This window comes from Balearica regulorum, chromosome 2 (genome assembly GCF_011004875.1).
Source record: "Balearica regulorum gibbericeps isolate bBalReg1 chromosome 2, bBalReg1.pri, whole genome shotgun sequence".
Lineage (NCBI taxonomy): Eukaryota > Metazoa > Chordata > Aves > Gruiformes > Gruidae > Balearica > Balearica regulorum.
The window spans coordinates 166,487,228-166,559,316 of NC_046185.1; the positions used below are offsets into that span (position 1 = coordinate 166,487,228).

The window sequence follows — 72,089 nt, forward strand, 5'->3', positions numbered from 1 at the left end:
TTTGGTATTTCCTGACAAACTGTACCAGCCTCTAGCTTCTCCTTTTTCCACCCCTAAGGGATATAGGTTTTTTGTTGGGTTTTGTTGGGGTTTTTTAGTTTTTAAATTATTATTTTCCAGAAAATGAGCCAACTTAATCCATGTGCTTTTTCACGCTTCTCAGCTTTCCTTTACCTCTACTGAGGCTTTTCCCAACAGCATTTATTTCCCGTTTCCCCTTCCCTCACACAGAGACAGAAATAATGATGAAAGCAGGTGACAAAGAATCCCAAGTTTTACTGTGAAAAGCTACAGGACCAAGATATTTATATGAGAACAGTTTCCAGTTTGCACTAGGAAAGACATTTTACTTGTTTCATCAGTCAGACTGTTGGAATGGGAAGTAATCCTTGTGGAGAAGGGATGCATTTTAGCAAACATTGGATACATTTCTGGTTTGCTTTGTTTTTCTCCTTAATGTCTTATATGTTAAAGGTGGTATCTTCCAAAGCTGAGAAACATGTGAACAATGTTCAACAAATGCCATGCTGATTGCTGGGCATTCTATTTTTACTAGTTTTTCTCTAAAGATTAAGAGTATTCCTTACATACATGAGATGTGTACAAGTGGTTTAGTTTCTTTTCTCCCTTAGTCTCTTACAGCTATTTTTCACAAATGTAATAAACACACAGAAAGGTCCAGTTGTTTTGGAAGGAGGAGGGGAGAGGAGGATATGTCTGAATGACAAATACATTTTTTGATTGATTTAGTCATGAAAAAAATTACTCCTCTTTTCTCCCCTCTCCCTTAATAATTTTGTATTGGTGTTTATATTTCTGTATCAGAAAAAAGTGACAATGCCCAGGTATTCATAGTTCAGATTCCGATTTCTTCAGTTTCCTGAGTGTATTCAATCTCCACAGAGGCCATCCTCTTCCCATGAAGAAACAAGACAAAACAAACAAAAAAACATTTATCTAAATAACTTTAGGGACAGCACATTTTGTAGCTCTGTAATGGGAATCCGGGCTGAAAAATGAGAAGACATTCCATTACATTGAAATCCAAGGCCAGCATCTGGGGTTCTCGGCGCCTATCTTGTCCTAAAAATAAAGTTATTTTTAAGCATTAGAGGAAGAAAGAAGAAATAAACAACGCCACCAGGAATCAGCCTCAGTCATCCTCATACATCTGTACTCAGCTTATTGGCAGCAAGGACTGCAGCTGAGTGTCTCTGCATTACGAAGATGCCAACTGACATCAGACAGCAATCGCACAACATGACAAAATATACTTAATCAGTCCCAACCCGGCAATCTTACACTCAACGTGTAAATGATGAACAAAACATGGGAAGCAGTGATATGGCGAGGCAATGTAGCCATGTCAGACATGAAGCTGGGGTAAAGACTCAGCTTTCCAGAAAAACAGTCCAGTTCCTGAACCACTAGACAGTTTCTCGTACTTCTGTTATCCCTCTATTATCTGTAGTCAGTCTCCCATCAGCAACATTTGAGCACAGGGATTTCTCTTAGCTAACGTCTAGATTTCAAGCTGGATTCAGTTCCCAAACCATAAGCATCTGATGCAATTTGAGATCCCCAAGGCATTCAAAATATTCCCATACGGATGGCAAATATAACATAGGGTCTGAGGGAGATTTCTCCTCAACACTGGCAGCTGCATTCCCTGCATCTATGTCTCTTCTTCAGATAAGATGAACCATTATTCATGCTCCATCTAACTGCACCTCCTTTAGGTTGGAAAACAGAGATAATCCGCTTTCACATAGACACCTACTTGTAGGCATCTTAACATGATGGGAGCCAATGAGGACTATGTCAGCCAGTTAAATACTGATGGCATATTCTAGGATTTCACCTATAGTTGCATGAGTTCAAGCCACAGGGCTCAATTCACTTCCCCACACCTCAGCACCTAAAGCCACTTGAGATGTCCTAGACTACCCTGCCTGGCTGCCAGCTGCCAGAAGGCACAAGTCTGGGATGGGCTCTGCATCCCATCTGTGAGGCCATGAGTATCTGAGACACTTGGAACATCTCAAACACCACCATGAAACTACATGTGAGACACTAAATTGAGCCTCTGTGTACACACTATGCACTGTCTCTCCAGCTGTACTGCTCCACTACTTGAGCTTATGTGTTTAAAGGTAAATAGGGTGGTTTTGTTACACAAGGGCTATGTTAGTGAAGTAGGTATCTGAACAATATAGACAATATCCCAAAGATGTTCTTTCCCAGCATTTTGGGCTGTTGGATCAGCTCCCATGAATGGATATGCACCCAAGAGTTAGGCCATGAGATAAGGTTGACTCTGCTCATCACACATTCAGGTGCACGGCAGAGGAAGAGTTGTGCACATTGCTTCCACAGGGGGTCCATGTAGTCCACTGCACGTATCCCACAACCCTGCTCAATACTACAGTGGTCATTGGCCCACAAGTAGGATACAGTGCTTTCTACCTATGTGAGAAAATTTAGTGTCTCTTGCTGGCTGAATAGTGTAAGGAGTAGATGTGTAGCAAATCTGGGAGTGTTTTCTACAGCAATGTCTACTGTGAAGGATGAATAGTTGGCTATAATCCTGCAGAGCACTTGATCTGGGGGTGGGGGGCTGGGGGGTGAGGGTCTGAAAAAAATAGTGGAAGAGTCACTAATTGAAGATGTAATTGATTACTCTGTTACATAGCACCTGGGGACAAGCCAGAGGAGAGGCTATATATAAGAAAGTCAATACGGAGTAGTCACAACAACTATGCTCAGAAAATAAAGAAAGGGAAAAGGAAAAGGAAAAGGAAAAGGAAAAGGAAAAGGAAAAGGAAAAGGAAAAGGAAAAGGAAAAGGAAAAGGAAAAGGAAAAGGAAAAGGAAAAGGAAAAGGAAAAGGAAAAGGAAAAGGAAAAGGAAAAGGAAAAGACACAGTTCAGTTCTTATGTTGGGATACAGCTCTAGCTTTCCTCCAGCATATGGGAATGGCCAAGAAACATGAGCATATGCTGCTCAAATCTAGATTCCCACTGAGTTCAAATCCAGTGTTTTGGGATTTGTTTGTTACATGCTCTATGGCAAAGGGCCATCACACTTTCAAGGGTAAAGACTGCATTTGTCTTTCCCTAAACATGCCAACAGCAGCACAGCAAGGAGTGGAAGATGCCACCCCTGAATGACGCCCATCACGGCTCATTGGTAAATGCTTTCCAAATCCATCATAAGCAAAGAGAATTTTGCTGGCCTCCGTGCTGCAACTCCAAGCCCTGCGCCAGCTTTACTGCTTACCACTGCTCACTTGTCTTCTTCAGTGGCTGACATTGCTTTAGGTGACTAGAAAGATTTTTGGCATCGGAATGGGAATTTCCCATGGCAGCGGGTTTAGGATGGGATTAAGGATTGAAAACATCTCTAAGTAACAAGTGAGGATCACGCTAGCTGTAGGATTACCCACTATGGCTGTAGGCCAGTCCAGACCTTTGGAACTGAAAACTAGGAGCCAGTGTTGGAAAACTGAGAGCATGCTCAGAGAAGATAAATGCCTTTAAGAAAGAAAACTGGACCATAATAAAAAAAACCACCAAACAAACAGTCATCTCTTTTAGCCAGTTTACATTTTGTTCAATTATGTCTTGGAACAAAAGACCCAAAGACCTGGATGTGACTCCTACTTAATTCTCTCCCTGGGGTGCCAGTGAACATCATAATCAAAAGTTACCACACAGCAGATGGGTCTCAGTGGGCTGGGATAATGTCAGCTCCAAAAGCAAAACAAAGCCAGACTTGATCAGGACAGAGTAGAAAAATAAACCAAAGTAGAAGAAAAAAAAAACCTAAAAAAACCAAACAAACCCCAAAACAACCAGAACAAATCTAAAGGAAGTCACTGCTTTTCCCAGTCTATCAGATACTTTGCAGAATAGATGAAGTTGGCTAACTCTCATGTCAGACCTTCCCCAAAAGCTGAACAGAGATAAATAGTGGTGAATGCCAGTTGAAAACAGCGGGCACCTTTTCCAGGAATACAAAAATAAATGATGACCAGGAAATACTGGAAATGAAGTTCATCTCATTTGCAATGGTGAGACAGAGATACCCTTAACAGTACTGTGGTTTGGAGAACACTACTGAATAAAGCCAGAAGATGTGCTGGACAAAGCTCATGTCTTTTCCTGGAAAACCAACCCATTTGCCAGGAGATGTTGGGAGCCAGATTTATGGAAGGCCAATAATTATCCTCCAAGTGTAGATTCAGCGACATAGGCATGCATTGCTCCTTTTCTACTTTTCCTCATATTTTTTGCCCACTCTTTCTCTAGTCAGCTTTGTTGTATCTCCTTGCCTTTTTAGGAGAAGTCTGGGAGCAGAGACTTGTAAGTAGACAAAAAGCGTGCATCCTTTGAAGTTTCCTGTCAGTCATAAAGGAATGAGCACTTGCTCTTTGGTAATCAAATCTTTTTAGGATATCTTATATTGAACTTCTAAAATAAAGGCGTCCAGATTTACCAGACAATTGCAGAAAGGTCACCAATTTTCTGTGCACTTGATAGGATGAAGATAACATTTTACTCATTCTTGTCCTTGTACAGCACGCTGAAAATATTCACCTTCTTTGATTAGTCACTTACACATTCTTCAAGCCTATCTCAGATGCCAAAAGCAAAGCAACAGGATATGCAAGGAGGACAGAAGAGACTCACCTGGTGTTCAGTTAGCCATGATATGTTTCACAAAAGCTGAAAACAAGAGAAAGAGAAGGGTCATTTATCAATTCCCTTTTAATGAACTCAGTAACTCCTGGGTATCTCAGCTTGACTGCTAAGATCACATCACTTTGTAAATAAGATTCCAGATACCAGGTGCTAAATGCTTTTGTAAGTCCTTAAGATAATATATATATTGGGCAGCGTAGCCAGCAGTCTAGGTAGCCAGTGGAAATGAACACACACATCAGTCAATCCATAGCTTGTTTAATCCCTTCCCCCTGTCTGCCATATGGAACTGGCTTTCCAAAGTATATAGCCATGAGAAAGTCTGGGTCTTCATCTTGCAAGGCTTACAAGACTCCAGCACATTTGCACTAAGTCAGAGGGTGCTGAAAATGCCTCTAGAGTGAACCTCCAGGATCCACAGAAGGTCACCAAGTCAGGTATTGTGACTATATTTCTGCAGTGAAATCAGGTTTACAAACACACAAAGTATTTCAAAGTCAAATTAGGCTTTTGTTTCAAAAAGTTTCAGGTTTCATTTTTCTCCATTTAAAAAAAGCATTCATTGCATATAATTTTGAAATTCAAAAGGAAAAGGAAAAATACATTTTACAATAAGGAAATATTTTTTCCTTCCCACTAATGCCTCCATGCTATGAATTTCTCTCAGTCCAGCATAAGTTCATGAGTCATTTGGCTTGGCTAAATCTACAGATTTCTATCAATAAACTACTTGTAAGAAATGTTTCCCTGAGCTTAGATCACTGGTATTTGTAAATAGAGACCACCAACACAAATATTCATAAAAAGCTCAGTGAATATGACAGACCAGCTAAATCACCACGATGATACAATGGTCAGTCATCAGTTAACCTTACGAAGGACTCATATGAAAAAAGCATGGGCCCATGATCCCCACTAGAGTATTGTGGTTTTATTGAACAGGCTGAAACATATAGGCTTGCAAGACACAGGAGAGAACCATGGTTCATGTACTCATGACCAAATCCTTTTATTCTGGCTTTCTACAATAACAATGAAATAAAATGGAAGGTCTTGTAGGATTCTCAGGACACCAAAGAGGGTGCTAAGGATAATTTTTTTTTGCTGATGTTTTGAAAGAAAATTTAGGGATTTTCTGTAAAGACGTCTCAAAAGGGATGTGTTACCACTTTTTGAGAGGACAGGGAACTGTGGGAACAGTTAGGAAAAATAATACATTAAAAAAAAAAAAAAAAAAAAGAATGTACATCCCCATCTCTTGAAAGGGCCACGCCATTCAGCTACGGAAATACAAGTAAGCTTCAACAGATAGGGTACATCAGGTGAATTATAGAATCTAAATTGGGCTAAAATTTGGAAAAGCACACATCCTTATCTTTGGGAGTCAGATCTTCAACAGGTTTGAACTTTCTCAAGATAATTACAACAAAGCCTTCAAGCACATGACAACTGCTCAGACCAGAGTTGTCATACCTACCTTCATAGTTGATACAGCCATTGGCATCTTCCTGACCAGCCATTAGCTTATCAACTTCCTCTTCAGTCAACCTCTCGCCTGGGTGGAAAGCAAAATGCCTGCTTAGTACTTGAACCCTTTTTTAAGAATTTACAAAGCACAGTTCAAAGAATCCAAGAATGAAAATGAGAATGAGAGGGAAGACGGGGAGATTTTCTCTTCAGTTTAATTTGTGGTGCTGACTGCTAGGAAAGCTACTTTTGAACTTACAAACAGAAAATTTGATCTGAAAACCAAAAAGACAGAATAAATATGGAAACCCACATGATATTATGTTCACATACTCATTCTTCTAAGAATAAACTTTCTGTAAATGACAAATCTTGAAGGCTTTAGTCATTTTTTAACCAAATCCTCACTAAGTAAACTCTTAGTAGAGTCACCATCTAGTTCGCCTCTTAGTTTGAGATTCAGAAAGATTCCAAGATCAAACTTAGGTTCTCTGATTTGGATCAGTGTTTGTTAAATTCCATTTAATTTAATTACCTAAATATTAAGTGCCTATTTGCATGTAAGGCTTCATTCTGGTTAAGCAGAGATCAACCCAATCCATCTCCTTATTCTGATATTAGACACTGATTTTAGGATGAGATCAAATGAGTTCTAGAAACATCAGAAGAAATTTCAGGGGCATTTCATGGAATCATAGAATCACAGAATAATTTAGGTTGGAAAAGACCTTTAAGATCATGGAGTCCAACCGTTAACCTAGCACTGCAAGGTCCACCACTAAACCATGTCCCTAAGTGCCCCATCTACACGTCTTCTAAATCCCTCCAGGGATGGGGACTGCATCACTTCCCTAGGCAGCCTGTCCCAGTGATTGATAACCCTTTTGGGGAAGAAATTTTTCCTAATATCCAATCTAAACCTTCCCTGATGCAACTTGAGGCCATTTCCTTTCGTCTTATCACTTGTTCCTTGGGAGAAGAGATCAACCCCCACCTGGCTACACCCTCCTTTCAGGTAGCTGTAGAGAGCTATCAGGTCTCCCCTCAGCCTCCTGCTCTCCAGGCTCAACAACCCCAGTTCCCTCAGCCGCTCCTCATCAGACTTGTGCTCCAGACCCTGCACCACTTGGTTGCCCTTCTCTGGACATGCTCTAGCACCTCAATGTCCTTCTTGGAGCGAGGGGCCCAAAACTGAACCCAGCACTCAAGGTGCGCCCTCACCAGTGCCGAGTACAGGGGGACGGTCACTGCCCTGCTCCTGCTGGCCACACTATTGCTGACACAAGCCAGGATGCAGGTGGCCTTATTGGCCACCTGAAATCATAGAAATGAAAATAAAATAAAATGCGTTTAGTGTGCCTTGCTATGTTCCACTTTTCCATCACTGAGTTCTGGCACACAAGAACAAGTCCTCAGCTGATATGAACCTGTGAAAATTCAACCAATTTTTTTAAAATTGAACAGAAAAGCATGGTAATTTACAGAACATTTGGTTGTGCCTAGGATTTGACCATTATTTAGAGATGCCACTCTAAACAGAACTGTTGATTCTTAAGATAGAAATACTTCCTATCAGTGCTTGATAATCAGACATCACCACATTGTTCTGGGTTATTGAAAATAGAAGGGTAAGTACAAAATTATTTCTTTTAGTAGTATGAAAGTCACCAAACTGCCCATGGTGTTTCTTTGCCCCTGGTAAGGTTAGATAGGTCAACAATTCCGACCCTGTGGGATTTTTTTTTTTTTTTGTCATTACTGAATTTTGTCCCCAAACTGATTTGATAGCATCAGTGATAAAAAGGATTTCTTCCTTTTCTTATTTCCTATGTCATTAATAGAAAAGGGTATGTCATGGAATGAAAACCCTTGGGCATAAAAGGTTTGGGGTTTTTTAATAGACATCGCAGGTCAAAACCCATCATTGGAATTCTTTGGTCCATATTAAATCTCTTTTGTAAAGGCTTATCCTTTTTTAAAATAGTGGACAAACACTAGTAGAAAAGGCTGATCTTAAGAAATGCTTGCTGGATACAGATGGTGACATATCAGTGCCTTCTAATCCAAATTGGAAACCTGTCACTAAGTTACAGCCAAATTTTCTATCCTGCACTCATTCTGTTGTCATCACTCTCTGTGAAAAACTGAGCTTCTGAAGTCAAAATTTGAGAGGATAGGGAAATATTGATCACTCCTTTAAAAACAGGGGCTTTCCATTTCAGAGACACTTCAGATGACTGATAAAAAAGTGCTTCATCTTAAAATTTTTCTTGAAGGTGCAGAAAAATGGAGACAAATATTGAAGGAATAGATAGTTTCCAATGTTTGAATAATTTTATGGTAATAGAAATCTATTTATTGGAGAAATAAAACACGGAAAGAAGGAAGGAGGGAAGGAAGGAAGGAAGGAAGGAAGGAAGGAAGGAAGGAAGGAAGGAAGGAAGGAATGGAAAAAGACAAATATTTGATCTGTAGGTCAGTGATTTTTAGCTTCATTATTACAGAACCTTTTTTAGTCTTTATAACTGAGGACAATGTGATGGCTGAATTCTTGCCCAGTCATTTTCTCCATAAAAGTTGCCCATAACTATACAAGCTATATGGGAAAGGCCTCAGTGATGAAACTGCATGAGGAAAGGTTGACCTTACCCAATGTAGCCAAAACATGACGAAGTTCAGCCCCCATCACGGTTCCATTTCCCTCCTTGTCAAACACACGCAGACCCTCCACAAAGTCCTCATAGGTGCCTGTGTCTTTCGTCTTGGCAATATGCTGCAGCATGGGCAGGAAGGTCTCAAAGTCAATCATCTTGGAGTTCATGTCTACAAAGATACAGATGGAAATGAAAGTTCTGGTGGATTCAGGGAGAGTTGAGGACTAACCATGGGACATCCACCATGGGTATATGATGAGGGTAGAACAACTGTGGCAATAAATGCCAGCTAAAGGGGAGAGAAGAGCATAGAAATATCATAAGTACAGATAGAATAATAGATAATCAGAGTGGGAAAGAGGTGTGGCAAAGAGAGAAATATGAATTTTTAATAGATAGATACGTAGGTAGGTAGGTAGATGATAGATATTTAGATAGATTAGATAGATAGATAGATAGATAATCTCCCTCCTAGTATCTGACATACACAAACATCAAGGAAAAAAAATACTGTTAGACTCCCAAGGCTGTTTCATGCAACAGAAGTATGAAACGAAGCAGAAAACAGTAAGAAAAGCTCATTCCCAATACAAAATCAGCTTTGCTTTGCAGCCCTATAATGCAGAGATGTTTAAAAAAATATTGGGAGAGGAGCCTCAGAGTGAATAGGCAGGTCCAGGGCTGTGATCCCATTTTCTTTGCCTTTGAAGAGCATTAGAGGGCATTTTGTTCCCATATGACTCCTTGTCCTACCTGCCACTGTGTCACTGCCATACCCTGACATATCACATTGTCATTGTCATTGCCTCATTGTCAGTTCCACCTCAGTGGAAGGAAAGGACAGAAAAGTAATCTAGAAAATGTCTGAGTATAGATATGGTCTGGAGAAATTTCCTTTGTTCTGAAGAGATATCCAGTATATAGTGAATGTTGAAGGGAGATATTACAGCAATCATTACAGACCTTCTAACATATACTTTTGTAGAACAAGCTGTGTCCTCATACTCAGTCTATCCCTTTGTTTCTCTGGATGTCTTCAAAACTGTCTGCGTTTTCAGTAAACACATGCGAATGGCTGTCATCAAAACTATTTTAAAAGGCAAAAACCTGTCATTGTAAAACACATTGATGCACAGGGCCATTAAATTAATTCATTCTGCTAAATTTGAGACAACTGTATTGACTGCAAGATCACTTTTTTTCCTCATTTACTTTTCTGCTAGTGATTTGCAGAGGCTGTTCCATATCCTTTGTTATTTCACAATTAATCTTTCCATTACAAAATGGAGACCTCATCTGTTTCACTAATAATTCTTGGAGTGATCTTTTTCAAAACACAGAGGAGGACACCAACCTTCTGGTTTGGGTCTGCCAAGCACTTTCATGACCTCAGCCTGGGTTGGATTCTGCCCCAAAGCTCTCAAGACATCTCCGCATTGTGCGTATGTGATTTTCATCTCAGATTTAGGAGTCCGGTCGAAGAGTGAGAACGCTTCCTTAAATTCTGGAAGACAAAAAAGATAAAAAGAAATGCATGCCATACTCCCTCAGATAAAGTCAAAGCAAGCCTAGACCTTTCCCCCAAACTAACTCTGCCTGACCCTTTTATTTTGCAGTTTGGGAACAAGTTTGATGAGCTTTGTTGTTGCTGTTATCTGCAATGTTTGTGTTCCTCCTCCCCTGCATTTTCCGATTCAATCAAGGAATGAAATCAGAGGTCAAACGCTCTTCTCATTGTATTTCTGTCTCCGCTACCATTGGGAAGTGCAGAAAACCTTCTAGAAATGGTTGGCTTTGAGAGCTTTCCAACTCATCAGGAGCACTGAGGATGGCACAGCATTCAATAGCAGTTCTGCTCATTAGCTAACTGGATATTGTATTCAGCATTATACACTTAGGGAGAACCGACACAGCCCACTGAGATAAAGGAGCCTCTATTAGCAGGTAGCAAGATGTGCCATGATAACCCGCTGGAATTATGACACAGCAAGCTGCCTATTGTTGAGGGAAGGTGAAGGTATCTGGAGAACCTTCTAATTGATCAATTGTATTTCACAGTGTCAAGGAGCAGATCTAGAAGAATCCTCTGATTTTTCTTTTTTCTAGCACCCAGTCCAATTGCATCTGGAGAAGTAAGGTTTGGTATGCCATCAGCTACCAATGTCAGGCCAGATCTCACGTGTGGAGATGCAATCATTCCCTCCAGTGGTTTCACATCTGCCTGCTTTCCCCTGTGCACCCATGCAGAGCCCTTGCCCTTGCAAGACAGCCAGCTCCCCTCCATTACATCCTTGGGAACACATCCTCATGTCTTCTCTTCTGACCCTTACCGCTTTGAGCAGCAATATCTTGGCAAGAGCATTCCCATGGGAGAGGGTCCCTGTTCTACCAGCAATTACTGGAGTCAGTGCAGGATCCCAGGGGAGACTTCCCCAGATGCTAGTTACTCAGGCTCACCTCTCCCTGCTGGAGTTGCAGACACATTGCAGAGACAGAGAAGCATTTCAGGGCGAAAGCAACAGTAATGGCCTGTTACTCTTTAATCAACACACTGCATAGCGCATGGTCTATGAGTGATCACAAAAATCTCTTTGGCTTTAGAGCTGTGAATCCCTGAATCTGTCCCTTATCCTGCTGTTACTCTTCTGTATATGTTTCCCTCCTACTCTCCAACCACAGTAAGCTATCTTTTTTTTCCCTAGATCCTGACTCATTCAACCCTTCAGCCATTGACTCTGCACGCCAGATTTTCTCCATCTGTCTCTTCTCAGTTCCTTCTCCTACTCATTATTTGCCTTGCCTCTTTTTTCTTTCTTCTTGTTCACTTATTTCCCTCTCTCCTTACTTCTAGTGTTGCTGGGTTTACCTCTCATCCTTTCTCTCTCCCTTTTCATCATTCCACTCATATCTTTTTCCATCCTCATCCAACACTTTCAAACACTGATGTATTTTCTCATTTTTGGACTAATTAACACTCCCCTTGTTTTTTTCTTTGCATTTCCCTCTTTGCTCGCTCTTTCCTTCTTTCTCTCCCTGCATCTCTCTCCTGGATCTTTGCCTCTTGTGTCACTGGCCAGAGCCCAGTTCCCATTGGCAGCCCTCACTCCAGCAGAGGGCAATAGTGGATTTTCTTGGGCTCCTTGCTGACAGTGGAAGGGGGCCAGAGCCCCACTCCCAGCTCTGTCCTTTCCTGGGGGGTCTCAGCAGCTGAGGTGAATGAGAAACACACCTACCTCCCTGAGCTACTCATCCGCCTGCTGCTTACCTGCTCCCTGAGACCTGAACACCCTTCACACCACCTCCTAAAGGCTCACAATTCACCATAGTTACTGACAGCTCACATTTCTCTCTTATTTTTTTTCTTCTTTTTTAATTTTAAATCAGATGTAACCACCTCTCACCAGAGCATTCGCCTGTGGGTTTGGAAACCCCATTTTGCCAATATAGAGAAGTGACCTATTTTTTTTTTTATGTGCATTTGCATTTGCTGGCTTAATGCAAGTTTCCATCAGAGCAATGAAACCAGCATGGTTACAGTCTCCTTTGTCCTCCTACTAGCCATTAAACCACTGGCAGGAGCAGTGTATATTTTCATATGCCTAATTGCTACCTATCTTCTCATCCTGAATAGCTCATATTCTTCTCTTTTCAGCAATTTAGGGGGCTGAAGAGGCCAGGAATCCAGTTTCATAAATACACATTGCCACAACCAACGAATTTCACTTGCAGTTGAGGCAGGAGGACATGCGAAGATAGGTGTGTTACACATAGATTCACCCACAGACCATTCTTCTCCTGAGACTGAAATTTGGGGGGCTTACATAACACTGAATCCTTGCAGGTAGGTAAGTCTGGCACAGCAAAGTCTTTTCCTTAGCAAGAGGGTTCAAAGTATCCTAGAAGATAGGGCTGGAAAGACCTTGAGATGTTGTGTTGTCTGTTTCTACTCCACCACCTCAGCTCGGAATCAGAAAACCAGCTGGGGTCAATGGCAATAGACTGACAGACAGTAATATCTAACACATAGGGTGGACTTTATTGATCTAGTTACAGCTGACAAATGGGGAAGTATCTAGTCTCACTGAGACACCTAACTCATCATCTGGTCAACAGAGAGAGAAAGAGGTGATTATTATACATTAAAGATCTATTTTTAAAAAATAAATAAACCAAAACAAACAAACAAAAAAATCCCAACCCCAAAACAGCAAACAAACTACTTATAAAGGTATGACAGATGACCTTGACCTTCTGATGTCTTCTTGAAAGAGGAAATTTTACAATCGTGCAACATGGAGCTGAAAATGAACCCAGAATAAAACAAGTGCAACTAAAACCCAGAAGAAAGGGAGAGGTGGCAATCTTGGAAGCTTGAGAAAGTAAGGAGATAAATGGAAGGAGAAAACAAATCAAAAATATGTATTAATGTAGAGTTCCTGTGAGTCTCAACTCTCAAGTCATGCCAACAGTCAGTATAACAGCTATAAATCATGGCAAGTGGTGCTTGCTTTCTAACCTGTGCTTTTAACACAAAATAAAACAGTACCAAGCACTGGAATACTGTTTGATTACTTTCTTAAACTCGTAGCACACTTCTTGGTAAGGTTTTGACATGTGCAAACTAGTATAGAGGACAACGTGTGCCAGGGACAATCCAGGGACAACTGTGGACTATGTTGTAGATAGAATTCTACATCTGAAGCATCTAAGCTCTACCTAGGAGTAAATATCTATCTAGCAACTATCGATCTGTCTGCCTACTCACCTATGAATCTAAAAATCTTCTAAAGGTCAGGTGAATGAGAAAAAAAGGAGAAAAGAAAAAAAAAAAAGAAGAAAGGAATTGAGGAGCTCACTGATGAGCAGCAGTCAGTCCCCTGCCCCTGGTGATGTTGAGACCATTAGGCACTCCTTCCAGCAACTCATGACAGAACCTGTGAACCAACTGTGGGATTAACCTTGAGTGGATTTAGTGTTTCTCCCCAAAGCCAACACACAATACAACTCTGTTATGCTGTTGTAGCTGATGTAGAGGTCTCATAGCCTTTCTCACACAGATGATGTTATCTGCTTCCTGCCCCATAGTTTTCCCTTTGATAGTTCAAGGACATCCTATTTCACAAGTCCTGGATTCCAAGCTTTTCTCTGTGTATGCAGTGAGTACAGCTAGACCAGAAGGCAGCTGTAAGAAGAAAAGAAAAAAGATACAACTTTCTGTTTCTAGAGATGGTCTACATCTGCTCTAGACCTGCTACCTTTTATGGCAGCCCTGGGGTTGCTCCAAATTTGCCATTTCCTAGCCATTCCAATGGGCTGATGGCCAAACAAGCATCGCATTTTTTTCTGAATAGGTCTTTCCTTTTCCCGTTCTCTGATATAGTCTCTAGAGCTAGTTCTCCTCAGGGAGAGAGAAAACAAGGCATAGAAACTAGGTGGGTTCTATCCAATCTCCAAAACATTAACTGATGAGAGATCCAGCTGTTGTGTGCTGCTGGACTAGTTCAAAGGTTTGTGGCTCAGAATTGTGCCTCTCCTACAGTTTTCCCATAACTTTGGGACTGGAAAAGGGACAGGTTCCCAGAAATTAACAGTTGCCTCCAATTATGAGTTATTTTTGACCTGTTGTTAGAAAACAGAAACTAAAGCATTAAGGGGGGGCTTGAAAAGCCCAAGGTAAAGTTGGAACTCTGTGGCAAAGCCTCAGTCTCTAAGATATTATGGCATTTGGTTCCCGTTCAGAAAATCCTTCTTTCTGTATCTCTCCTCTCTGAATCAGCCTAACTGCATAGCCTGAGATTTCTTTTTTCATCTGTTCTAATTTACCCATTTTCTGATACCATCTTTCATAGGCTTTACCAAGTTCTGCCAAGTGTTTAAAGACCAAAGTAAAATTCTGCCAGATGTTTGACTCCATCTATCAATTATCCCTTTAAGTAAAAAGCAGGCTGATAGTTGAGGAAAAAGGGGACAGCTGCAGTGCTTGTGTTCCCAGGACTTCATGCATGAGGTTCCAGTATCAGTTTCTTGATTTGGGATAAGGGGTTCAGAAACTAATGCTGATGTTTTGCTTTGAAAGAAGAAAATATGCCATCATTGTCATTTACTGGTTTCTGGAGAGCTGTCACAAACATGTAACACGTTAAGTTCTGACTGAATAAAGGGAAAAGTTCTCAAAAGTTGTGAGGCTTTCTCTTGAAAGGACTGATATTTTGTTAGTGGGTTTTCTTAAAGAAAGAATATATAGGACTGAGGTTTTGGCAGTGTGTATTTTGTTTTGGGGTTTTTTGTTTGGTTTTTTTTGTTTTTTTTTAATTTTTATTCTTTAGTTTTGCTTCCTTGGCAGAGAAGCTGATGTTTTCTTTACTGAAATAATAATCTGCATAATGCATGACTTTTTGCCCCTTTTCTCTTGAACAACTCCACAGAGTATTCAGAGGAGTGACTGAGCAGGAGCAAGGTGATGAATTAAAGCATGGGAGACAACTCCCTTTTCAAGGGAGTTCAAATACCACACCTGCATCTGCCCCAGTGCATACCAGCACCTCCCAGTGACGGTATTTACTGTACACAGAAGAGAAACACATCTTCCTCACCTTCAATCTGATCAGGAGTGAATTCAACCTGGAAGAGACAAAGAATAAAAACCAAATTAAAAAAATGAAAACTGTAGCTAATAAGAAGAGGACTGGATTACTCTCTGTCTCATGGTTCTGGGTGCTTGTGAGGTCCATGAAAAATACTAACTCATAAAAGCAAGAAAATAATTTTATAGACAGGTAGATTCTTCTTCTTTCCTCCTCCACCTTTCTTATTCAACAGCCCCACCTTTAAGACCTTTGCTCCCACCACAAGGCTGCAGATTCCCTTTGTCCACCGTGCTTCTCCTGTGTTCCTGCTGCAATCTCTTTCCCCTAACCCAAGTGACTCCCCACAGCTGGTGACCTTTCCAGAGATGATTATGGTAGTACCTTGGTAAACCCCAGACTACTTCACTGAAAGGGTTTTATCTGTAGACAGATGGGGATCTACTATCCATAGTCTTTCAGCAGAAGAACTAGGGGGTATCAGGTGAAGATGTCATGAATCAGGCTCAAAGGAAAGTGAAGGGAGTGGTTCTTTGCTCTTAGGGCTGAACTGTGGAAAGCTGGTCATGGGATACTGTGGATGTTCACAGTTACATGTGTGTGAAGGGTCACAGGATAATCTCCTGGAAAAGAAATCTGTTTCTGTACATTACCAATTGTACAGAAATACTTAGCTTAGGAAGTCTCTGCTTGATGTTTAGGAACATTTCGAGGGAGGTTTTCCCTGTTCTTGTAGCTTTTCCTAAAGCATCCTCTAATAACCACTGCTGTACTATATTGGGCTATATTGGATAACTTGCTGGACCTTGCTGAGTCTGCAATCTGTCTCTTTTCTCATCACTTCATATTTTGTCCTGTTTCCTAAGTCTTAGGGTTGTCCCACTCCCTATTTTTACATGGAACTGCCCTCTTGCAGCTCTGGACTTCAAAAATGCTCCAAGATGCCAACAGGCTGCTGCTGACCTCAAAGGCAAAAGAAGGAAACAAAGGATCAGAACATGAGGTCCAAGCTTCTGAATGAACAGGCACAGGTCAGCAATGTGCATTTACACTAGAATTTACTCCTGCCTCTCAGGGAACACCAACAGGGTGGATGTCTCTGCCGATGGGGACATTCCTGCAGTGCAGGAAGACTGGCAGATTGCCCTCACGGTGAATACATAAATAAAGAGAAACCATATTTTGATATGCATAAACATGCAAATGCGCACATGCAAAGCATACGCTTGGGACAGACCTAATGATACATGAATACACACCCCTGGAAGCATTCCTCTGTGGACATATATGACTCTTCCCCCCTCCCCAACATATGTACAACCCCACACATTTTAGGTCAGATTTTCCTTATGAAGCTGACCACCTCTCATTGCTTAGTATTGTATTTTGTTCCTTGGTAGCAAAGCAGCCAAGTGGAACAAAGGCATAGTGAGAACCTCAAACACAAACTCCCAGTTTCCTTGTTTCAAGGGGAAATGCAATGTGACACATTCCTTCATCATCTACTTGGGATTTGCATAATGTTACAGGGTGGAGCTGTTCAAACTCCACAGCTCTCCAGCCAGGATGGCTGTAACATGCAGAGCATGACAACACCAATGTCTTTATTCCACCCGGAGCTCAGTGCACAGCTCCCAGATGCTTCTTCTGTCTCCAGATACCCTGAGGAGCACAAGGAGCTCTAGCATTCATAGGGCACAATGAGGGTCTACAGGGCAGATACAAACAGCCCAAAACTCATATTTCTTACCAGTGCCCTGCCTATGTCTCTCCACCACAGTCTTTCTGAGCATCTTCTGGCTTAGGGGAAGGAAGAACCAGAAAACATCTGGTGGATTTGGAAGGCAGGACTCAACAATAATCCTGTAATTGTTGAAAATCAGGCCACTATTTTTGTGTCTGCCCTGTTCAATCTTTATCTGAGCAAGCTCATTCAGCGGATTACCACTTTGTTTGCAATTCTCACTCATGATTTACCTTGAATGAAATCCAATTAATAAAATAGTTACCTAAGTGGCAGCCAGGAGACTGTCTGGAAGGAAGCATTTAAAGAATGCCAAAAAGGAGCCCTCAAAAGAATAGCAATGCTCTTCCTTTTCCTAACACATGGAGGGGTCCAAACACATCTTTGTCATGAAAATTATAATCATCTAGATTGGTCCTATCCCAAATCCAAATACCTTGTTTAATTAGAAATAAATACCCGTCTGGGAACACATTCATACAGGTGCATTGTCAGCAGCAGCCTTTTGCCCAGTGTGTCTAATTATACCAAGCTTTGAGAATTTGACTGAAGCTAATTACATATTTAATTTATTCAGGCATCAATAGCTAGTGTGGTTGAAATAAGGCCAGAGCTGCTGGCAACTCACATTTAAATCACTATGATGGATTGCTCTTGGGGAAGAATTTATCTCAGCTACACTTAGATGTAGACATGCAGATGTGTCAGTGACCTCAGGTTTGCTTTACACCAGTAGAAGGGAAAGAGCACTTCTAGGCTGTGATTTTACTTGATTCAGGTCTCTACTTGGGGAGAGGATGAGTTATGCTTTCCTTTTCAGTGAGTGGATAATTCAATTCTACAATGATGATAAAAAGAGCATGGATGACTAGCACAGATGTAGACGTCCTTTTCTGATCCAACGAGTCCCACCCAGAAGGGGTGAGATAGCCCTTTAGCAAACTGCAGATCAGGAGAAACTGTACCAGAGCAAAAAAGGGTGAACGCAAATTCCCATGGCTGGATCAAAGGGAAGATTTGAGCTGAAGGGCTGAGCATGCCTTACCTCTAATCATGGCCACTATAAAAGCACCACCCAGAGCTGGAGGACCATGAATGACAGCTGGCAAGGTTGTGGCAGACGGTTTGACCAGAGCTACCACCCAGGCATGGCTTCCTCTCAGGAAAAGTGCAGAGATGTGTGGGTGGCAGTTGCTGCTATTTTCTGCCCTCTCAGCACATACCACCGTGGAGTCGTAGGGGAAGGCGAGTCATCATTTCCCCAGCCACAAGGTATCATTGAAGATGGATGGACCAAACCCTGAGCTATGTTTAGACTGGAGACGGTTGGGGTTTTGTTTTCCCTACCCACTCCCTCAGAATGGCGGGGAGCACACAAAACCGAAGCCATCTCCATGTACCAAGAGCGAGGGTTGAGCTTTCCATGAAGGCTGCCTCAGAGACCCCAGGCAGGAGGGACCCAGAGGACAGGCTGTAAAAATGGGGTCAGGCTAAGGCAAGCAGTGGGCAAATGAGTCCCAATGCATTGCAGACACAAACAGCGACCCCCATATCCGTGCTCTAAGGCAGCTCTGCTTCTGCTGCTCTAATGCAACGGGCATCCAAGGGGCTGAAAGTCCCCAGTGGTATCACTGATGCCCAGGCCCACTCCTGCCCCCAGGCACTTAACACTGCTGCACACCAGCATCACCCCACACTGCAGTGAGCTCGGTCAGCACAGCAGCCCTCGTTGCCCAGAACTGGAGGCTGCAAAACCTACTCGCAGGCTTAATGTGAATTTGCTTTCTCAGATATGGCTTTACATTCTCCAGTTCCTTGGAAGTAGACTCGGATGATTTCCCTGGGGGTTTTGTTTGTTTGTTTGTTTGTTCGTTTGTTTTAAATATACTGGCACTTCTGAAGAATTTAATTTCCCCTGGCATTTTTTCTGTTGGCAACTGAGGTTTTAAAGCAAGGGCATTACTATGAGTGCGAAGCATCCACAGCACCAAGGCTCACAGTGGTGGTATTTGGTACAAATCCATACAGCAGATAGAGCTGTTGACTGCTAATCTCTTTCCACTTGTCTCCTGCCCTAATGTGTGGACTGTGCTGCATGTTCTTTGAAGACACCAGATGTCTGAATTGAAATCTTTCCATAATAAATGGGAAGTGTTATGCCAGCTTTGCTGCTGTTTTAGCAATCTTGGCTTTAGGGAATCATCACCCAGTCACCAGAGGCATCAGCTGTAGCCCTAATGCTCCCGTCCTCTTTGTCCAAACAATGGCATTAAGCTGGTTTTGTCCCAGAGACACCAGGACGGATATACGTACCCTTGGAGCTGTTAACGTCATTCACAGCTTCATATCTCAGGGAATTATTTTTTTTACAAACCCATGGTATCTCAATCAAGCACATAACTCCGTGCATGATAAGTCAGACATAACTAAGTCTGAAATAAGTCCTATTAATAAAACTGTTGCTAACCAGCAGTCAAGAGGCTATTGGGGGGGAAGCATTTAGACAATGCAAGCAAAGGAGCCCCTCCAGAAAAGAAACAATAATCTTGTTTCATAGTACACCAAGGAATCCTAATACAAACAGCCAGGTTTTCACTTAGCCATGGCAGGGCTAGTTTTGGAGAAGGAGAAGGGTTTCTTTTTATTGTGCTCTTGGGAGACTGATTTAGGAGGCAGAAATGCAGCAGATGGAAAGAGGCCCAGAAGGCCATCTAGATCGGTATTGTTGTGTTGAGGTTACATCTGTATTTCACAAGCATGTGTTTTTTTCCACTAAGACCTTTTTAAATCTATTAATACACATCATCCCCATCATCCTCTCTCCCATCACTTTCTGTGCAGAGCAATTATGATGTGCATACACTCCTCCACTGCCTTTGGGCAAACCTTGACTCATGGTCACGTCTCACACAGCCGCATCCCTTACTGTTGTTTGGTAGTCCCTCCTGATCTCTCATCTCCTCTGTGTTTTGAAACTCTCTTGGTACATGCACATTTATCTCCCAGGATTGCACGAAGGACTTTCCTCATTTCTACTCAGCTCATGATCTGATGGGAGGGGAAGGCGATGTACAGCATACGGGCATTTGACTAGTATATGAGCTGTGACACGTGACAGTACAAGATGCTCCACCTGGTCTTCATGGGGAACAGCTAAAATATACTGGACATTTTGCAGGAGAGAAACCCAACCATACAACTCTACCATTTTCAATTTTATGTTTGGCCCCCAGTGTTTTCAGAAGAAAAATTACTTTGAGTTGGACTAAAATGGCAGGTCATTCTGGAATGGCAGAAAATATATTGTTTGGGAGTGAAACAGAGAACCGAATTGTTGACCTTTTACATTACCTAACTATATTGATAATGAAAGTGAAGTGAAGATAGAAATCATTATTTTCAGCTGTAATAATTTAAGCCTTTCATTAAAAAAAATAAGTATGTGGGAAAATGAGGCAAAGTCTTTGTCAAGGTCATGTAGAGGATGCTGCTTCATCAGGAAATACAAAACCACTTTTTTCTCCAGCCTGCACTCTTTTCCACCAGAAGATGGTCACCTTGAATCTTTCTTTTAACTGTGTTTCCTAAGAGCTGAAAAAATATCGCAGTATATCACCACTGCTCCTACTATAACTTCATCAGAGTTTATGGTTTCCTGGTCCCTACTTTATTTTGGAATAAGTCTGGATGAGATCTGCCATGTTGTGGTTTTTGATTCACCTGGTCCCTTAAGAAGTGGATGCAAAAGCCCTGTGTGAAGCAGTCGTGTCTGGTTTGGGTTTAGGAAGCACTGGTTAGGGTCTCAGAGTCACTCCATGGGATGCTCCCAGGTGGAGATAGAGCTGGAGAGGGGGAGAGCTGAGGTAGGTGCATAGCATTAAAGGTTATAGGGTGTTGGAGGACTTTGGAGAGACATAAAGATCAGTGATGCAGCCAGATGGAGAAACAGATTTGGGGAACTCATGAGGTTCCTACCCCAAGGAAAAAAATACAACACAATCCTGAACCTCAATACCTCAGACTAAATCTGCTTAGCCATACTATTGTGCTCTGAATCCCCTCTGAGGAACCACAGCCTGATGAGTCTACAGGGCACAGGTTCAGCTTTGCCCTTTGGAGGAAGCTTGTCCAAGTACGTGGAGACTCAAAGCAGCCTCACCTTTAGCACTGATGCTCTGCATCCTCAGCCTGAGCTAGAACGCTGGGTGGCAGTCCCCTGGCAGAGTTTCACATCCCTTTGCCTCTTGCTTTCTTGTAAATACCTTCTGAGGTTGAAGGAGCAGTGCGCTTTTCAGTAACTGTGCTTGTTCAACTCTTTTAGTAGTCTATAAATTGATAGCTCCCTTTCTTGGATGGGGAATGTGTTGCCACAACTTTCCAGAGTGCAAAGGGAAATTCCAGAGCCTCAACAGGAGAATGACACAGCCACTTTGGAGAACTGAGACAGCTTCTGGCAATGGCCAGCACCAGAAATATAAAACATTTTGTAGGCTGACTGTTCTCCCTGTAACACCATGGTTTTGGATTCTCTGACCATTTATTGATGGCTGGCTTCCTGCCTTCTCTGCAACTCCCCACTTCACCAGGCTCACCAGCAGATGTTTGTTCAGATGTTCCCAACCATGGAAGAAATTATAAAACCTAAAAAATACCCTCTGTTAAATCCTGGAGGGGATCCTGGGGTGCAGGAGAGGTCAGATGTTGCCTGTGCTGTCTGCTTGAAGTAGACAATAGCTCATGGGTTGGGTCTCTAACAGAGAAGAGCTCCAAGGATACAGCTTGTGAACCACATCGCAACACTTCCTAGGGGCTTCAGGCCCTCAAACCTCCTGGTAAGTGGGTGCTAAAAGGAAAAAGGCCCACCTCCCAATCTACATGCATGAGGACAGGTGGACCATTCCACACATAATTAGGGGACAGCATTGCACTTGTGCCCCTTGCAATAAGGTCATCTTAAGACGGAAAGACTCAACAGGACAGAGAAAATTAGTGAGGAAATGATGTATTTGGTGGATATGACATATTGGAAAGTGCCACGGAAAAATGAAACATTATTGTGCTTAATTTGGTAAACAACTTAAGTAAGAAAAAAATGAGGCATTATTGTTATTGTTATTATTTTGACATAAAAGCCTTTCTCTTTGTCTTTCACTTCCAAATTTAAATATTGTGTCTTGTAAATATTGGCAGCTTTTTCTTTTCTTCTCTTTATTTTAAATTCAAATATATTTATATTGAAATGGCAAATTTCATGTAGAATTGACTTTAAGAATCCCACTCCCCCACATTAGATCACTCGAAACCTTACCAAAACAATTATTTTTGAGCTGAACAAATACATTTCGAGTTGCCAAGAAATAATCTTTGTGGGTTTTTTGTGTGTTGCTGAAACCTCCCCCTGAAAATTCAAGCCGGTTTCTTCTAATATTTTCATTCCTCCATCAAGCCTTAAAACAACCACCCTTTGCTGATCTAGTTTTGCTCTCAGATGACACAGTTGTGTAACTCCTCTTGGTTGCTGACTGACATGCCAGTCATGCTAGTAGTGAATGAGACCAAGTGAGGCATTAAGTTGGCCTAAGTGAAATGAGCTTGATGGGTCTCAGGCAAGACGTAGCAGAAAGGTCTCTAGAAAGCAAAAATCTTCTAGAGGCAAAGGAGTCATTATTGGATGTGGAGGCTGAAGCTCCTGCTCATACACAGCAAGGTCCCCTGAGAAACAAAATACCTTGGCAAAGTGCCTCCACCAGCAGCACCAGCCAACACAACCATCTACCGTGCTTTTCTTCCTCCAAGGCCTATTCCGACGGTGTTTTGCAACCTAGTGATACATGCAAAAGAACTTCAGCGTCCTGGGTAGAAGATGCTAAGGTTTTTTCAGACATACCCTGACACAACCCCACTCCATCACCATGATGCAAACATCAAACTCTCCCAACTCTGTCCCAAAGGCATTGCTTTTTTCCATCAGTGGCATTGCAGCCATCACCACCCCAAGCCCCAGGGATGGGATGATGCCAGCTGCCAGCTGCCAGCAAATCCAGTCCATCCTTGTGCACTTGCAGCTCCTGCAAACTCAAACAGTAGCTGGACCCCTTTAAAATCTCACAACTGCCCTACAACTGTCTTGGAAAAAAAACCTCAGGATTAAGCTGCCAAAGAGGCACCGTGATAGCATGCTGGCCATGAGGAGAGCTCTGCTTTTGTTTCACGAAGCTGGCAGGCATAACACACATGCCGCTCCCAAAATAATTGCACTGTAACCCAGCCCTGGTTTCAAATGGGCCAAAACTTCCCCGTAGAAAATCCATGAGCACAAACTAATATCTGCCATACTTCATACTCTGGGCGCTGGTTTTGGTTGTTGTTTTTTTAAAATTATTTTCCGAAGCAGGACATTATTCATTGCAAGGCAAAAAACAGCGTGCTTTGATCTCGGTATGTAACCGCAGCCGTACTGGATGTTCCTGCCCATCCCCAGCATCACCAGGGAGCTCAAGTCCGAAAAGCTGACCCCCAACTGGGAGGTTGGTCAAGAAGATAGAAATTTTAAATCCTGCCTTTTTATTGAAATTTCAAATTCTGCTGGAAAAAAAGAGGAGAAACCCGTTCCCTCTCCCTGCCACCACCACAAGTTTTTCCTTTCCATTCAGCCTGCTGGGGTCCTTTGTTTGATTTAGAGGTTTGTTTATTTACATAGAAAGAAGCCAAATCTGAAGTTTCCTACAACTGCAACTGGAGCTGACATTTCAGACTTTTGGTTTGGGTTTTTTTCGGTCCGCTTACAACAGTGTCAATGTCCAAAACCTGATCATATTAACAAGTGCTCTGACCCGTGACGGTTTTCTCCAGGCTTTGCATCAGAGCCTGCAAGGTGACACAGAAAAACAAGTTTCTTCCAAGAACCAGGAGATCCGTGCGTGTCCCACAGCCTCGGTCCCCAACACCCTTTTGCACTCCTCACAGCTAGCTCCTGCCTCTTGTTCCCCATACACAAGGATGTCAGAGGCAGATTCAGTCACCGTGTTTATAAATTGCTGGCACCAAGAAACGTGGCATTTGATGACACCTCATTTCTAGACAGAGGGGGGGTGCTTTTGGCTGGGGGGATTCTTTTTGAAAACATTAAAGCAAAGAGAGAGAGCATTTTTCCCCCCTGCCAGGCTGTGACTGTTACCTACTAGTCAGCACTAACCACAAACACTGAAAAGTTTGAGCTATTTTCCTTACCAACCTTTTTGTCTTTGTTTTTCTACTTTTTTTTTTTCTATTTTTTCTTCTTTTTTTTGTCTTTTTCTTTCCCCCAAGCACTCAGCAGTTATTGTCAGGCAGCTCTTAACCATAGCTGGGTTCTCAATGATGCCTTTTTTTATTTTCTTGCTCCCCGTTGCTGTTTTTTTAAGGCTGGGTGGGTTATAAACCAATTTGTTTTTCTACAATTGTTCACAGGAGCAGACTTCTTGCAGGAGATTTTTCAGTCAGTTCTACCCAATGGCTGCGATGTTCCGCTGCTTCCCAGAAAACACAATCAATGGGTTGTCACTGTTTCTATTCTGGGTTTTGGATGCGTAAATTTGCTGGAGCAGAGTGGGTTTTGCCGCTGAGGCTGGGTTGGCTCCAGCCGGGTCGTGGGCTGAGTGCCACCATCCTTCCTGGCATCATCCCGGCAGGGCGGGCTGCGGGATTCGGCTCTTCTGCACCTGTTGGAGGACTGGGAAGGGGGCACTGGTCCCCAGGTCAGCCATCCAGGCACCTTGCATGGGTACGGTGTGTGCTTACACATGCACTGGGCATTTGATTAAAGAAAACAAACTGCATAGAGGGTTATGCACGGGTGTAAATATTTGCTAATCTCTACACACGTCTGTATATATGTGTGTATTGATTGATTTTTACATATGAATATACAGAAATGCACGCTCACATTTCCTTCCTACACATATGTCTATGCACACATGCACATACAAGAGAGAGAGGGAGAGACACACACTTACTAAATATCTTTATCATAAAATCACAGACTGGCTTGGGTTGGAATGGACCTTAAAGCCCATCTAGTTTCACCCCCTGCCATGGGCAGGGACACCCTCCACTAGCCCAGGTTGCCCAAAGCCCCATCCAACCTGGCCTTGAACACTGCCAGGGAGCCAGGGGCAGCCACAGCTTCTCGGGGCAACCTCTGCCAGGGCCTCAGCACCCTCACAGGGAAGGATTGCTGCCTAATATATATTGTATGCACAACTCTTATTCACAACCATACACATACATTAACCCCTAAGCCAGCCAGAGAAACCAGAAGTGAGAGATGATGTTTTATAAAGGACCGGTATAAATCTGCACTGATCCTTTTAAATCTAGAGGATATGACCTTTTGGATCGAGAGCACTGATATTTGGAAAAGTAGGATGCAGGTATTCAATTGGGATAAATCAGCATGGGTGCATGCATGACTGGAGAGGGCTATGCTGATTGACCCCCTCCTGGGAATCAGTCCATGACGTGGACAGCATTCACAAGCAAAAGCCACTAAAGCTCTCCTGATCCCTGTTGTTAGTGGCAGTAACACCCGGTTCCCTGGCTATGGCTGGGATTCTGGGAAGCAGCTATGTCATCAAAGAGAGCTGGGCTGCAAGCTGACTGCACACCCTGAGCATAGCACGATGGTTTCAGTTTAAATTTAGTTGAGTCCCTTTTCTGACTGTCCGCTTTTTTAGGATTCAAACTGCAGATAGGACAGGGGAGTGAACAATGCCATGTAAGATGCATGCATACAATGAGACATGAAATTAAACTCAAGAAGGAAATTTGCTTAGGAGGAAAAAAAAACCCACATTCTGGAGATTATACTGGCATTGTCCCTCTACTAATATTACATCCATTTCCTTTCCTAAATTTTTTTTCCACTTCTTTAAACTGGCCAGCATATGATAATTTTATACATACATATATATATGTATATATGAAATATTGTTAGGAAATATACTTTGATGTTTCTTTGTTGTTGTTTTTAATAATACCTGGGCTTTAACCAATTCTTTTGCCACTTGGAAAACTTACAACAAAGTCTAAGCAAACAGATTAGTCCCTGGGCTGGGGGAGGAAAGACGATGGAGGCGGACGAGCCCACTGTTAGTCCAATGTCAGAAAGCCCTGTAGTTTGAGACCATTCAGAGCCACTACAGCTTTAGGAATGGCTGAGATGCTTTGGGGACCAAAGTCCCAGAGCCTGTGCGGTGAGGTGGGCAGGTCTCTTCAGCTGGAGCTGTATGCATGGAGAGGCAACAAGAGCTCTTCCCATGCTCCTGGTCTTGGTGCAGAGCTAACTGGTTACCCTGCTTTTGGCAGGTACCCACTGCATACCTCTGCCTGAAAATCAGTGCAGATACACTCTGCCTTTTTCTGTTACCAAGAGGAACTGCTCCATAGCAGCAGCAGAAGGACACTGAGGTGCTGGAGCATGTCCAGAGAAGGGCAACAAAGCTGGTGAAGGGTCTGGAGCACAACTCTGATGAGGAGCGGCTGAGGGATCTGGAGAAAAAGGAGGCTGAGGGGAGACCTGATCACTCTCTACAGCTACCTGAAGGGAGGTTGTGGTGAGGTGGGTGTTGGTCTCTTCTCCCAAGCAACAAGTGATAGGACAAGAGGAAATGGCCTCAAATTACTCCAGGGCAGGTTTAGGTTGGATATTAGGAAAAATTGCTTCACTGAAAGGGTGGTCAGACATTGGAACAGGCTGCCCAGAGAGGTGGTGGAGTCACTGTCCCTGGAGGTATTTGAAAACTGTGTAGACATGGCACCTCGGGACATGGTCGAGTAGACATAGTGGTGTTGGGTTGACGGTTGGACTTGATGATCCTAGAGGTCTTTTCCAACTTTAAAGATTCTATGATTCTATGATTCTTTTAGGTATTTATATCAGCCCTACTCTTCTAACACATCAAAACCCTTCATGAAAGCCCATCTCAGAGCTATAATTATCACTGTCTGCATTTTGCTGCTGGAACATGTAAGTGCAGAGATAGGTCTTTACCCAAGGTGACTGCTCCCGAGGTCACCGTTAGGGCTTGCACAGCGAAGCTGAAGGTCTCTTTCACTTGGGAATGCATTTCATATGGAGATGCACTTCCCTTGGCCAGCATGGCAAAGACTTGGTAACAGTTTGGTAACCAGCCTGCCCCTGGGAAGGAATGGGGTGCGGGACCAGGAGGGAAGGCAGAACATCATCGTCTGGCTCTGAGTCACATCCCTATCCAACTCACAACCTGTGTGTCTCTGCTTCCTGCAGGGAACACTCACTAACACCTTTTTTTCATCCTGACAGCACAGACGCTGGGAAAAAGTGCACCCAGGCACCGCTACCCGAATACTAACATCTTTCCAAAAGTTGGGGAAAATCCAAAGTTTCTGTTTATATTAAGAGCCACTGTTCCTCTCCGCACCCATCCCTCCTATAGCTACTCTCAACATTTTTTCCCCTTCTCCAAGATTTAACTGGTTTATGAGAGGAATAAATACTCTGTCTCTACAGTCCAGCTTTCCAGTAACTTGGGAAAAGTTAGCACTTTGGCCAGGGCCTTCTGCATGCTCTGAGCTATGCATTTAATTTACATGTAATAGTTATTGCACGTTACACAAATGGCGATTAAAACCATATTGATTGAGGTTTAGCAGCTATGTGAGAAATGCAGATCTTATTACAGAGCTGCTCCATATCCAGAGTGTGCTTTTAATAACTCCCTGCTCATCAAGGGGCAGGTTGGAGAGAGGAAAAGGAAAAGGCAAGGCTGGGAGGCACCAGCTGGAGGGATGATGGTAAGGCTGTGGGTCGGGCAGCTCTCACTCCCTTCCCACCTTGGGTACACACACCCATAGCATGAGATCTCCACACTGATATGTTGCTTACTTCCCCATCTATAGATCAAAGAAAACCTACTTTACACACAACTATAGACACACAAACAAGCCTACGGAGGCCACATCCACACCACATGCTGGAGAAACAGACATACATGTCGTGAGATCTCAAAAGATAAATTTCCATGGCAGGATTTATTGCTGTAATGGCTTTCTAGGTCACGACCTGCTGCAGGGCCACTTGAAAACCCCAGAAACTGTCAAAACAGGACTTATTTGATATTCACTCATCCCCCTCCTTTTGAAAAGCTGCAAAGTTCATTCGGTGGCAAAGCAGAAATAAACAACCTCTTTTGTCCTAGTTTGTCTGAGATAACAACTGAAAAGAGAAAATGAACTGGGAAAAATAATAACTGCATTGAAATCCCCCTGCTGAGAGCAGTGCAAACCCTTTGAAACCAACTCTTTGCTTTTGCCCAATTTGCACAATTTCCATGCTTCACACCGAAACGAAAAGCAGGCTGGGAAATACTGCAGAGACAAGGGATGTATAAATATCAGGGGAGACAGATACAGATGTGAGACTTACAGGGGTACAAGGGAAAATGTAGAGGGAGATGAAAAAAAAAACCCTAGAGTCATTTGCAGAAAACCTTACTTTTGATGATTTCAAATCATTTAGTAAAGCTGGGCTACCCGTGGGCAGGGTTTACCCTGTGCCACAGCCTTTTCTGTATTAGGGAAATAAAGCTGATGGTGTTTAAAACCCTCTGCAGAAATCATCTCCTTTCCATGAGAGATGAAGGAAAGCCACATTCAGAAAATCCCATGGCACTCCTGGGTCTCAGCAATCCATATACAGACTCTGAAAGCTGAACATTTTGCTTTAAATGCTCCAAGGCCTGAGGATTCAGTAATGCTGCAACTCTGCATTATTTCAAATAAAAAAGAGTATATGAAACTTGACAGGTTTTCATCTCTACATCCCTCAGACCAAGCCAAGCTGTTTACAGGTTTGGTTTTGTACATCCCTGTGCCACAGACATCAGAGCTTGCAGAAAAGTTATTTTTTGGCAGCTGCATAACAAAGACTTGGAAGGGCAAACTGCCCAGAAAAATGATTAAAAAAAAAAAATAAAATCATACTACTACATATTTTAGGGTGCCGTTTAAGTGAGCAATTTCCAAATTTTCAGGGAAAAAGTCATTTTGATTAAGAATGAAAACAGGTTTGGGTTTTGTGTTCTACTTGATGACAGTTTTAGTTGGAAATGAGGGAGAAAAACTGTTCCAGATCGGTCAAAATGTTCTCTTGCCCAAATTGAAGTAATTTCAACCATTAAAAATTTCTGAGTATTTTTTTATATAAGAAGGAAAAAACCCTCCAAAATTAATAGCTGCTTCAGATCAAAAAAAATGTAAACACGGAATTAACTAAAAAAAGCTGAAACTGGTCATTTTCTTTATCCTTTTCAGATTTTTTTGAAAACTCTTTGCAAAATCTGTGTGCATTTGCAAAACATTCTGGTACCACCAAACTGCACTTTTCAAGTCTCCCCCAAAAAGTATTTTTATGAGAAACGTCACCCAGCTCCGCGAACAAGAGAGATATACAAAGATAGCCAGACTTTTGTTGGCCCAGAAAATTCATCTGGAAAGCTCCTTCAATTTCCAGTGCTATTTGGTTTTGGCCCTAAGAATGAGTGGAATATATCACAAAGAAATCCTTTTGCTGTGTTTTAATGCATGCTTGCTCAACATCTTACTATTTCTTCGCTGCTCTGGCCATCATCTCTTGGGAATCATTTCTTCTGGGGATGCTACATCCCCTGGGACTTGAGTCATCCCACATCCTCTCTTCTGATGAAACATTTCACTGGGTCAAGGCTACAGGTTGTTTCCTAATGCTGAAATACCCTTTACACTTTCAGGCACCGATTCATTTCTGTCAAGCAAGTTGCCAAATTCATGTCAACGTGGGTCCAGCCGCTCCAAAGGAAGGGACAGGAGGCAGAAAGGTTCTCCCTCCACTATTAAAAGCTGCCCCACAATGGCCAGCCTGGTGAGAACATCCTGTGCTTCCAGAGTGACATGGAGTGTGATAAATAAAGGAGAGAAGAAAGCAGAGCTGCCTGTAGGAGCAAGCTAGGCAGCATGGCAGTTTAATTACGCTTATCTCTAGGGGCCATCCAGAAGCACTGAAGCAAATTGCTAATGGGGCATTGTAAGTTTGACCATCACCTGATTTTTATGTGCACGGCAGCGTGTCTCAGCCACCAACTTTTGAGAAAATACCTGTGGTAGCTGCATACAACAGACTCTTGCAGGCGGGGAGGACTTGGAGATGGAACGGAGACTCTGCTGACAGCCCTGACAGTCCTCCGACTGAGCTTCCCCTCCCTGTGCACGCTCGTGTGTGTGCAACGTTTGTAACATCAGACCTCTGCACCTCCTGCTGCACAGAGGGTGGAAGACAGGATGCGAGAAAATACCGTTTATGGAGGAGAAGTGCCATGGCTCAGTCTTCAGCTGTCCTGAATTTGGAGGGGGATCCCTCCAGGAGGATCATAGAATCACAGAATCATTTAGGTTGGAAAAGACCCTTAAGATCACGGAGTCCAACCATTACCCCAGCACTGCCCAGCCCACCACTAACCCATGTCCCCAAGCACCGCATCTACACGGCTCTGAAATCCCTCCAGGGATGGGGACTCCACCACTTCCCTGGGCAGCCTGTCCGAGTGCTTGACAACCCTTTGGGTGAAGAGATTTTTCCTAATATCCAACCTAAACCTCCCCTGGCACAACCTGAGGCCATTTCCTCTCGTCCTAAAGGATGATCTTCTTCCAGCTCCTACTCAAAGCAACTGCTTCCCACCATGACCTGAAATACTCAGGTCAGGTTTTTCCTAGGAAGGACCACAGGCTACTGAATTTGGATTCCTCCCAGCTTTGTGGAGGAAATATGCTTATCTTCAGGAGAAATTAATGAACTTCTGAAAGTGCCTGTTTGTCTTTAGCAACTGTAATGGGAGCCTGGAGAGACTACCTGAGCCTTAAATATAGAACTTGTAGATGCTTGAAATACAGCAGGTGAATCCCACGTTTTGTCTTCCTTTGTTTCTTTTTTTCATACTGGGCCCAAAATCCTTTTCCCTAACCAAAATCTTTGGGCTCAGTAGAGCTCATCTGGGTCAAAATCTGCATATAGGACATCAGATTAAATGACTAAAAAGCCTTAAGCTCTATAAAACAAGTACTTGCCACACTCAGTGACATGAAATATCAATAGATCATGCAGGAGCCTTTGGCCTTCTTCAGTCATCCTCATATTTCTTTTTGGTGTAGGCTGAGCAGGGCAGAGGACTCTGGTTATCTGGGATTTCAGTGGAATTTCTTCTCTTTTATTCTTTTCTGGTTCTCCTGTGCCCATCACAAAGGTATCAGGGCATTTTGGTTCATTATATTTCTAGTGCAAGAGGGAAGTGGGTGATACGTTCATTAGTTGTGGAAACTTTTTAATAATGAAATCCAAACATTCAGTGACTCTCTGCACTTATCTGGATTGTCTGCTAAGACCCTGTGCTTGAACTTGTACAGCCAAAGGTTTCAGGATGGACATCCTTTTTCTTCACTATAACCAGCTAAGACAGACATCTCATCTAAGCTAAATATCTAGGTTCCCTCCCTAGAAGCCAGACTGGACTTTTTCCACTTTTAGATTTATTAATCCCATCAAAAGAAAGATGCCTGGTATTTAAAATAGGTGGCATCTGAAATCTTCCTCTGGAGTTACAGGAGTTTCTACCATTATTGTGCTGAAAAGGGAGTTGTCTCTGTGCATCAGAAGATATTTTGCCAGATCAATGCTACTTTTGAGCTCATACCTAGGAAGCATTTGTCGCTCGCTAAATTAAAAATAAATGATGGTAAGCACACAAAAGTTCTCACACATTGCCAGAGCACTGGTCAATAGCAGGAACAGTGAGTCAGAGGCAAATCCCGTAAAACTCAGAAGGAAAAATTTCCCACTGACTCCCAAGAGTTTGCAATGGTGTCTCTCGTCTTTGCTAAACTTTCAGTCGTTTTTGCCTGGGGCCTCCTCAAGACTCACTACTCAAATTTCTCTATGCTTGAAAAGCTCAGGAAGAAACCACTGAGAGAGAAAGAGGCCCAGCATGGGCTCAGTTTAACCTGGCAGGTGCTTGCCCACTTCAGAAACCTTTAAATATGTGAGCACAGGAGGGAAATTGCTCTCTAAAAGTATTTCTACTGAGATTCACTGTAGGCCAATAATAATAATGGTGATGACAATGGGAATATGTAGCACCTGGAAGGAATGAAACCAAGGGAAAAAATAGGTTGGAGAGAGAAAGATGAGAGGGTGTTGGGAGGTTGAACGCATATGGTGGCCATCTTCAGCTGTCTTGATGCCTGATCTTGGAGGCTCAGGAATACACATGTAAAGAGTTCCCACGTCATTCTCAAGGAGGACTCGGCCAAACACTCAATAAGATCTAACATCCTGAAAGGTTTCGAAACGGGCAAAGACCTGCATCCTCCACACACATCTTACTAAAACATAACATGATTTCTTCTTCCAAGCTGGACATGATATGTGTACACTGCATGGGATATCCAGACAGGCTTTCTTCTGAATCAGACAAGCCCTTAGTAGTTTGGATGCCTTTAGTATGTCCCAGGTCGTCATCTGCTCAGAGACTCAAAGAAATGGTCCCCAGACTGAGCGCTGTGCCGCCCTGTCTGGGTGGCTGAGGGATGGCTCTGTACCACCTTCCACCTGATCCACTGTTGACGTAGCTGTGCCTTCCTGGTGTAAAGCAGGTGCGAAACAGATTGCTCAACAGCTTTGAATAAACCTGCTTCTGTTTTCTCCGCACCAGAGGGAAGGGGTTCTCCAATATGCTGACATTCAAATCATGCCTGTGCTGGGATGTCCTAGCCTTGGCCCAGCAAATGCCATTTTCTGGCAAGAAAAGCCCCCCTCTTTCCTACGCAACCCCTGTTGTGTCATGCTTTCCATGGGTCTCTGTTGCAGAGGACCTTACACTGCTGTCACCGGCCAGCTACAAGGTTATCCGCTGCTGAGCCTCGCACACCAGAAGAGATGTGCATCCATGAGCTCGTACCCTGTTTCCCTCACACATCCAGACAAAATAGTTCTTTTGCACACTCAAAATCTCTCTTAAGTGGGCCAACACCTCAGCTGTCTTATTCACAAAGAAGCCTTTTTGCCTACAAACCCCTTTACCCCTACACACACACACACCCCCCTCTCTTCCTAGAGAAGTCAGGGCTGTAGCTAAATTCCCCTCTCTCAATAAGAGGTACATTCAAAACCTCTCACGGAGCTACAAAACTTCACGAAATCAGGGCACACACCCCATGGTTACTGACTGCACACACAAACTCCTCAAAAAAGTGACTACAAAACCTCTGTCTCACACATGTACCTCTTCACACATGAAGGCACAAAGGTGTCACATGCTGCTTCGCCCTCTCTTGTATACATTCACTACTCCTGTAAGCAGAATTTCTTTAATACAGCCACATGTTTAATAGAGCTTTTTTTCTTTCATGCACACTAATGCAACACATTTACCCAACAAACAAACCCCTTTTTATCCACAAAGTAACTCCTGCTTTTTCATTCCCCCATCTAAGTCCTTCTCACAGGTATGTCCGCTATTAACTCATATACATTTCCCCCACGTCCAAGCTCATTCTGAAATAATCACTTCAGTCACTTCAGCTCAGAATAAATTCTTCAGCAAGGCACCCAAAACTGCTCTGACGATCCCACCTAGCAGGGCTTTTATTGTTGAAATGGGATTTCTCCCCTTAAAAATCAATCCATCTCCCCCAAGAGACATTTGCTTCCCTTCCCCCCCCCCCCCCCAAGACTGCAGCCCCCCTGACCTCTGCTCAGCCCTGCTTGCACGAGCACCCCTGCACGTCTGCCTGCCTGCGACCCCGCCATCGCACTGCGGCACGCTCCGTGCTTTGGAGCTGAAAAGACAAGTTCGGCAGAGTCTCATCTTTGCCGGTGCCGCGCGATGCCTGCCTATCTCCCTCATGGCTGCTCCCATCCCGGATGGTCTTACATCTTTTCTTCCAGAAAAAAAGAAAAAAAAAAAAAAAAAAGAAAAAAAAAAGGAAGAAGTTTTTATTTTTTTTAGTATCCCTGCAGATGTTCATAAGCCTGCAGGGCTTTTTCAGGGAGAACAGGTTTCACATGCCTTCAGGACCACAGTACTCCACAAAAATAAATGATGACTGTTTTTTCCCCTAGGACCTGTATTACTACATGCTGCTACAATAAGCATATCAAGTGATGACACAGGAAAGTGTGGTTATTAAGCATAACTCTATATGGTAAGCTGTGTCCCTTCCAGGTCCCCACATTTGGCAGCTGTCCCTGCACAGCCTTTTTGTCCCCAGGACCCGCTGGACTTTGAGCACACGTCATCTCAGCTAACTTTAGCTGCTGGCATGTTGGCACCCAAATACCTGTCTCATCTCCCTCTATCAACGGCATCTCCCAAGGGTGATTCAGTCCATCCCAATATAGGTGTTTAGCACCGTTGCAAGGGACAAACCTGGAGAAAGTTTCTCTCTGCTGGTTATAGATGATCTGTTTAAGATCAACGATCAGCTTTCCAATGGTTAAAGCTAGATGAGCCAGTCCCACTTTCTGCATCTGTAACAATAAAAGCTTAATCCTGTTTTGCATCAGCCTTACTATTTTTCAGCAGAGAAGAATCTATTTCTGGCAAAATGTGACCCCCTGCTAAAGGAGAACATTCAGGTGGGAATGAATTAAATATATGGAAAAGACAATCTTCTGGCTACAAAATCTCTTCAGGACAATCTGTTGCCCAAAGTAAAGAGGTTCAGGGGCCATTCTAGAGAAACACTTAAAAAAATACTTCCTTGTGGGCTTAGCCAAACTCTTACAGAAAAACAAAAAATTTAAAAAAACCTCTTTTCTGTGAATTGCAAACAACATTCAATCGCACTCAATCTACTTTGAAAATTTCTAAGTATATGCATAAAATCCTATGGAAATGTATATGTGGGTTACATTAACACTTTAGAATAACTACATTTACTTAAGGGGATGTATCTCATATTCAGGCCATTGCAAATGCACCCCAGTAGAGACCCAAGACAAACTGAGACCGTGAAGCAGCAAGAGAAAGACAATGGGAAAATCTAATATGATTTTGGAGTGCAAAATAAGGCTCTTAGACCATTATCATGACAACAGACTATAACAGCTAGGAAAATTGAAACAAGAAGTCCTTTTCTCTACCACAGAAATATTTTAGTTTTGAGACTTTTTAGTGTCTAAAAAAAAAGTTTAAAAATTCCAAATACAAAATTGTGCAATAAGGTCTGAGAATAAATATCGATAATTTGAGGCGTTCCCTTAAAAAGATGCATTTTGATCATTTTTAACATTTTGTTTTGATACAAGGTTGTTTTCCTCGCCTTTTTTAACTACAGATTATCCTCTGCATGAAAACAAGAACTGGTTTCATCCTGGAATGCAGGAATGGGATGTTTGGAGAATTTCAAAGCGCATTAAAGCATTTTTTTCAAATGTTGTACAATGATCTAGGGAGGTATTCTGATCTACACCAGATGGTCCGAGCTCCACCAGAGCTAGGTTTATGGAACAGGAAACAGTGTATTTGCCAGACCCAGCCCTTGTGCACAAATAGCTTCGATTTTGACAAAAGCATTTTTGATGAAAAACATTTAATTGAAATATTCCCAGGAAAACTTCTCTAGAGAATGCCATCTTCTCTTGCTAAAATTTTTGGAAAAAAAAAAATACCCTAGACCCAAACCATGCATCTACCAATGCTTTCCCTAGTCCAATCAGTTTGGTATATAGTAGATAATGGAATATTCTCTGCAAAGATGAAGAGATGCTATCACAGGAGTACTAGATTTACTTATTTTTTAGGAACTCAATACATATTTTTTAGCACTTTAAAAAACAACATAACAGTCCATAATTGCAAACTGTGCTGGAGGGAAAAAAAAAATTTGCATGAATAAGGGAGCAGAGTGAGTAAGTTAAAAAAAAAAAAAAAAAGCAGCAATTAACTTGTTTCAAATCCCATTTGGATGAAAATGTATTCGATGATTTTGAAATTGTGGTGACTGCCAAGATGCATGACTATTTTTTGAGTGGTACCAGTTTAGGGTTTGTTGGGTTTTTTTTAATTACAACTCGTCTCTCTACTGGACTTAGCTGCCCTTCATACCACAATGTCACAGTATCCCAGCTGAATAATACCACAATGTCATGGTATCTCTCCTGAAGGTATCTGTGCCCTCTAAGAGAAGTTACTGCAATTACCCCCTCCTCCTTTTACAGTGCAGGAATGTTAAGTACAGAGACATTAGCAGAGAGCTGGATCCCACCACGTACCACTTGCCCAAGGTCATGGTGGAAGTCCTTCTTGGAGCACAGTACTAACTTCTGATGTCATTACTCTAAAAACTAGCCCAAAACCAAATTCCTTGTAATCTGACTTTTTCTTGATATAATTACAAATGATTGGGGTTTTTTCCATCAGTATTTAAACTGAAATATTTGCAAGGTCTTTATCATTCAAGGCAGGACAAACCCACTTTCAGTGCTTCCTTTGTCAGAAATCTCCAGCTGCAAGAGTCAGCCGCAGGTGGGAGAAGCAAACAATTTCAGTAGCCCGGGGTTTGCAAGATACCCATGAGGCTTGCTGCAGTGTGCTCAGGAGGCATGCTGAAGAGATGGGGAACATATTCACTTTTCCACATAGTTTCTGTATTTTCCTGACAGGGCAACTTCACTTTTTTAGCTAACAAGAGTCCCAGGGACATTCATCCCTCGCCTCAGCTCTGAGGAGCTGGTGCCATGGATGGCAGTGGAGCTCTGCCCTTTTTCCTCTTTGGCATTATCTAATCTTGTCTCGTGTCCTCTGGCTCACCATAAACACAGGTGGTCACCAGGACTCCCCTTTTAGTTGCCTGGTTTCTTGCAAGAAACAGGAAAGAATCTGATTGCTTTAAACTAATCAACAAAATAATTCTGATTTACACCCAGTCATTGCCTGGCCCAAATCCCCATGAGAAGGAAACCTATGAGATGCTGCAAAGCTCCTCTTCTTATCCCAAATTAAAGGACAATGCCTTGCAAAGAAATCTGTGTCTTGCAGTATTTACTTGTCATGTGGTATGTACTGTGCGAGCAATGTGGGAAAGCTGTTCCTAAAGATGCGTGCAGGGAGTCTCTGACATTGCCTGTGAATGTGTGTGGGGCAGAGGGAGCAAAGGGGAACTAGTAATTTTAAGATCTTTATTTGCTTATTTTATTTTTATAAATCAAGAGGTCACTTTTTGATAGTCCATGTCATGGTCATTTCCATAGGAATACATAATTACTTTCTCCTTATCATTCTCTGAGAGAAATTTCTTTTGAAATAAAAGAGTCATTCTCAGATATGTGTGCAAGGGTCAATTCCCATCGTCAAAAGCATTTGAAAGAGAAGCAGATCTCCAGCATCATTTTACTGGAATTACCTACTTCACTACTTTAAAACCTTGAGTGTTTCCCAAACATTGGCAGTTCCCTGTCAAGAGGGTGGTTCACTGAAAGGCCAATGTGATGCCAGTTTGGCAGCTCATGACTAGAGTAGTGACTCCAAATTCTCTCGAAACCTATTTCTGAAATGGCCTTGGAAACACAATCTTGTCCTTACACATTTGAGCGAGACTTTAGCAAACTCTGCTGAGCTCACCAGTGACTCTTTCCAGTAGAGACTTATTTAGAGGAGAAGGAGTAGGAGAAGGCTCATGCCCTTTGGAGGAGTCCTTGGGACAGAACCTAGAAGCAGCAGGTCATTCAGGAAATCTGGATTTTCACCCAAGTTGCTCTCTGCTTTCCAAAACACACACATAATCACACAGTTCCTTTGCCATTTAGTTGGGCTTTTCTGGAAAACCGCAGGAGGTGTGACTGGTTTAAGGAAGCCCCAGGCATCCCAAAGTGATGCATTCCAGGCAGACAGAAATTAATTCAATCCATGCTCCAAGCCCACTCCAAGCCTACAGTCTAACCTTGGCTGTTGGTCAGTCAGCCATCAGCCCTGTTGGTCAGTACAGCCAAGCCTTCCCAGCATCTACCTGCAATATTGCCTGCAGAGGAGGAATGAGTTTCCCACTGAGGTCAGTGAAGCTTGCATGTAATAAAATTTGCTACTTTGGGGATAAGATGGGACAAACTGGTCTGAACATCCTCAGATAAAATAAGGTTTGGCTTTTAGCTTCCCTGTTTAGCAGAGCCCCCAGTGACTTTGCTCCCACTCTTACTCTACGTGTGGCAATTGCTTTTGCTGCTCAATTTTTGCTCAAAACCAAGAGCTATTTTTGGAGATTGTCATCTTGCAGCACCGAACACACCACCACTAGAACCACCACCAACCCAAGCCCCACCAGCCTGCTTCCTCCCATGCCAGGTTAAAAGATACGTACTTTGATAGAAGCTGGGTTAAATTCAACTTCTTTTTTGGGTTCTGGTTCTGCAGGTTTAGGTGCTGGTTTGGGTTCCTCCTTCTTAGGTTCAGCCTTCTTAGGCTCAGGCTTCTTTGGAGGCATGTTGGTTTGCTAGTGGGCTGCTTTAGAAAGGGAGAGAAGGAGACAGACAGACAGACAGGAAAGAGGTGGCTGCTGCAGGATAAATCAGGAGCATGCACAGGTCTTTATCCCTGTCCAGTCTCCTGAAGTCACACATTGTGGGGCTCTCAGACCTGTCACATGCCAGAGATCACAATAGGGCTGTGGCTATAAAAGGAGAAGACATTTACCCGGCTATTTTAGAGCCATCGGATACGGCATTGTTACGAATTAGCACGTAAATGGAAAGACAGTTTGGGGGTTTTAGGGCTGAGGCTGGCGCTGGGTCAAACATTTTTGGTGTGCGTGTGCATGCGTGTAAATGTACGAGGGGGAGGTTGGGTTACGACCCAGGTCCCACCGGTGGGTTTTATCGTCCCCAAGGCCATGCTGACACTTACCTTCCCAGCTTACTGTAGAGTATCTCTCTTTCAGGCTGGACGGCACCGCTGGCCTTTGTTATGCCGCAGTTCATTAAAAGACAAGCACGGGTTTATATTTAGACGTGAGGATGGGGCTATATGGGAGTTTGACCATCGACATGTCAGCTGGCACAGGGGAGAATGCGTGTCTCGGATCACACACTGGTCTTCTCTTGGGAAGGTGCAAAGAACAAGCATTGCTTGTAGCAGAATGCATCTAACGAGCAGGGAAACACACACACACACACACACACACACACACTGGGATAGCACTGAGTGTCTGTAAGTACATCCTCATGGCTGAGAGTTTCCAGACCATTTTAGGGACTTGAATGCCAAATTCCTGTTAAAATAACTAAGATAAGGGTATCCATTTGAAGCTTTTCTAATCATAGCTTTACTTCGATTTAAATAACCCCCAACTCTCCTTCAAAGCAAAACGGAGTTAACAATTTTCAGATCTGTGTTTGCTTATTGCATTTCTCTAAATCAGGATGTCACTCTCTGAGAATTAACTTCACAGTCACTTCCATGTTACATAGATAATTTTTTTCTCAAAAAAACCCATCAGCCCTTGTAACAAGACAACCACCCACCAAATCGCAATGTGTTTGAAAAAGGGTTCTGTGCTGAGATTTCAAAGAAATGTCAGTTGAATCATAAATCTCTTCGCTTTACTTACTATGTCAACCTGATAATCTACCGTTCAAACCCCCCATGAGACCTGCTTTTCCCAACACCGCTGTCAGCCTGACCCGCAGTGCCTGCCTGTGCACTCCTCGGTTCCCTGGGTGGCTTTGCTGAAAGAGTTCTTCTGCTTTATCCTGCCCAGCTGCTCCCAAATCACGGCACGTCCGTTACTGGCAGTACACAAACAACTTTGAAGTGTGACGTGAATGCCATGCAGAAAGCTGGCCACCCCCGTTAAGCTGCTGTCTCTACCATGGCTTCAGCAAGGGAAAACAGTTGGAAATCCTGGAGAGAATGGAGAAGGGCCGGGCTTTGCATCTGTACCCCACAGCATGCAGGTCCATATCCTATCTGATCAGAGCCTGCCAGTATTAATAACAAATACATCAGTGCAATAGCATGATTAGCACTGTAATGGTAATTTGTGCTTTTTGGATAATGGGAAACAAATCTCATTCCTCTAATCAAAGAGGACACTTTGAGAACATTGTCTATGACAGGAGCCCTGAGCTGTTCCTGACCAAGCTGGTGAGGTGTTTTGGTGTTCCAGTGTTTCAGGGACAGCCTGGAGAACTGCATTTTTCCCAGCAGTGTGTCACCTTCCAGAAAATTCAGTTCTGGTCAAAACTGGTAGTAGAGAAGGGATGTCCCTCCATGAGAAGCTGTTCAGAGATCTGTCTACTCACTCCAGACCAGACTCTACTCCTGCCAATTCTCTCCAGTTCACAAAAGCCAAAAGACCTGCACTGATGGAGCCCACCAGTTCCAATCTATGTTTGTGTGGGCACCTGGGGAAGAAGTTTCTGACAGCAGCTTACCAACATATTGATCTACTCGCTATAACCAGTGCAGCCAGGGGAGCAGTTCAGCTTTCCTAAGATAGAAACTGACATTTGGTCCCTGAGTTATAGGATGGGATTTGTTTGCACTGGAGATGCAACAGAGATGCACTAGATGATGCCACCTTGCCTTCAGCTGCCATTCAGAAGGGCCTCAGTCTCCCGTAGGATCTGTGCCATAACTGCATACCTGCCAGTCCTATACACGTCTCAGATATCATAGGGTATCAGAAATGACTCTAGAAACACTTATGTAGGCAAATTAATCCCATTCCCTGTGAATAATTAAACAACAGGACACCCACATGGTTCTGAAGAGGCCATTGTAGGCAGAGGCATCTCAGATGACACCAGATATTTGCATTTAAGCAACTGAGTGAAGCCATAGATAACCTACAGCTGAAAGAGATGCATCATCCTCGCGCTGAATAAATGGACTAGATCTCTGTCGACTATAATGGGAGCAGAGCCACATAGTTCACATAAAGATATTTACATTGTAGACACCTAAATTAAGTGAGATGAACCCTACTTGGGCTGAATTACATCTTCTGAGATTTCCTTCGTATTGCAAAGCCCTGGAGTAGAGGTTTTTCTGAGAAATAAATTTCTCATTTACCCATTTTCTGCCCAGGTCAAACAAGAGTTAAGTGTGGAAAACAAGAATTAAGGGTGGAAAGTGTCTGATGTACTCTGCAGATCAGAATGAGCGATCTCTGCAAACTTTGCAAGCTGTAGATATTTCTGTGAAGAAATAACAGAAATCATGCATTGTTTTCATGCCCTGTAAAAAGTTTTGCTGCATTGATTTCTGCACTGAAATGAGTCATGGCTGGAGAATTGCAAGAGCTTTCTACCAACCCAAAGAAATGCCAGGGACTAGTTTCACCACATTCCCCCACTGCAGACTTCTCGATTGACATGGCAGGAGCCAGCACAGACCTAGGAAATTCTGCGTTCTGCTAATTCAAAGCAGCAGAACTGCAGTGCAAATTAGCATGTGCTCTGAGAGCAGCCATAACCACAAGGACAACATCTGAACAAGCACCAGCCTAAGCAATAGGTGTATTTTACACAACATTTGAAAAACCCACCGTGTTTTATTCCTGAACTGAAAACAGCACTGGAAAATATCAGACAACTGAGATGCAAGCAGCAGCTCAACAGCAGCTTGGGATCTTGTCACCTCCACCTCTGTGAGATAAGAAAGAGCATAATAACAAGGAGAGTCATATTTCACTTTCTCTTCCGAATTCCACAAATCAGCCATGGCTGTGGGGTTTGTTGGTGGGTTGTTGGTGGGTTCCCCCCGCCCCCCCCCCCCAGCTGCTCTCTAATAAAAAAAACATTAGAGAAATAATAGCAAAGATGACTCAGAAAGGTGGCTGAAAACTCACCTCAGTCTGATTCCCAGCCAAAATTCAGTAATCATATTGTCATACAAAGATTATCAAAAATTTTTTTATATATATTCATGATAAAGTATATTCACAATAGAGCTGGCTTGATGCAGTTCACAGAAAAGATCCTTTTAATTTCTATCAAAATCAAAATGGTTGCAGCATCTTGCCACTTTTTGTAAATTGTCAGTTCTGCTTGGAGGGAAGGCTTCTGGCAATGCCCAAAAATCCCAATTAGATACTCTGGGTTTTCATTCAGTCTCCTACCTGTCTGTTCCTCTTCTAGACCCATGGCACGTTCCCTCCTGACTTCTGTTTAGTTTATTTATGTAGACCTATCTCAATACCCCACACATCAACCCTTTCTCACAGCTTGAGGTGTTTCTTCACTTTGCTTTTTCATCACAATGTAGTGTAGATGACAGGCAACAGCCCCATCTATGTAATTCCTGCATATATATATGCTTATCTTTATTTAAATATACAATATCAATGCAAAACAGGGAGGGACATTATGAGTTTTAAGTACCTGCAGGGCTGGCTAACCACTGCTAGGTAGATGTCTTGGATCAGTTCCATGGATTAAAGATACTCCAATGTCCTGTAAATCCTTCTGCAAACAGCCAAATCAATGCAGCTAATCTTGCCCTAAATCCCCCGTTCATCTCTTCCATGAGGATCCCTAGGGTCCCAGCAGCTGCAAAGAACCCTGACCAAAAATCCCTCTTCCTATTAATAGGTTTTGAAGGGCGGGGGAGAGGGAAGTGTTCTTCAATTTTTCAGTCATACTCACAACAGATGTTAGCAGCAGATCTCAGTGCCAAAAAGCTATTCCAGAGTCACCCTAGAGTCCTACATGAGAGGCTGGGCTAGCTGTGAATTTTCTAAAATTCTCTTGATCATCAGGGTATGATGAGTTTCTCCTGAGAGATGGACCAGAATCATCTTCAAAGCAAACAGAGCTCATGAAGACGTTTTCCCAGAGAAAAAAAATGGATTTGAGAACCAGAAAAATAGAATATAAGTGAAAACAAAATATTCTAGCCAATATATGAATCAGTTAAATTTGGGAATACTGCCACAATGCCTTATGATTCTCTGGTCCTTGGTAAGTCTGTCTGTCCTGTTTTACTGGAATCAGAACAGTCCAGGTTGGAAGGGACCTCAAAAGATAATCTGGTCCAGCCTTTCACAGGATAGGAACCTTAGATGGGATTATCTAGCAATCTTACTCCATTTACTGCACTTTGCCACACTCCTCTTCAGACCAAGTAGAGGAGATTGTATAGAGAATATGAATTGTACTGGAAAATGAAGACTTGAGAAAAGTTAAAAATTTGCATGAAATATTGTTGTGGGATATTCGAATTGAACTATTTGGGGCCAAAACATATCAGGTTTCAAATATTTGACTTCTCAGCAGAATAACACCCTCCTTCCCCAAGTAGGTTGCGGGGCGGGGGGGGGGGGGGGTCTGTCAAAAATAAAATTAATCTTTGAGTTTAAACTTCAATTCTCTCTTCAAAAACAACCATTGATGGAAAGTCTCCAGACATCTTTAAATGAGAGGTTGAGAGCACGTCAGAGATGTTCTCTCTCCAACCAAAACTGGTTGTGCAACTTTTCCCAATAAGGAATGCTGTCCTTAGAGTTGTAAGATGGCCACAGCTTGAGTGTCTTCCCCAGAGAACAGAGAAAAAATGTTTTTAGGAGATTTGCAACCAGAAGACGATTTATTTTTCTGCTTCTTTAGTCCCCAACATGGCAGATGTCTTGTCAGCTGTTCGATGAAGAAAGCAAGCCCCAAACCACATCTGCTCATATGCTACTCAACCTCTGTACTTTAATATAACGAAGCTATAAACAGAAAGTCAGATGTTTTCAAATGGCAATGGCATTTCAAAGATAGTTAATGAAAAAAAAAAAAAACACCACCACCCCCCACCCAAAAAAAAAAAAAAAACAGACAGGGAACTTCCAAGAAATGTCCATTTCTCTCCCTGTTCTTTGTCAACTCTAGAGCTCATCAGTTTTTCCATCCATGCCTTAATACCTGAGTGGTTAAAACAAGACAAGAAGATACTGGAGGGAAGAACAGAAGGGGTTGTATCCACATGGAGAGAGAGGAATGTGGTGGGCCAACCGAGAGGGTGTTCATCTGGTGGGAATCTGCTGTGAGCAAAGGTGGAGGAGGACAGAAATAAAGGTAATTCTCAGAGAATTTTCTCTGAGATTACTGTTGCTGCTCCCAATTTCCATAGGGTGAATTGTCTGACCAGTATTTCCACTGCTTTCTATAAGAGGAACATTAGCTCTAAAGAAGAGCAAACGCCTGCCTTTGGACCAACTGTTCAGCTGCTATAAATCAGTGAGTTCCACTAACTTCAAGGGAACTATTATGATTTATACCAGCTGTGGATATAGACCAGAATAGTAGATTGTCTGGCAGTAACCACCATTTACTTTCTGACTATTGGGATCAGGAGAACACATGTTTGCTATTCATCAGGCTGGGGATGGGAAAAAAAGGAAAATAAAAAATCTCAGTCTATATAGAAAATGTAACACTGAAGATACCAAGCAGCAAAGCAGCACTGGTGACACAAAACTCAGTGGAAATGTGCTCTTGCTCATGAAGACATGTGGGATTTAGTAGAAAATTAGTATATAATGGAACCTGAGACTATGTAGGTACCACGGGACAAGGAACAGAAATGAAATGCTTTCTGCGTTACAGCCTTAGCAAACATTTGAAGTCCTGCTGCAAAGCCAGTATAAGCCTGAAAAGATCAACAGGATCCTTCAGTGGTTTGTTGAAAGGAAAAAGTGTTAGATGTCAATAAAAGCACTAATTAATTTGCAGACTTCATGATAGCCTATTTAAGTATATACTTTTATTTTCTTCAGAAAATGATCTAGTTCCTGTTAGAAAAGTTAGGGGACAGTGATGTCATTTAACTTCAGCATCGATGAAATATCTAGCTTTCAGATGAGCGATAAGCTATGTCTTTTCTCTGTCAAAATGAAGAAACACTCCCAGATGGCGATTCTCTCCAACTTTTGGTCTTTATAACAGGTAGGATGAATATCCTTCCAGACTTTTTTTTTGCTAGATATATTGGCAAAAGAAGTCGCAGCCGTTCACATTGGAGGCTTAACTTCCAGATGCTTACAGTGAGGAAATTCCACATTTCCATACTCGTAGAGCCCATTTCATCCCCACTAGGATATTTCAATGTTCTTTTCAGCAAAGGAATAAAATAATGTATTCTTTTATTTCCAAAAGGAGCATACCTATGCCCAGCCTCCATCCATCACAGGCTTTTATGCCTTTGTCTTTGGGACTCCACAAAGTCTGAGAACTCTTCTCTTTTGAACACTTACGGGCTACGAGCAACTCAACTCATGAGCTTCTCAGGGACAAAGTAAAATGATCAGCCTCAGCAACCGACAGGTTGACAACAGGTTACCACCCGTACCCTGATCACTGGTTACTTAGCAGGCAAGTAAAGACTTCTTTTCAGTGTGACCTTGCAGTTCCTAGAGTGCATACCAAAGGCAAAAGTGGTAGATGCATGCTGATTTATCCAGAAGTCCCCACTACCATCACCATTTCATCACTACTTTGTGTCGTCAAGCTTATAAAGCCCATTATAAGGAAAATGAGATCCACAAAGCCGATTTGAATGGGGCTGTGGCATTTTGCTCTCCTCCTTTCTACTCCTTCGCTCTCTCTTTTTTGGTACTGTGTGAGATCAGCAGCTCATATGGCACTGCAACTATTTTTACAGCCTTTGACTGTCCCCACTCGTACTGCAATGTGGCTGCTGTAAATTTCAAAGCTGAGCATTTCAAGTTGTTACTAAACCACTACCAAAGACAGCTGCAGTGCAAGGGGTGGGCAAAGGTGGATTTCTTCCTTTCTTCAAAGCTGTGTTGTTTTCAGTGACATTAATTGAAAAACAATCCCAGGGACTGTAGGTAACAGCTGCCCTCTTTTAGCAACCTGAAGTGAATTCATAGAGATCTAGCTCTACGCTAGGAAAATTACACCTCCCCCCCCCCCCAAAAAAAAAAAAAAAGCAATTTATTTGGACTCATAGTAAAGTCTGAGAAGAGGACATCTCAGGAAACTTCTCTGACCTGGTGCTGGACACAGGAGATAATTAATCATACAGCCTCCTTAATGGGATCATCTATAAAAAGTTAAACATCCTACTCCTCTCTGCATAGTCACATGCAAGCAAATCTATAGCATAAATTCTTACCACTTAAACTAAAATGAAGTATCGCATGCTAGAGGGGAATGAGGTAAGTATTTTGGGAAGCATCTTCACCTGGACCCATCATCAAATACTGATTTTTTTTGTCCCAAAGTAGATGAATAACAGTGGCAGGTCATACCTCCTAGAGTGAAGTTTGATCTGGTCCTCCAGAAACTGAAGTTTTCCAGTCACCTTGAGTCTGAGCACTGGCCACTGTTAACTACCTCATGTAATTAAGACTTTTGCTTTCAACTTCAAGAAAAAAAAAAAAAATCTAGTCGAGGCCTGCAATTAACACTTTCCTTGTTTGAAGGAAAAGACCAAGAGCCAAATTTGGTCCCACACCAGATCTACAAGTGATCCTTCCCTCCTTCCTCCCTCCCCCTAAATACACATATTCTCTTGTATTATTGTCCATTCAAGTACCTATTAGGAACTAATAGAAAGATTGCCATGAAAAAGGGGCAGCTTATCACATTCGCATGGAAATCTGTCTTACTTGCTTTTCAAAGGGATCTATATCATTCCACTTACCAGACAAGAAGCCTGGAAGACTACCCAGAATAGCTAGTTATACGAAATGAGCTCCAGCCAAATAAAATTGTATTTCAAGGTGTGAAGTTGTGGTAACTGCTGCAGTATTGTTAATTTTGGGGTCTGAATAACTGAGTAACTGAGTCTGAGACTCCCACTTTTCTGTTCCAATGCTCTCAGAGTGATGTGCAAGAGACACTCATGAATTTTCTGTGTAGCTGTCTCTACTCCAGTCGTTACCAAAGCCCACGCCCAGAGTCCATCAGAGTGAGTTCCCAGGACATACAAAACTATAGCATTAAGCATAGCTTTGGGAAGCTCTGAGCTTATGTTATCTCTTGATGTGATGGGAGATGAAGGTGGAAATCCCACATCACAAGAAGTAGCCTTCCACAAGCCAGAGGTCTGTTGGAACTTTCTGTTCAACAACAAAAATACATATACCCGGCTTATCGCATTTCTACTTCCTATAGGTCAAATCCTACTTGCAGGTGAGCACTAACTTCAAATGAACCATAAAGACTCATGATCTGGCCCTGCTACTCATTTCTCTATTCCTTTGTTTATTACCAGAGATATTTAAAATTCTAGGCCATAACCATAAAGGCAACTTTTGCAGTGATGACATAAGTAATTTATACCTTGCTAACATTTATCATTATCATTTGAGTCACAGGACTATCTTGAGGTCCCACCAGAAAGCACCAAAAAAAATTAAAAAACTTTTATGTAAAATATAGAAATGAAAATATAGAAATTTAGACTATACGTACAAGTGACAGGAGGAGAAAAAGGGAGTGGGGAGTGTTATCCTATGCCTTTTTTTTTTTTTAGTGGGAACGTAGATGATTTGACTAAGGTCAAACAGAGAGTCTATGACAGAATTAGGAAATAAATAAATTTCTCATCATGTTTCCACACTGTGCTATACATCCTGGGAGTTGAATACAATTCTTGCAGAAGGCACGCAGTGTATATGATGGGAACATACTCATGAAACCTTACACGACAATGTTCTAACAGTAAATAATTTACTTGGTGTCAATTCTTTGTTTGTTTGTTTGTTTGTTTGAATAAGTATAGGGGATATCAAAAAGGAACATGGAGTCTTTTCTTGTGATGTCACACGTGTAACATTACTGTCACTTCCCAAAATATTCATCTTCCTTTTTCATGCAAGTGGAATTTCTGGCCGGGTTGTGAAACTCAACCCACCCTGTGAAGGGCTGTAACCCAATCTGAGTCGACAGCTTGGGAACAATAGTCACATAGAGTCGGCTGGCAGAGGAACGCCAGGAATGCCCTGGGGTGAAGGACTCGAGGGCTAGCTCCGCTTTGCACTCTTGAGACCCTGGGGACCCTCCACTTGCTTCAGCCACTGCTTGGCTGAAGAAGCCACAGAGGTGTGAAAAGAGACCTGAGCTCCAGCAGCCAAGCTAGTGTATATCCAAAGCACATGGAAATCCAGATCTGCTCACGGGTCAGTTCGTGATATACAGACACAATTCAGCCCATGAACAAGGAATATGACCCCATAAACCTCCCCCTGCCCCTGCCAGCATTTATACCCAGGACTTGCCCTTTGGTGTATTTCTAGTTACATTTCTTGCTCTTAGTTATCATCTTATCCTCTTATTCCTTATTTCTGGGACCTTTCTGAAGGAGCTTGAGATTTTCTTTAAAAATGTGTCAACCAAACACATATTTTTTGGTCTCGACATCTAATTGAACTTTTATTGTTCTTCAAAAATTATCCTTTTCCCCTTTTTTGTTGTACTCTTCCCTTTCCTTCCTCTAGCTTTTTAGTTGTGCCAAGAGAGATTTCCCACATAGACTGAAGAAGCTGGAATCCAATGACTAAAGACTGCATGACCTCTATGATAGTTCAGCTGAATCTCACTTGAGATAAGAGAGGCACAGATTTTGGGACCTGGAAGGTTGTTTGTCGTGAGTCAGTCATATTTAATAAGTATTTTTCACTGGGGAGGCCAGTACGTAGGGTGTTACTTTAGGATGAAGATTTTTCTTTGACATTGTGCTTTTCTGATCACAGAGAAGAGCTAATGATGGATACCCTTCCTCATGCAGAACACATCTAAAAGACTCTTTCCCCCTTTCGCTCTAACCCTCATATGCTTGTCCAACATGGCTTGAGTATGTTGACCTACCAAGCAACTGCCAAGCCTGCCCATCTGACTTTGCCAAAGAGACCAAAATGACGTTACTTTGCAGTGGGAAGACAAGTGTGGGTGGATTGTATGTTGCAGTGGTCCTATGACTGGCTTATTAGAAGGCATGTGGGAAACAGAATTGATCTTAGGTTTTCTCACTCTTTCAGCTTTCTGTTTAAAGAGATGCCAAGGGTGTTTGGTCCTTATGGGGTTACGCTTTTTATGTAAGATACATTAAATCGCCGAACTCTCCCACTAAGACACAACCTACTCCAAGTATATCTAGTGAACAAATGCCAAAATTAAAACAAACAAGCGTACCCCCACAGGGAACATCCCAGATCTCTGAAGCAAATGTTGATGTAAATAAATAAAAAGACATAAAATAGATAATAGCCTGATCCTGCCCAGTTTCAGTTACAAGAGTTTCTCCAGAGAAAATATTGTACGGAAGGCCAAAAGATGTTTTGGGGCAAGGACATGGGAAATATGACACTGAACCTGCACTCCACCAAGAGTATCTCTCTGTGCTGTGATACCCACATGGGATATCAGTCTATTACAGAAGCAACTAATAAGTCATGTCCCATGAGTATTGTCTGCACACAGCACACAGGAAGGCAATCCTTTCTGCCCCCAGAAATACCAGTGTTTAGCACTTGAAAGCAGTTGAACATGCGCTGGGTATCCCTTTCACCCAAAAGGGGTGTCTGAGAGCACATCAAAACTTAACGTACGCTGGGACTGAGCTGATAGGTGGACCTTGGACTCCAGCTCCTGGGATACGAGATATGTGACCCCCAGTAGCTCAGGCCGGTCACTTCTTGGTTTTAAAGCACACTACAAGGATGTGATACAAGAGAACAGTTCCTGGAAAGAGTGACTCCAATTCACACTTGTTAACATCAGCAAACCAGAGATATGCTTGACCATTTTACAGTATTCCCCAAAACCCAAAAGTGGTTCTATAAGAACGTTCTGAGGTCCTGATATCAAATCATGTTTGCTTGCTGTCTGCCTTGTTACTCTGGCTTATCTGGAGCAGAAATACATATACATGTAACCCCCCCCATGGCAGGGGGTTGGAACTACATGATCTTTAAGGTCCCTTCCCACCCAAACCATTTTAGGATTCTATGATTCTATGATATTTGTGTGCTTGCATTGCCACATGCATGCCTATGAATATGTGTAGGTTACTGTGTAAATACATAAACATATAGCGGGAATTGAAAAATACAGTGTATTTCAATTAATCTGATTGAAAAAGTGTATTTCAATTAATCTGTCCAGGAAATTTTGCATTTATGAAGATATGTATATATGAATTTGTGTATATCATACATATATAATCATAAGTGTAGTTAACATGAAAGCATTAATAACATTGCCATTTAAAAAACAAAATTAAAATCTGCCTGTTTATTTTTCTCTTGAACGACCAAAGGTTTTTATGCTCCTTTCATGTTTTCTGACAGGAGCACTGGATAGAAACAGGATTCCTGAAATTCCTGGCACAGAAAGAATGATAGAGGAACGTCTACAGTCCTTCTGACAGGATAAAGGGGATCTGGGACTTGGTAAGGGAGAATCAGAGTAACACAGAGAGATTTGTCTATTAGTTGAGGGCGATGGTGACAATTTTTTAGTGTTCAGCTCAGACCTGAGGAGCTGTGCAGTCCCAGGCTGTCAACCTTGCAGCAGATCCTATACTGGGCAAGGAAAGACCTACTTGGTGAAAAGGTCCCAGTTCCATAGGCATGAGTGAAAAGACAGATGATGTCATTGGTTCAGATCTCCTCCAGTGTACAGTCATGATAAACTGTTCAGTGTATCTTCAAACATACGCAACCGTGATTATTTTCTGAGATTCACCTAACTGTGCAAACTAAACCTAATGAAAGCAGAGTAAGACGTGGAAGTGGACATCACTACATCCCATTTCCTATCCTCACTTGGTAAAAACAACTGTAAAGAAAGACAACTACCTACAACTGCTTATGGATATGAATTTTATTAATATTTTTCAGTCAAAGTCAGCCTGCTAGGCATCTTTCCCTGTATACAGCCACTCGGTGTAAGAAAACTACAGAAAAATAGACTTTTAAGAAGAATAAACAGGTCAGATGATAGCGGAACCACCAGGTGAGTTTTCCAAGTCTTGTAGAGTGTGATTTTGACCCATTTGTGTCTCGCTGAGTGATAGCTGCAGGGAACAGTCATATTCACAACAGCACTGCACAGTCTGAAACAAAGCAGCATGTCAACCTCACTTACATCTGGACTGCCAAGAGGGAAAGATTAAGTGCAATCTGATGACAGCATTGTTCTCCCCAAACATAAAAAATGAAGTCTACTAGATTTTCCCTTCTGGTTCATCAGCTGTGAAATGCATGGTTTCACAAAACATCAGATCCCTGGCCACCACTCACAAGGTGTTAGATGAAGTGATGGGCATTGCTCGGATCCCAGGGTAATAGGAGCCATATGACCATCTGACTTGTTACAACACTAGCTTGGAAGTTGATTTAAAGGGAGTGAGGAAGGGAAGAGACTTCCAGTTGTGTAAATCCTTGCCCGATGAGTACTGGTTGGTAAGGGGTGAGCGTCTACTCTTGTGAAGTGGGGATGGCCATGTGCTATGCAGCCCACCCATCTCACCCAAATAGCAACCCATCAAATCCTGTAGACAAATAGAGACACGGAAGCAGGTTTATTGTTTGTGTGGGGAGGGGAAGGAGGGACTTCTCCCAGATGCTGCAACAACAGCAGAGATCCAGATAATATGAACTGTGAGGACAGACTGAACTGAGGTTGTTTGGGCTAAAGAGGAATGAGATGGGGGAGAGGGGAAGAGAAGGCAAGAAATTTATAAACTTCAAGAACATGAAAAAATGCTTCAGAGCATACAAAACAACTCTGATCTCCATGCATGTGATATTCAAGAACTTAAACTGCAGGACAGTTAATCTTTCTGCTTAAATGTTAGGAGAAACTCTGTGTTAGGATGAATACTGTGCGCTGGAACCTGTCTTATGGAAAACTTTTGCCTGCTGGAAAGCTTTAAGGTGAGTTTAAATAAACTGCTGTCAGGAAGAGCATAGATGTAATTGTTCCTCTCTTGGGACTGGATGGTCTTTCAGGGTCTGCCAGGATGTTGGGAATCCCACTAGGAATCAGAACTAATTGCACCCTCTCGATCACACAGGCATGACAATTAGCTGCTTTAGTTTCCAGTCACAACCCTACAACAAATAAAGTTTGACAGCTCTGTTGCCTAAGGCCAGTTCATTGGTATATCATGCCCTTCAGTTGGGTTTGCCATCCCCTTTTATCCAGCTCTTGTTCTCATTTGCTGATCAGCAACATGCTTGTTCCTGCTCATTTAGGAATTCTTTACAGCTATATGGATTAAACAGAAGAAAAAAACCAAGCATCAGACTCCAAATAAATATCACTAAATATAGTCAGGGCCAGCTGGTTTTAATTAGAATTGTCTCAAGGCAGCCATGCCAAAAGCAATCTGAGCAGAGTCTTATGGCATGATCTATTGATGGGCCAACGTCTTTCAGGGGTTTACTGTATCCCCTGCAGTGAAATCGTGCCCCTGTGTAATACAATGACAGTGCATTCCAGACATATTTTTCTGCTGAGAGGCAGTGTTTTGGATGCGATGGGAACAATTGCTGTCATCTGATCCTAGGGTTCTGTTTTGCGTTGAAGGCATCACATTGAAACCTAGATGGGCTCAATAACCAAGGTGACCTCATGGGAAGGAGCCATCACCATGGAGAGTCCCCCAGCATGTTGGTGAGGATTACATGTGTGGGGGTGACATCTTGGGACATGTCTTGAGGCTCTTCCAGGCTCTTCCAGACTCTTCCATTTTCTGACCTCCCTGGTCATCATGTAGACCACTGGGCCCAGTGTGTCAGTGAATGGTACCAATTATGCAGTCAGGTAGACTGACAGCAGTCCAGGTTCCCCAGGAAGTTTTCATACAGATAGGATCTAGCCCTTTTTGTTGAACAGCCTTCCTGACCAGGGTAGCTATTAATTGCACAGGCTATAAAAACATGACAAGGCCTGTGAGCTAAAAAGACTCTGCTACCTGCATGTCTTCTCTGTCCCAACAGGGACAAAGGGAGTCAGATGACTCTAGAGTAGCGTTTTTTCACTAGTCACTTGGAAAAGCAGAGGAGGAAGGAAAGGAGACCGAATCATCACAGGGCCAGACAGACAGATATCAGAGCCTTAGACTTTTTGTTACTGGGCCTAGGAATGTTCAGTCTCAGTTTCTTTCATCAACAAAGAAAGATGGTAGATGGGGAAATGGTCTGCCATACCCTCCAGTGGTCCATTACCTTAGAAGATTATCTTAGAGCCAGCCTCATCTGCCTCAAAGTATTGGTCTGCATATTGATTTGATTCATCCTCAAGATTTCTCCCAGCTCTAATTTGATGTGGGTTTACTGGTGATTTCTCAGATGGGCCAATGCAAGACCTGCTGAAGTTAAAGGAGTTTTTCTCTGTAAAGCCTAGCACAGAAAGTGGCTACCTGTTATATTTAGGTCACATAGCTCTGCCTTTCTGAAAGGGAATTGAGATACCTCCATATTCAAAGGGCTGAAGTCTCATGTCAGATTACATTTCCTCATGTTCCTTCCTATTCTGAACAATTGTTCATGCACACATCTCAGTTCTTACATTTCGTCACACAAACTGCCAGAGAATATTCACAACTAATACAGAAAAAGAGCACCGTCCCCAGCCATCATGCCCTCAGGACAGACCAGAGGTTCAGCTGTCAGTGGACAGAGGACCTCTTCCAGACCTAGTTCTTCTGGATAATGTTACTGTGTTCAGTTGTCTGTCCCTATTCATAGAATCATAGAATCATAGAATCATAGAATGGTTTGGGTTGGAAGGGACCTTAAAGAGCATCCAGTTCCAACCCCCCTGCTGCAGGCAGGGACACCCTCCACTAGACCACGCTGCCCAAAGCCTCATTCACCAGCTTCAAGTTTGATATTCCTGCAGCCTGCTAGCACACAGGACAATGTTGACATTCATCATATACTCCAGGCAAAGTCATCAAGATTTGCTGATGAAAGCTTGCTTCTATATGCAGCTGGTGTGGTTTCAGCCTCCCCACAATGTCTGTTCTTCCTTGTCCCCCAGAAGAAACCTCAAGCCCTTGCAACCAGCAGAATTAGAGTAGGCGAGACACTCTTTAACCCGCTTCAGCACAGAGACAGGTAACCTCGTGATGAAAGGTAACACCCATATGAACTGCTCCAAAGCAAACTGTGAAGACAGTTAACCTCAAAGAAAGATCTGCAACAAACAGCCATCAGGGGACAGAAGGTGGAAGCAGGTAAAGAGCAAGAAATTTTTCGGTCTTCATGCTAGATGGCCAAAGGGGGATAAATCAGTCTCTGACTCCATCTGTCCTCTCTCCTTGCTCCCATGAAGCTCCTTCAGCACTGCCCAATTTGTCATAGGAATTACCCAAAAGCCACTTTCATCCACTTTTGAGTATCATTTTTGCTCATGTTATATCATGTAAAAGGCAGATCATTGACATACATGAACACAGAAGACAAAGTGATCATGTGTAATTAAAATGTGTTTATAAGACCTCATCTTTCCCCCAAAGAATGACAAAATCAATTTATTCTGTTTAGGTTTATTTCAAGCAGTACTTCCTGAGAGTGTTCTTCCAACAGGAAACTCTTTGTTAGCATTACTTGACATATGGGAGAAAACTGGATGGGACCTGTCAAATAGCAAAGCTACCAGAGTCCCCTTTTGCTCCATTAGGCCTGATCCTAATCTTATTTATAAATCTTCATCCTAAAAAGGCTTCATTTTCCTGCCTATGCCAAAAAAAGCAAATGCAGAATTAACAAAATATTTGCAAAACTAACCCTTTCACTGCAATTGCAGAGTTGGTTGAAACCTCAGAAAATCATCTCACTCATGTCTCCTCCGCCAAGACAGGACTGAGTCTACCTGTCATTCCCAGCAAAAAATGTGCCTAAAATCTGCAGGGATGGGAAATTCTTTGTATTCCCAAATAATGCACAGAAGGTTTCCTTCCCCATACCATTGCACAAATTTTGGTGGAATTTTTGTTTGTTTGTTTTTGTACAGATGCCTAAACTGATTCATTCCTGTTGCAATTTAATGCTCTGACTATTTGGCCTATTTGGATTGGACACTGAGAACTTGAAAATAACTTTTAGCCCTTTCTACACTGTGTTATTTTTACACTGCAAATTCTCTTCATTTTTCTTGGGAACGTTCAACTGCTTCAAGTTTATACAGCACCAAGCCATATGGAGAATTGCTTCCATTTGTGTAGCACTGTAACACTACAAAATATTAATATTATTAATAATTATTTTTTCATCTACAGATTTGATTAGTACTAGTTTGAGGTTGATAGGAAAATGCAAGTGAGGAAATTACTGGATTTGCATGTGCTCCAAGCATTGCTATGTAAACCAGAATTCCTTTGCTCAATGCACCATGCCTGGCATTTGAAATAAATTGATGAGGTCTGTCAGAGTTAACTCATTAAGCTGAGATAATCAGACCATTTATAATTGTCCAATCTGATGTCAGAATCACATCTATCAATTTCATGGTAAATGTCCCCAGAGTGGAGGGAGAAAGAAGTGAAGTAAAATAAAAGGAATTTATGCCAGCAACAGAGTGTTCCTCTCTGCTTCCTCCTGCAACTCTGACCCATGCAGTGCAAATCTCGGTTGTGTGTTGAATGCTAAATTTTCAAATGCAGTGGTAACAGGAAAACTCTTCATCTGGTGCATACGAGCAGAGTTAGAAATGGATGTTTGCCATATAGCCAGAGAGGCAAATTTTGCCCATCAGTTTATGCATATGTTTCATAAACAAAAAGGAAGTCTATATTAGGGTGCTGGGGGAGATGCTATAAAGTTTTTATTGCAACTTGTTTTTGTAAGTCTTGTCTAGCAAATCCATGTGGTTTCCCTCAAATTTTCAGTAATAAACATTTAACAGCATGTTCCACCATCCCACTTATATAGGAGATTTTGTTGGGTGAGTGAAAGAAATTGCTCAGAAGGAACAAGGATTGCTGTGTTGCAGTGTGACACCTACGTACTGCAGAGAGCCCGAGAGTCTCAGGCTTGTTGCCTCTGTGAGATGACCTGTAGATGTGGCATCTTTGTCCTGGACTGGGAGAGATCCTGGTTTTTTATATAAAGCAATAGGTATTTCTGATCAAACAATGTGGTTCCACCTTCTGCCAAATCATGGGCAGAACTGATTTCCTATGAGTATAAACCCATGGATCTGAGCTTTAGTGGTTAAAAAGAAAATCTGGAAAAATAGTGTGTGTTGACCTCCTTCGGTCAAGCAAAATCTTGAAAGAAGCAGGAGGACCTTTCAGAGGTCATCACTGTCTCCCACAAGACCTATATAACAAAATTTCGCCTTACAATCGGATGCCATGGAAACCATCTTATGTCAATATGGCAAAACCTTTCCTGTCCAACATGATGGAAGCTGTGTGGAAAATGGTGAACTGAAGCAGTGGAAACGCTTCTACACAGTTCAAAGAACAAAGGAGCCTTTGTGTATATCCCTGGTAGACAGACTCAAAGAGCATCACATGGTACCACTGCACTGTACATGAGGATGAAATTACCGGTCAATGGCAGACCATGTGTAGTCTAGAAAACACAAGTGGTTCTTTCTATTAAGGGGGGGGGGGAAGCCACCAAAAAAACCCATGAAATAGGCTAGTCATATCTGGAAAAAGGACATGAAAGGTGAGATCTATAGCATTTATGTTCAGCTACCTAAAGATATGGAGTAGGAATTCATCTCACCTACTTTTGGTTGTGTACCCCAGATGTCTGAGAAAGAAGTAGAAGAGAAACAGGAACTTTGAGGTCACGTTGCGCCTGGTCTGTAGAAGATACAGAAGTTAGGATGTTAGATATTGTTCTCTGAAAAATATACAGGAGAGAAATATAAAACTTTGTGGGTACAGTGTTTCTGGTCTATAGAAGAGAAAGATTTCAGCATGAGATGGATTGCTCTCTAAAAAGGCCCTTTTCTCTACAATGACTAGAGGGGGGTCTGAGTGACTAGTTCCAGTGTAGACATCTACTTTGTAGTTGTCTAACACAAGGTACAAACCCCATCATGTCCAATAACACCTGACCTAGACTTTCTCTAGCCATGAAAACAGCTATGTACCTCCAGAAAGTGATTCATCCCACTTGAAGAAAACAAAAATGTAAGACAAACTGCAGTGGGCCAGACCTCTGGTCCATCTAGCATAGTCTTTCTTGGAAATTGGCCAACAGCAAATGCCTAGGAAGAATGTAAGATCCAAAGATATACACGTCCTTGAAATACATTCCAGAAATTTCTGCCTCAGGGACTTTCTGGAGTAGGTATCTTTATATAGTAAACTTCAGGGGTTTTATCTGCCACTAACTTGTTCATATTTTGAATCCATGTAAACATTTAGCATCAGTAAATATGCGTTGACTCAAGTGTCTAATCTGGGTGATTCACTCCCTGAGAGTGCTCTGCCTCTCTAAGCAGCCTAGACAACTTGCATAATTTTCAAGTGAGAGGAATCCTACCCCCAACAATCAGGAAAATAGCAGGTATAACTATGTTTTGCAGCTGGCTGCATTCATTTACCCATCTCATAGCAGCTTCCAGAGACTCTCAGTGCCTCGAATACCAGACACGTTGTGACAGAGTCCCTCAGGTCGGTAACTCCGAAATATCACATTCCCAGAAAAGAAATGCCAGGTCCTTGGCACTGAGAACCTGGCACGGAAGTCTACAAAGAAAAGGGAAAATATTAGGAGGCAACACAGTCCATAGGCATACGAAGTCAGTAGGCAGCTGGAGAGAGGTAGCTTCCTCTAAGAAGTAAGATAGAAATATGTGCAGAACAGACCAGTTTTGTGAAATTCAGTCTGTTGATCGGGATAAGCAGGTCTTTCAGAGCAGTAATCGATCAATACCCCACATCAGCAGGTGGCTTGGCTTACTGTGACTGTCCTTACATTTTGGGTTTAAAATGGAGTGGTACCTTTTAGAGGTACCTGTTTTTCTTCATTAATTAATAAGGGAGCTTAGCAGTTACAAATACTTACCACATGCTCCAACACACAGGGAATGCTCTTGCAGACCAGAAAATTTGGGGTATATTGAAAGCCTGATCTGTCCCCTCTGCAAACACTTAGTGTTCGGGGGTATTGTTTAATTTGTTCTGCTTTCTGCTGTTAACAGCTGCATGTGAAATGTCCCTGGGCTATTATTACATTGTATGTTTTGCTTAAAGAAAATCATTCTTTCAGCTTGTGCTTGTCATCTCAAACAGCCCAAAGCACTCAGAAACACACATGTTTCCACACAGAAGAATTTCAGATGCGCTAGGCATATTGCACACCCAACAGAAAATTATCAAGCTTGCATGCTCACCGTAACTTTGTTCTAATAGACAAGGCATGTTTACAAAACACGCCTCCACCAGGATTCCTCTTTTCCATACCAAGAAAGCACTTCGCATAGTGCAAATTCCCCAGAATCCAATGGAAGGAAATCCTAGAAAATGAGAAATGGTGAGGTAAGATGCGAGCCCAGTTAGCCGGTGCAATTTCATCAGTGTAATACCCCAACTATTACCTCATTAAAATAGAGTAGAAAAATAAACTTTAACAGTATTTATCTCAAGGTAATTTTTCCAGCATGTTTCCTGCTTTCTTATTCTTCAATGTTTTCTTTAGTAGTTTTTGGAAATGAGTCTCTGATGGGAGCTACTGTAATCTAGTGAGTGTTTATTTAAAAGTCAGTTAGGTTTTATAAGGCACATTATTTCCATTGCAAGCAGCATCACTTGTGCTTAGAGAAGCTCATAAGCCCCTTTCAACAGCGTAGGGACATTCTGTACCATAAAAGCAAATGTTGGAAAACACCAGGCAGCTCTAGCAGGACTGGCACTGCCACGAAGCACAAACCTCTCAGCCCTGATGTAAAACCAGATGCAGCAGTGACTGAAAACTGTTATCTGCTGGATTATCCATCTCCCAGAGGAGAACAGCAATAGATGTTAGTTCATACACACACACACAAAGTTGTCAGTGGCATCAATGGTTCTACTCATGGATACCATCTTTTGTCTTGCAAGAGTATTTGGACACTATTGATTTTTATCTTGATTAAGATCTCCAAGTCTTGACGTGTTTCCAGTTGTAATTTGGGCTGTACAAACTCAGAAGTTCTTTCTTTAAGGCAAATTGCAATGCAGGAATCAACAAACAGATAGTATTAACACTAATGGAGAAAGATTGCTGGAAAGATTGACAAAAAATTGCTGGACTTTACTACGTCACCAATTTACCACCTCACTCAGAATTTATGATGTGTCACACATCACCATAAGGAGTTTAGGAGGCATCTGATCTGTGGTTACGATGCACAGATGAGCCTATGTTGAGAACTTTGCTAGAATGAATGTTTGTGGGAAATTAATATTCATCCTGGAATGAATGAGCAGGGACATCTTCAACTAGATCAGGTTGCTCAGAGCCCCGTCCAACCAGACCTTGAATGTTTCCAGGAATGGGGCATCTACCACCTCTCTGGGCAACCTGTGTTGCCAGTGTTTCACCACCCTCAGCATAAAAAATTTCTTTCTTATATATTAAATCTGAATCTACCCTCTTTTAATGTAAACCCCCTTGTTCCTTCCCCTCTTTTTCCACCGCTCATCCCGGGTAGCATTCACTCCCTGCAGCTCCAGAGTGAAGTTTTTATGATCTTCTCCTCCCTGGCTACTTGACCCATCCCACATCTCCCATTGGTCTGGACTCATCTTCGCTGGGCTACTTCATCCCTTCTCCCACTTCCTCCTGCCTCCCAGCCACAGGTTAAGCAAAGCTGTGAAGGCCAAAAATAAGCCAGCCTGAATCTTAAAATGGCATGTCAGCTGCAAAGGCTTAAAAATACGCTACTGATGGCAACTGGAACCTCTTGACTGCATACTTAGCTTCTGATAAATGTAATTAGCTAGTCTGGGAGCGTAGGAGGGAGAAGCCAGCAGGAAAAAGAAACAAAGAGATGTAAAGTATATAACGAACCGTTTACAAGGGGATGCTGGCTTCACGTCCTTTATCTTAGGCTGCTGAATAGCTGACACCACCATGCAGATCATGTGGTGGGGCTCTGCTCCTGTTGCTGTTCACAAAGCTGCTTGGCCCTCTGGGGTTAACGACTTCTTAATCCAGTCTGAGGTTTCAAGAAACAAAGCTTGGTGGAGTCTCAGGTCAAGGAGAGAAACATTTGTCTGTTCACTAAGACTGGCTTCTGATAACACACTTGAGGTAAAGCCCCTGGTGTGGTAAACAAACCTGCAAAGAAGGGGCAACCTGCTTTCACCTTGAACCCGCCTTGTCTTCTCTTCCTTGGGTCCCTCAGTCACCCACGTACTCAGATGCCTACACTTTGGATTAGCAGGGTCAGATGGCACCCCTCCCAGTAGGGATGTCACCTTGTTCAGGATGCTACTTAGACATTTAATGGAAACCCTAAAAGGAACCAGTGGGGTGGAGGAGAAGGACGAGGATGGAAACAGAGCTTAAAATGTATGGAGATCAGGTTGGTAAAAAAAAAAATTTATCAAGCTCTGAGAGCTCATGTTAATTTAAAGTTGACTGCACTGTTCATGAGGGAATGGGGAGAGAGGGGAGACTTTTACCTTTCATAAAGTCTACCCAGAATTAATTACAGGTTGGTGAAGAATTTTGTCTATCTACATTTCCTGTAAGCATAACAAACTAATGGGCAGGGGACCTGATTTTCTTATCTGTGAAGAAGAGACAACAGCTGTTTTAATTAAAAATTGCAGGGTTTTTCCATTATCAGGATGAAAGAGCATAGATAATATTGGAATAAGAATTCATGTTGCCGTAAGAGCAGGGAGAAAGTGAGAAAGCATTGTTTATTGATCACTCTTACATCTAATAATACAAACTTCTCAGAACTGGGGCTGTCCTAGAGGTACGGCAATATGAACTTCACGATCCTCACCCTTAAACTTAATGGAGTGCCTAATTTGTATTCATATAAGTGGAAGCCAAAGGGTAAAACACCTTAAAATTTCAGATGCTATCTGGTAAGGCAGTATTTATGGTGAGATCACTGTGCCTGTCCTACTGCCACTTTAGGGATCCTTCTCACTCCATGAGGCACCAACTACTTCCATATGGTGAGACAGATGTAAGACCTGAATCCCAAATACTGATGCCTGAGCACTTTCTTGACTGGCTACAAAGTCTTGATATGAAAAGTTCAGAGAATCTTCACAGCAAAGCACCAGTATCTACCCAGACTTTGGTTCACCCTGGCCTCAGAGATATTTACAAGGGACAGTGAAAGTTCAGAGCTTCTCTTTTCCAGTTATAGTGGTGGCCCAGTGATACACTTTATAGAATTGCAAAAGAATCACAGAATCATAGAATCATAGAATCATAGAATAGTTTGGGTTGGAAGGGACCTTTAAAGGTCACCAAGTTCAACCCCCCTGCCATGGGCAGGGACTTCTTCAACTGGATCAGGTTGCTCAGAGCCCCATCCAGCCTGGCCTTGAATGTTTCCAGGAATGGGGCATTTACCACCTCCCTGGGCAACCTGTGTCAGTGTTTCACCACCCTCAGCATAAAATGTTTCTTCCTTATATCTAGTCTGACTCCACTCTCTTTTAATTTAAAACCATTACCCCTTGTCATCTTGCAACAGACCCTACTAAAAAGTCTGTCTCCATCTTTTTTATAAGCCCCCTTTAAGTATTGAAAGAGCCTCCCCAGAGCCTTCTCTTCTCCAGGCTGAACCAGCCCAACTCTCTCAGCCTGAGGTCTCCAGAGCAGAGGTGCTCCAGCCCTCGCAGCATCTCCGTGGCCTCCTCTGGACTCGCCCCAACAGCTCCGTGTCCTTCGTGTCCTGGGGCCCCCCGAGCTGGACGCAGCACTGCAGGGGGGTCTCCCCAGAGCGGAGCAGAGGGGCAGAATCCCCTCCCTCGACCTGCTGCTCACGCTGCTGGACACGCAGCCCAGGACACGGCTGGCTTTCTGGGCTGCCAGCGCACGTTGCCGGCTCATGTCCAGTTTTTCATCCACCAGCACTCCCAACTACTTCTTGGCGGGGCAACTCTCAATCCTTTCATCCCTCAGCCTGTATTGATTTCCGGTTGCCCCTACCTGGGTGCAGGACCTTGGAAAAGAAAACAGATCCTTGCTAATTCACTGCCATTAACAATGTACCCACTGCCATTTAGGTACTGCTGAAATTCCCAGTTGAAGCTGTTATTTTCAGACCTGCTCCAACAGATGTCAACCAAGTGGTTTTGCATAACTTCAGTTCCTCAGCTTCTTTGGATTTTGATCACTGGATTTCTTTTCTCACGATATTTGGAAAGAGGAGTGAGTTTTTGTTTGCTCGCTTATTCGTTTGGCATATTTGTTGTGAAAAGAGTTGGACATTTTTTGGTTTTCTGGCTGGGATTAAGGGTGGGAAATGAGACCAGTGTTTTAGCCTTTGATGTGATGAAACGAACTCCTATTCTATATCATTAGATGATTTGAATACAGTTCTAAGAAACTTTCTGCCACATTGAGTTCTTTCCTTTACCTACTCTTAATAAAAGTCTGAACCTTCAGGTCCTACATAACGATTAGAAAACATCTCAGGAAATTTTGCTTATCTAAATCATCTATCACACAAAATTTGTCTAGGCTAATCCCTCAAATAGCTGAGATTCCAGCTGTCTAACATTTTGGTGGCTAAATTTAGATAAGATAAATACTGTCCTATGTGTCTCAACAGCTGTAAAGCAATAAATATAGCAGGGGACGTACGTTCTAGTGACAGATAGAAAACCTTTTACATGCAACTAGTTTCCCCTGACACACTTCACCGACTTTTTTTGTGAGATTGGTCTGAATGCACGCCTTTACACAGTATTGTTTTTTTAATGTCAAAGGATGATTACTTTGCATGTGGCCAAACTGTTCACTGATACCTTCTTAATGGAAGTGAAATATATTTACCTGTTAAAATGTTAAGATCTACAAAACTAATGAACCTGCTTTCCCTAGCATTGTGAATGAGACATTCTGGGAGATCAGATCTTGATTTTTTTAAATAATTTAATATTCCCTGCTTTTGCTCTTCTCTGTAATATAAAGATTATAGGATTAACGTTAACATTGGGCAAAAAAAAGTGTTTGTTTTTTTATACAGAAAAATCGGTGTGCAGTGGATCCAGAAGAGATAAAAATTAAAGTACTGGCAAAATATGATACTAAAGTTATGTTGCTGGAGAGGTCAATTGATCCTTTGATGTGTGCAGCACAGTGAATAGAGATAAGTATTCATGATTTCAAATCCAACTGGTCAAAACTCAAATTGACATTAACAAATATGTTCTTTGTTCCAAATGGAAGCAAGATTTTGAAGTTTCCCACAAACAGGGAAAGTGTCATACTGCCACATTTTAACACAGAGAGAAGACGCTTTGATCCAGAAAAGATTTTTTAGTGAGTGCTGAGAAGTAGCTGTCCTTGGGTTTGTTTTTTTTAAACAACGAATACTGCATTTCAACCAGCAACAGTGAGGTAGTATTAATCACATTTCATGAAATATTTCAAAATTGAAGGAAAAACTAAGGAGTTCTACACAAAGTTTGCAAAACTTTTTTTTCCCCTGTAATACCTTAACAAAAGGGAAGTTTCTGCAAAATATTTTGTCTTAATCAGAACTAGGGTTTCTCTGTGGAAAGATTTGCTCCCAGGGCCATCTTCCAAAAGAGGAGTTAGTCATGAAAACTAGTAAAGCACCTCATGAAAATACACTGAGCTTCTGGAATAATGAGGTATATTCAAAGATTATTTAAGAGTATAAATATCTATATTTTCTGTATCCTAGGCTTAGATCCCTTCATGTAGTCACTTGATTAAAACAAAAAACTCAAAACCCTCATCAGATCTTTCTGGTGAAGACAAAGACTTCACCATCAGAAATGCACTCAGATGTCCTGTCACTCTCCTGCACAGAAAGCCCCTTTTTTCTCCTTATTTCTGGGGGAACTGACACTCAGATTTCAATGCATTTCCATCTCTGTTTTTTTTCCTCTAATTTGGCTGTCTTTCCACCCATGAAAAGATGCTAAAAACCTGACTTCCGAGGCTTCAACTAAACATCACAATTTAGTAAAAAAATGATGGGGGGAGGAGATATAAAGGAGAGGAGGATAACTGAGTAAGAATCTTCTGCTCCGTGCTTTGTACTGCTTTGTGTCCTCTGCTGAGTCTGGGCTTGACTAACTCAAATACAGAAATTAGCTGAGGTGAATCCCACCCCAAAACCAATCCATCAGCCTTGGTTGAATGTAAGTTGGCAGCAGCTCTAGCAATATTTCATCTGCATTAGCTGCTAATATCAACATTAGCTCAGTATTCAATCATAGGAAGTCAAACAAATCTCAGAGCCTGATAGAAATATATACAGTGGGCACAAAGATAGACTCCAGTTTTACTTCCATGTAAATCTGCTTCCTTTCTTGAAGCTGTTTCTGATTTACTATGAGGTATGTGTGTGCAGGATGCGACCCAAGGAACACATCTGTACGATGACAATTTTCATACCAAAGATATGTTTGGTGCATTACAAATAAAGCAGTAATCCCCTCAATGATCTAGTTCAGACAAGAGCCAAACAGATCAGACGCAAGTATAAATAGCAAACCACAGGCCTGCTTTTTCATAACTGCCAATTTATTATTGCAAGTCTCTCTTTTATTTCCCCAATAGCTCCAGCTTCTGGATTCCTGCGACTACTTAAAAATATCGTGCTTCATTTAAAAAAACAGGGGGAAAAAATAGTTAGCTACTTATTCCATGGTTGTGGGAAAACCCTGAAAATGTGGTGTTTTAGCTGAAGACTCCGTCAGCAGAAGGCGAACATAGGTAAACCTAGTTAGAGATGTGAACCAGGGCTATTTGAAGACTAGAAACCTCACATATCATGGGAGTAGAACATCTGTGGGTTTAATGTAAAAAAAGTCTGAGCCAAAAAATGCAAATAATGTATACATGTACAAAAATTCAGAAAAATAGTTCAAAAGATTCACCAGATCTTTAAATGCAAAGCAATGTTTAATAAGCCAGAGATGTGAGCTGGTAAAGATCTCAGAATAAAATCCGGACAGTTTCCCATGGCTGAACCTATATCCATGTTATAACCTCCATATTTCATGACTGCCTGGACTGAGGTTTGACTTTGTTCCCATCTCTAAATGCGCTGGATCTGGATATTCTCCTGTCTAAGCTCTTTTTATATATATATATATATATATATATATATTTTTTTCAGACTGCTTTCAGTGAATTTGCTCAGATTTGCCTTTGGGTAGGAAGGAAATAGCTTCCAACACAAAGACAAGTTTCCTAGCAACAATCTGGTTTAAAGCAACATCTTAAAGCATCAGTATTTTGGCAGATGACTTTGCGGGTTCTCTGCCTCCTGCAGGCATGTCTGTGCTCCGGGATGGGGCAGGGGCTGCAGAGGGTGATGCCCACCTCCCCAAGCTGTTGAGCAGAGCCAACCAGGGCAGAACTGACAGCAGATGCAATCAGTCACACAAAATTCAGTCTTGACTCCAAATTTGCCTGCGTGCTGGCCAACTTTACCAGTTTAATACAACTTTGACCGGCGTTGGGGAGGAAGGTGTAAATTCTGCCAAGTAATAGCAGATTATATAGCACTGGTTTGTTCAACATCTGTTCTTTTTCCTTAGTCACTATCCATCTGCTAGCCCAAATGTAGGTGTAGGGATTGCAAAGGGGAGGGATGAACATGAAGATGTGGATAACAGGTATCGATATATCGCAGACTCGAGGGAGTGTGTAGGGAGATGTGTGGGAAGATAAGTCTGGGTGACATATAAGATGAGGTATTCTGAGAAGTGGAGTGCATTGAGAGGGCACAGTGATGATCTGTAGGAGGGATGGCAGGGAGCTGAGGATATCCTTTCAATACTTAATACTTCAATACTATAAGAAAGATGGAGACAGACTTTTTAGTAGCATATTTGCAATAAAACAAGGAATAATGGTTTTAAACTGAAAGAGGGGAGATTCAGACTAGGTATAAGGAAGAAAATTTTTATGACTAGGGTGGTGAAACACTGACACAGGTTGCCCAGAGAGGTGGTAGATGCCCCATCCCCGGAAACCTTTAAGGCCAGGTTGGATGGGGCTCTGAGCAACCTGGCCCAATGGAGGGTCTACCTGTCCATTGCAGGAGGGTTGGAATAGATGACCTTTAAAGGTCCCTTCCAACGCAAACTATTCTATGATTCGATGATTCTATGACTCTGTTTCACTGGGAGCTGTTTGGGAGGTGGTGTCCATAAGTTCCTCTTCTTCAGCCTGCTGCTTCCAGGGTGATTCATTCAAGTTCCACAAAATGTCCTGTCCCTTTATGGTTTCTGCACCTTAGCTCACCACTTGCGCCCAGGCAGGGATGTGGTTTGGAGGCAGGCCATGCTCCTGGGAGCTTGGTATAGATGGAGAAACCAACACCAGATGGAGTCAGGCTAAAAATAAAGCCAAAAGCCAAGAGAAGGGAAAAACCTAAGTGCTTCTGAAAAGTCTCAAGCTCCTGCGTAGCATACCCCAGGAGCCAGCCAGCTCTGCTTGGCCAGAATCTCTCCACCCACCCGCTCTGGGCTCCTTTCCCAACCTGTCTTGGCAACTCTAACAAGAACCAGTTATAAAAGCACAGATCTGGAACCAGTTCTCTCATTTTTGTTAAATGCTAAAAAGAATGATACAGGGATTTTCTTAATGAACAATAGCATGAGGTAAGGAGGGTTGTAGACATGGGGGAGGAGAAATGAAGGGAGTCTTGGCACTTTATGGTCTAAAAAGGCTGACTTGCTCCTTGAACATCCCAAGTCACTGTTTTCCTTTTTCAGCAGTTTCCAGTAGCCCAGCTAATGCCCACCCTGCAAGGTTATCACAAATAAGACACAAATGATCTTTCATGAGAGTTCTACAGCCTAAGCATGAAACTACCATTGTCATTGAAAACTTTCCTGCTAACACAAACAAACTTTGGACCAGACCCATAAAATAAGCAGGACACATTAAAAATAAATGAACAGGTAAAAAAAGACTGAAGACAGATGTGGGTCACTACATGAGGGTGTTCGCTTTGGGACAGTGATGCTCAGCCTCTGGTTCAGTTCTGTGCTTCTGAGCCCACAAAAGCTCTACAAAAAGTAAATTTTCCAAGCGTGAATGCAATCCATCCTTGGCATGTGGACATATGGACTTTCCAACACTCATGGGGTCACTAGCCTCTGCATCAACCTGACGTGGGTAGCAAATAGACTTGGTTGATATGGTTTCCTACAAAAGATTATCAGCTCTTTGCTCTTCTTGCCATCGGAACAGGAGGTAACAGCTCTTCCTGTGGTGGTGCAATTCTGGTCCTACAGAAATGGGCATTTACGGGGACTTCATCTCCTTAAAATTCCTGGCAAGTCCATGTCTATAACTAGAAAGAAACAAGTCAGAGATTTCTAAAAGAGTGTTTTTTTCTACTACATTTTATCTTTTTTTTTCCCCCAGTGTCACTTAACAGAAAAAAAAAAAAAAGTCCAGACTTTGGTTTTCACTGTAAATCACTATACAGATCTCTTGTAATAATGTTCTTCACACCATCAGGAGATGGAGATGTGGAATCCAACCACAGTTAGGGAGGGTTTTTGGAAGGAAGGGTGGTCTTTCACTCAAGCTGTTTTCTGCTTGTTTACAACTGTGCCCTAGACAACAGGGGCTTTTATAATAAATATTTATTCTTAACACTATTATAAATCTAAACAATGAATAATAAATAATCACCATTGCTTGGGTATTTAATAGGGCACCATATATCAATGGAAGTTCACACGGATTTCACAAACCCTTTTCTGTAAACAAATGGGCCAATGAAAACATTTTAATGTGCTTACAGTTTTCAGGCAAAGACAATGCCTGTGTATGAGAAGAGAGGTTTAAGTACATCTGAAATGACTATTCACTATTCTCATTCTTCAGTAACAGCCAGCTGTTCTGGTAAAAAGTTGCCTGAAGCTGTACTGAGAAGTGAGGAGATAATTTGCCTGCGGAGGAAGCAGTCATTTTGATCAAAATCTGATCAGTTTTGTGAGAATAGTATCTCTACCAAGGAAGACACTTTTAAAAGAATAAAAATAATTTTCATGCTTATGTCAAATGCAGGTGATTATTTAAGCTGCAGAGAAAAAGGGTAAAAATACATTTTAAAGAATCAAAAATAATATACTAGGGAAAGGTAAAACAATCCAGTCGTCTTGTCAAATTTTAAGTGAAAGGTTTTGATGGTTAATTGCAATGTGCCTTCTTTCTCCTTCAAATTTGAAATTGAAGAGAAGTGTTAAGTATCTTGAGTGCTTAATGAAATGTTATTTCCCATTTACCTCATCTTTTTCCAATATTTCTTTTTTTCTAGGATATCTTTGCCAAAAAAGACCTAAACCCAAGATTTTAATTCAGGTGAAGCCAAAATTAATCCCTTTTTCCTGCCATCCCCACTTTTCTACTTCATCCACCAAGACAAAGAAAACTTATTCCCCCTGCTCTCCTCTTGACCCCATCAATTACAGTTGGCAGATATCCTGGAGTGTGAGGGTTTACATCCCATCCAAAAGTTTTAAGATTTGAGTATTTACTACTATGATTTGGGAATCTTCTTGCCATCTGTATAAACATCTCATCCCTTTAGATAACTCTTTTTCATTATAAATGATTGGGGTGGGCTTACTGCCAGGTAAATAATATAAATAGGAGCTCTCTTTAAGCAGCATATCATTACTGCAAGGCAGAGACCATTATTTAATGAATGGGCTCGGTAACCATTGCAGAACACGACTGAACTACGGTACAGAGTTCTGCGCATCCGAACGTGCACATGTGTGCACTATGTTCACTGCGACAATGATGGATGGGTGGAAAATTACATCTACGGAGAGGTTTCTTTCACAGGAACAAGGGGATATTGCAGAAATAGGTTCCCATTCTGACTGAAGTCTGGCGTTTCAAAGATGTGCCCAGCTGCACAATTAAAAGTGAATTAAGGACATGAAATGGAGAAAAATAGCTCTCATTTCCTCCCAGACAGTTGCACCTCTGGGATCTGGTTTACTTTTTTTAGGAGATACTCATGTAGCAGGATAAGGTATAATGTCTTGGAAATCAATTTCTTTGTCTCCCAGCTCAAAATTTGACTCTCTTTCTCAAAAATCGATCTGGGGTTTCCAACTGTGAACCCTTCCCAATAAGACTGAAGCATTTGATGAAACAAATGGCAGACATTCCTGGAGGAAGGTCCTCACTGTGAACTCTGAAGGATGTTAGGGTGGATCCGATGAAAGAGTAAAAGGGACCCCACACAACTTGGTGTAGAGAGAACCAAGTTCTGAGATCCTGTCCAGCTGGGAAGCATCACTGCTCCAGAAGGCGGGTACCACAGCATTGGGTTCATCATGTCTACAGGCCAACAAAACATAACTCAGCTGTAATGCTGAGCTCCTGTCTATCCTTAGATCACTGCAACAACCTGAGACCTTGCTGAAACTGGGTGGTCAGTACTTGGATAGCTAAAGCATTAAGGAGAACCTGCATGAAGAGTCTCACACAGCACTCCCCAGGGAAAGGCACCTCGAAGTCTAATGAGTGCCAAGGATGCCAAGGTGCCTGTGACCATGCAGGCAACTGTGGCTGTCGTCTCTTCCTCTGGCATGATGCTGTGCTGGGTGGCTGAAGAATGTACAAAGAAGAAGAACTCCTTAGCTCCCTCCATAAATCCATGCCTGGTTGCAATATGTTACCACTAGGAACTGAAGTTTTCATTTGTGGTTCTTGTTTGTGGGATGGTAGCATAACCAGAGGCTGACTGTATATCCATATCACCTGCTGATAAGTTCTGGTCACCATCAGTTAATTCAAAACACTATTAATTTCTGGCAAAGCACAGACTGTTGTTTAAAAGAACATCTTCCCAGTGCACAGGAGAAGATATTAGGACATTCGTTTTGCTTTTAGTTATTTCTGGCTTTGGTCCAGGTGTCCATGAAGTATGGCTCAAGCTTTTTGCTGCAGATCTGTATCCTTTCTGCTCCTCCAACCCAGCGAAAAGGCAGGTGGACCACTTGCAGCCATCCAGAAAGTCGCTCCATTCAGGCTGTGCTCTGCTCCCAGCAAGGACACAGAGATTTGGCTGAGTCTGGGAGATCCTATGGCTCAGGAATTCAATTGGATCCCAGTGGGTCTGGATTCAGTTCTTGCCTGTGCAGCTGACCTTGGAGAAGTTATTACTGCAGTGAGTTATATTGTTTTTGGGGCAGAAGGGGGTAGCCTGAACACATAATGCGCCTGTTGCCACATGTGAGGACCTCAGCCTGCCAGCATAAACCTGCCTAACCCAGTTGTGTCAAAATACTCTGGGTTCATTCAAACATTTTAATTAGCTGGCTTCCCTCATCCAGGCAACTGTAACAGAACCAGCAAGGATAGGCTAATGTGCAGTTGTGCCAGCAGATTTTGGGAGGGTGAAACTTTTAAATGGGAAAGAAACTGCTATATCCATTTGTACACATGCAGGATCTGGAGATGGGAGGAGTTCGTAATTCACCAAATAAGATGTCGCCCATTAAACAAATGAATAAATATATATAAAAACCACAGGTATATGCACATAGATAATAAGGATCATATATTTATGTTGATTTATGATTTATTATCTATATAAACCAGGAAATTTTTATAGGTCTGTTGCTTTCTTCATGACGATTAAGGGACAACCTCATGATGTAGCAAGTCAGTCAGAGATTTTTAAACTGTGCATAGCAGCACTGCAGTGACAGGTAGAGGCACTGAACAGGTTTTCAAAAGGAAAATCCCTTGCGGAGGTGCTGAGGCAAGAGGCTGGTGACTCACAAGCCCCATTCCACTCCAGTACATTGGCTGTAAAAAACTAGCTCAGAAAGCTGCCAGGGAGCAGGTGGAGAGTGGCTCCAGATGTGTTCCTGCACACCATTCACCCAGACAGTGATGGCAAACCACTGCCCCAGCACCAATGGATGCTGAAGTCGGTACCAGTGGCAATGAGCAGACATGCTTTTAATCATGGAATCCTAGAATGGTTTGGGTTGGAAGGGACCTTAATGGTCATCTAGTTCCAGTCATGGGCAGGGACACCCTCCACTAGCCCAGCTTGCCCAAAGCCCCATCCAACCTGGCCTTGAACACTGCCAGGGAGCCAGGGGCAGGCACAGCTTCTCGGGGCAACCTCTGCCAGGGCCTCAGCACCCTCACAGGGAAGGATTGCTGCCTCCCATCCCATCTCCATCTCCCCTCCTGCAGCTTCAGGCCATTCCCCTTGGCCTGTCCCTCCCTGCCCTTGGCACCAGCCCCTCGCCAGCTTTCCTGGAGCCCCTGCAGGGACTGCAAGGGGCTCCAAGGTCTCCCCGCAGCCTTCTCTTCTCCAGGCTGAACCAGCCCAACTCTCTCAGCCTGAGGTCTCCAGAGCAGAGGTGCTCCAGCCCTCGCAGCATCTCCGTGGCCTCCTCTGGACTCGCCCCAACAGCTCCGTGTCCTTCTTGTCCTGGGGCCCCCCGAGCTGGACGCAGCACTGCAGGGGGGTCTCCCCAGAGCGGAGCAGAGGGGCAGAATCCCCTCCCTCGACCTGCTGCTCACGCTGCTGGACATGCAGCCCAGGACACCGGTGGCTTTCTGGGCTGCCAGTGCACATTGATGGCTCATGTGGAGCTTCTCGTCCACCAGTATATTTGGTACTATAAACGCACTGTAAAGGAAATCTGCCACTGGAATTTGTTAAAAAACAAAGCAGTCTGCCCAGATTTCTGCTATCCATGTACAGGGTGAAGGTGTCTATGCATGTGAAGAAGCCGATA

At 42.5% G+C, this 72,089-nt stretch overlaps 1 protein-coding gene across 2 annotated transcripts; it reads right to left on the reverse strand.

Moving 5' to 3' along the window:
* Nucleotides 1-258: 258 nt before the first annotated feature.
* MYL3 (myosin light chain 3) lies at nt 259-38,841 on the reverse strand. Of its 2 annotated transcripts, XM_010311417.2 has the most exons (7): nt 38,554-38,841; nt 15,417-15,444; nt 10,178-10,327; nt 8,819-8,992; nt 6,180-6,257; nt 4,691-4,726; nt 259-1,083 (listed from the first exon to the last, which is right to left on the reverse strand). In XM_010311417.2, the coding sequence occupies exons 1-6, from the start codon at nt 38,674-38,676 to the stop codon at nt 4,698-4,700; spliced, it is 582 nt and encodes a 193-aa protein (XP_010309719.1). In that variant the 5' UTR covers nt 38,677-38,841; the 3' UTR covers nt 259-1,083; nt 4,691-4,697. The 2 variants fall into 2 exon arrangements, with proteins under 2 accessions (XP_010309719.1, XP_075602994.1); XM_075746879.1 differs by lacking the exon at nt 259-1,083 and having other exon boundaries at nt 4,690-4,726; nt 38,554-38,816.
* Nucleotides 38,842-72,089: the final 33,248 nt, after the last annotated feature.

Bases quoted from the DNA above. Each gene is read 5' to 3' on its own strand.
- MYL3 (XM_010311417.2), bottom strand. From the start codon at position 38,676: ATGCCTCCAAAGAAGCCTGAGCCTAAGAAGGCTGAACCTAAGAAGGAG. The intron at 8,993-10,177 runs GTTGGTGTCCTC...GTATCTTTGTAG, and splicing joins TGGCAGACCCAAACCAGAAG to ACATGAACTCCAAGATGATT. The intron at 6,258-8,818 runs GTAAGGTCAACC...CTTTCCACCCAG, and splicing joins TCATGTTTTGGCTACATTGG to GCGAGAGGTTGACTGAAGAG.